The 62067-nt window shown below is 56.6% G+C and overlaps 5 protein-coding genes across 11 annotated transcripts in view; 3 read left to right on the forward strand and 2 right to left on the reverse strand.

The window, feature by feature from the left end:
- Positions 1 to 101: 101 nt before the first annotated feature.
- On the reverse strand, positions 102 to 12152 carry LOC121357350 (cullin-9-like). Of its 3 annotated transcripts, XM_041474537.1 has the most exons (23): positions 11554 to 12152; positions 9192 to 9346; positions 8312 to 8830; positions 8050 to 8185; positions 7654 to 7844; positions 6824 to 7190; positions 6410 to 6611; positions 5940 to 6150; positions 5651 to 5844; positions 5294 to 5511; positions 4917 to 5148; positions 4420 to 4525; positions 3888 to 4115; positions 3556 to 3646; positions 3317 to 3488; positions 3035 to 3140; positions 2772 to 2867; positions 2509 to 2684; positions 1859 to 1992; positions 1603 to 1779; positions 1258 to 1373; positions 641 to 823; positions 107 to 344 (listed from the first exon to the last, which is right to left on the reverse strand). In XM_041474537.1, exons 1-23 carry the CDS (start codon positions 12140 to 12142, stop codon positions 183 to 185), a joined length of 4761 nt encoding a protein of 1586 aa, XP_041330471.1. In that variant the 5' UTR covers positions 12143 to 12152; the 3' UTR covers positions 107 to 182. The 3 variants fall into 3 exon arrangements, with proteins under 3 accessions (XP_041330472.1, XP_041330471.1, XP_041330473.1); XM_041474538.1 differs by lacking the exon at positions 641 to 823 and having other exon boundaries at positions 102 to 344; XM_041474539.1 differs by lacking the exons at positions 107 to 344; positions 641 to 823; positions 1258 to 1373 and having other exon boundaries at positions 1606 to 1779; positions 2509 to 2613.
- Positions 12153 to 13481: 1329 nt separating this feature from the next.
- On the reverse strand, positions 13482 to 15093 carry MRPL2 (mitochondrial ribosomal protein L2). Its single transcript, XM_041474543.1, has 6 exons — positions 14814 to 15093; positions 14580 to 14721; positions 14376 to 14491; positions 14176 to 14286; positions 13816 to 13889; positions 13482 to 13726 (listed from the first exon to the last, which is right to left on the reverse strand). The coding sequence occupies exons 1-6, from the start codon at positions 15061 to 15063 to the stop codon at positions 13514 to 13516; spliced, it is 906 nt and encodes a 301-aa protein (XP_041330477.1). The 5' UTR covers positions 15064 to 15093; the 3' UTR covers positions 13482 to 13513.
- Positions 15094 to 15152: 59 nt separating this feature from the next.
- Positions 15153 to 40481, forward strand: KLC4 (kinesin light chain 4). 3 transcript variants are annotated; one of them, XM_041474541.1, is made up of 16 exons: positions 15153 to 15286; positions 25782 to 26048; positions 26238 to 26468; positions 26786 to 26864; positions 26951 to 27176; positions 27482 to 27569; positions 27877 to 27978; positions 28284 to 28457; positions 28613 to 28712; positions 29202 to 29254; positions 31730 to 31797; positions 31879 to 31987; positions 32762 to 32884; positions 39511 to 39635; positions 39749 to 39806; positions 40169 to 40481. In XM_041474541.1, the coding sequence occupies exons 2-16, from the start codon at positions 25800 to 25802 to the stop codon at positions 40256 to 40258; spliced, it is 1875 nt and encodes a 624-aa protein (XP_041330475.1). In that variant the 5' UTR covers positions 15153 to 15286; positions 25782 to 25799; the 3' UTR covers positions 40259 to 40481. The 3 variants fall into 3 exon arrangements, with proteins under 3 accessions (XP_041330475.1, XP_041330476.1, XP_041330474.1); XM_041474540.1 differs by having other exon boundaries at positions 15154 to 15286; positions 32762 to 32911; XM_041474542.1 differs by lacking the exons at positions 39511 to 39635; positions 39749 to 39806; positions 40169 to 40481 and adding an exon at positions 35105 to 36912.
- A 968-nt stretch (positions 40482 to 41449) lies between these two features.
- LOC121357354 (heme-binding protein 1-like) lies at positions 41450 to 46059 on the forward strand. 2 transcript variants are annotated; one of them, XM_041474545.1, is made up of 5 exons: positions 41450 to 41654; positions 41755 to 41840; positions 44422 to 44563; positions 44697 to 44880; positions 45032 to 46058. In XM_041474545.1, the coding sequence occupies exons 1-5, from the start codon at positions 41507 to 41509 to the stop codon at positions 45204 to 45206; spliced, it is 735 nt and encodes a 244-aa protein (XP_041330479.1). In that variant the 5' UTR covers positions 41450 to 41506; the 3' UTR covers positions 45207 to 46058. The 2 variants fall into 2 exon arrangements, with proteins under 2 accessions (XP_041330479.1, XP_041330478.1); XM_041474544.1 differs by lacking the exons at positions 41450 to 41654; positions 41755 to 41840 and adding an exon at positions 41848 to 44058 and having other exon boundaries at positions 45032 to 46059.
- A 2092-nt stretch (positions 46060 to 48151) lies between these two features.
- PTK7 (protein tyrosine kinase 7 (inactive)) overlaps positions 48152 to 62067 on the forward strand; it is a 35255-nt gene continuing 21339 nt past the window's right edge. For both annotated transcript variants that reach the window (XM_041474535.1, XM_041474536.1), the window contains exon 1: positions 48152 to 48205. In XM_041474535.1, coding sequence (XP_041330469.1) covers positions 48157 to 48205 — 49 coding nt within the window. In that variant the 5' untranslated portion in view covers positions 48152 to 48156. The remainder of the gene's footprint in view (positions 48206 to 62067) is intronic.

Consider the following 62067-nt stretch of genomic DNA (forward strand, 5'->3'; position numbering starts at 1 on the left):
GTGTCCCCTCCCTGTCCCCTGCAGGGAATGTGATTCCACACACTGGCAGCATCCACGGGCCCTCCACACTCCATGATCCCGTAAAAGCAAAGCAGGGGCAGCACTGCCACAGCAGGCCAAGCTCCCACAGCACACCAGGCCACGCTGCAGCAGGCCCCTGGTTCTGGGGAGACGCAGCAGCCTCACCTGTAGAAGTGTTCAAAGGTGTGGGCAAACTCCAGGCCACTGAAGACGACAAAGGGCTCCAAGAATTGCTGCAGCCGCTCCAGAGGCCCCGTGCTGCCCACGGCCCTGCGGAGCTCCTGGATCTGCACGTCAAGGTAGCGGGCAAACTGCTCGCTCACCTGCAAGGGACAGGCTGGCTGCAGACAGGACTCACCAGGTGCCCACAGGGCTGGGCTGGGGGAATGTCCCTGCAGGGAGCAGCCGGGAAACTCTGGCACTCCCAGGCAGGGGCCGAGGGTGCCCAGGCACCAGCCCAAGGCTGAGCTGGGCACCATCCGGGGTGCCAGAGCAGGGTTCTGTGGCTCAGGGGGAACAGGACACCACCCACCCAGAGCTTGTCCCAGTGCCGTGGGCCAGGGCAGCTCCCCAGCCCCTGCCCAGGCCACGGCACCGGGGCCGCGCTCCCTGGACTCACGTGCAGGGCAGTCAGGAAGGAGAGCTGCAGCAAAGCCCCCGCAAAGCCCTGGCCCAGGGCCAGCACAAAGGCGGCCTGCTGCCCGAAGAGCTCCTCCGTGGCCCCGCGCAGGCGCCGGTACAGCCGGCAGTAGCGCTCCGCAAGGTCCGGCGCCTGCCCCGCCGCCTCCAGGAACCGCTGCACCTGCGGGAGCGGCGCGAGGGCTGAGCCGCAGCGGGATGTGCCCTCGGAACATCCCCAGCCTGCCCTGCCAACACCAGCTGCCTGCTCCCCGGGACTCGGGGCCCTGCTGCTGCTGCTGCTGCTGCGGGACTGCCAAGGTGGGAGCGCAGCTCTGAGGGCTGCCCAGGGGCTGTGGGGGCACTACGGAGACACAGCAGCAGCCCAGCAGGAAATAACAGCCCGACACCGGACCTGGCTCCTGGCCTGGCTGACACTCGAGCCATGCCGGGGTGGCAGGCGCAGCAGGGCTGTCCCCACATCGCTCCAGGCTCTGTGGAGGCCAGGTACAGCCCTGTGCCTTCCCCATGCTCCCAGGGCACTGCCAGACCCCACTCCCTGCTCCAACCACCCAGGGAAGGTCCCATACCCATTCCAGTCAGCCCTCCAAGCTCTACCTGCTGCTGCACCACGCCACGCCAGCACTGCGAGATTCCCCGCAGGCCTCTCGACTTCTCCACCACCGCCTTTGCAGTCCTGGCCGGCACCTCCTTGTTCTTCCCCTGCTTCCCACCTGCCAAGGGTCAGTCTCAGGCTCAGTGTGGCTCCGTGGGCAGGCCCCGCACACTGACCTGCCACAGCAGGGCTGAGGGGACGCTGGGGAGGCACGGCCACTGCTGGGGCATAGCCACAAGCCTTCCCAGGCTCAGGAGCCTCTGTGCCACAGGATGCTCCCAGAGGAGCCCCATGGCCACAGCCTGGCACTCCGGAGCAGCCCCAGGGCAGGGCAGTCCCTGGCTCACCAGCTGCTCTGCTCTCCTCTGGCTCGGGGCCGCCGGGGTCCACGTGCACCAGGAGCTGGGTCAGGCGCCGCACGCAGGAACCAAAGGCAGCCCTGCGTCCCGTGGCACGGCGGGGCAGCTCCACGCTCTCCAGGTACTCACTCAGCAGCCAGGCCAAGGGACTGACACCATCGGGGTCTGCGAGGCCAACCAGACCCTCAGCCAGGTGCCTCTGCCTGGGGCACGGCTCGGCTGGCTCCCGGAGAGCGCAGGCTACCTGGGCTGGTGATGCTCTGCACCAAGGGGTTCACCAGGGCCTCCCAGAACGTCCTGCCCAGAGCCCGGGCTGCCTCGTCGTCGGGAAGGAAGCGGTTGGCAAAGCCCTGCTCGTGCTGCAGCGCCCGGTTCAGTCTGCAAAGCGACCGGGCAGCACTCGGTGCCAAGGGCTGGAGAACTCCCACGGCAAAGCAGAGCGCAGTGGTGGCTCCCTGCTCTGCCCTTTGCCAAGGCACGATGGCCCCCTGGCCCCACTGGCCCCCAGCAGCCAGGGAGGGCCCCTTGGTGTCCCCGGGGCCTGCCCCCAATGGCCCTCAGGGCCCTCACAGCTCCTGCCAAATGGGGGCTGTGCAGTGCCTATGGCCACGAGATCCTGCTGTGCCTGGCCAACCTCTGTCAGGATGTGCCAGCCCCTGGGGGGACCAGCATCCTGCCCTGGGGGTTAGCCCAGCTTAAACCCAGATGACCCCAAGGTGGCCCTGGCCAGGAAGGACCACAGGTGGCCAGGGAGAAGCAAGGGCCCCTCCCATCCAGGTGCCACAGCCAGCTGCTCCTTTCCCAGCCCTGCAGTCCCCTCGCAGGCTGCCAGCCATGTCCCCCCCGGGCCCTGGGACACCAGGGATGCGATGGCACGGCCAGGACACGACTCACCTGCCAAAGAGCTGCAGCAGCCGCCCCCGGTCTCGGCAGATCTCCTGGCTCCAGGCGTGAGCCCGAGCGGTGCAGGAGAGGAACGTCCGCCGGCACAGCTGCTCCCTGAAGATGGGCCAGAAGGTGGGTTTGGGACCCAGCACCTCGATGCCACGCACACGTGTGTCAATGCCACCCTACGGGACAGCGGGACCCTCAGTTCCTCGGGCTGGGCCCCGACGCCCCGCACTGCCCGCTGCCAGGCCCAGCCCCTGCTCCCCTACCTGCTGGCACCGCTTCACCCGGATCTGGATGACGGGCCAGAAGCGGGTCATGTTCTCCAGCAGGATCACTCTGCTGTCCGAGGGCAGGATGGTCACCTGCAGGGAGGCACCGAGCCCTCAGCGTGACAGGCAGCCCAAGGAGCTCCCACAGCGCAGCTCCTGCCATTCCCACCTCCCCGAGGGCACCTCCCCGGGCCTCACACCACAGCCAGACCTCCACGGGCCACAGCAAGGACCAGCCCGCCACTCCCCCGGGGACTCACCGCATTGAGCTCCGTCCTGATGGTGGCAGGGCTGTCCCCGCCCAGCACCACCACCCTCGATGGCATATAGCTGGAGTCCTCGCTGGCCACCAGCATGCTCAGCTCCCTGCAGCACAGCAAACACGGGGCTGCCCAGCCATTCCCGCCTCCCTGCCCCAGTCCTGAGGGCACCACGCCCTGCCAGCCTCCTCCTGCTGTCCTGGGACGGGGCCACTGTGGCAGGGCTGGCACACATCCCCAAAGCCCTCTCCTCCACACACAGCCCTGCTGGCCCAGCCCCACCTGATCACCACTCCACACTGCATGTGCACAGTGATGAAGTGGGAGCCGGTGCTGCCATTCGACTCCCAGTAGGTCCTGGGGTTCCTGTCCATGAGCTTGCTGGCCTGGTGCGAGTTGGAAGAGACCTGCACCTTCTCCCAACACTTGTCCTCCTTCACCTCCATGCTGGAGCCTGTGGGCAGAGCACATGGAGCTTCCAGCCACCAAGACTGGGGTCAGCACCCCCTGCCTGCACTCACCTTGGCACAGGTTGTGCAGGAAGACATCAAAGAAGGGGATGCTGATGGGCTGGTGGCTCCGGCGGTGCTCCTCAATCTGTCCCAGGACCAGCTGTGGCATGGGGCAAGGCTCTTACCAGAAGCCCCAGGTCCTCCTCCCTTCAGTCCCCACAGGGCTGTGCCAGGCAGGGAGCACAAGGCCGTCCCTCGGCAGCAGGGACAGCCTGATGCCCCCCCCCCACAGGGCTGTGCCAGGGGGCTGGGCTCCCTAGCACAAGGCCATCCCTTGGCAGCAGGGACAGCCTGATGCCCCCAGACCCAAATTCCCAGGCAGCCGTGCCTCCCCTGCCCACCTGGATGCAGCCAGCCAGGATGCTGCTCGTCAGCTTCTTGTGGAGGCTGGCGTACTTCTCACACTCCGCCACCAGCTCGAGCAGGGCCGGCGCCAACGACGGCACCGTGCTGTGCTTTTCCAGGGCCTTGGACAGAGCCTCGTGGGTGCCCACGTGGCACATCACCACCACACAGTCCTTGCTGGCACTGCCCAGGCGGTGCAGGAAGCCAACGACCTCCTGCAGCACCTACGGAGACGCAGCCGTGAGCAGACGGGCACTGCTGGCAACTCCCCGGGGCCCCCAGCAGCCGGAGCTGCAGCTCCATTCCCCTCATCCCAGCCCCACCAGCACCCACCAGAGCCTGGCCAGGCACAGCCAGACTGGGCATGTGGCCACCAGGACACAGACACGGCCAGGACAGCCGCTCCCCACCTCCCAGTGCCTCAGACACAAGGCCAGGCTGCCACCAGCGGGGCCCTGCTTGCCCAGCCCGGCTGAGGCACAGCCAGCACAGCCACCCTGCCTGCCACGAGTCCCGGGGCCCCCTCACCTCCCAGCTGCTGCTGTGGGTGATCAGGAAGGACACGCAGGGCTCCACACACTCATGCCAGGGCAGCACATCCTCCTGGTAACTGTCCAGGAACTTGTTCAGGATCCTGGTGACGGAGGGGGCCTGCTCAGGCTGGGCCACAGGGACAGCAGTCCTGCAGGCAGCCCTGCTTCCCTGCCCCACCTGGAAGGCACCTCTCAGGGACTGGGAACCAAGGCTCCCCTGGCACCTTGCACACCCCACCAGCACCCAGGCATGTCCTCTGCTGCCCCTGCAGGCCCCCACCAGCACCAGGCACAGCTGCTGTAGCCCCACGTGGCCCTGTGCCCCAGGACACACCAACTGGCACTTGCCTATGCACTGGGGTGTGCCTGCCCCCAGGGAAGAACAGCCCCACCAGGACCCACAAACATGCACTGGGTCTCCCCACCATGACCCCCAGCACTCACACACCTCATGAGGGGGTCCCAGACCCCGCTCAGTCACCCTGCACCCACCTGAGGATGCTCAGGCTCACGGCCTTCTCTGTCCCCAGCAGCTCCAAGCTGCGCAGCAACAGCCGGAAGCAGCTGTGGTCCTGCAGCAGCTGGGCCACCTGGCCAGAGGGAACAGGGCCTTGGCTGCAGAGCTGCCGCTCCAGGGCCACCACCACCTCCTTGGACAGGACGCCATCGTCCAGGCCACCCAGCAGCATCTGCACGCCCTTGGGGTCCAGCAGGAGCTCTCTGCCTGCCATGACAAGGACAAGTGAGCCCAGCCCAGGCGCTCGCTCGAGCGGCAGCAGCCCCTCAGGGTGCTCTGCCCCGTCGGGCCGGGCAGTCCCGCCCGTGGCACCCGCGGGGCCGTGGCACGGGCAGGGTGGGCAGCACGGTACCTGCTGCCTCCGGGCCCAGGGGCAGCCCGTGCTCTGCCAGCCGATTGATGGCGCTGAGGGCCAGCACTGCCTGGGGGCAGCCGCTGCTCTGCCCGGCCCTCCAGCAGCTCTGCAGCACCGCCAGGAGATCGCAGCTCGCCAGCTGCTCCGCCAGGCCCCGGTGCCCGTCCATCAGCATGTTCACCACCAGCAGGCCGTTCTGCACTCCTGAGGAGCCCCTGCAGGGACACGGCCGTGCCACTCTCCTCCGCCGGGCACAGAGCCTCCCCTGCACCCACAAGCCACCTGCCCGCCCTGCCCGTCCTTCCCCCTGCAGATTCCGGCCAACCTCAGCCGCTCTCCACGCTCGGCCCCTACCCTGGGACCCTCTGCATGGTGCTCAGGGCAGCAGGGATGCTACTCAGCAGGCTGGCAGAGCCCTTGCTGGAGGCAGAGCCGATGCTGGCAAAGATCTCCCGCATCATCTGCGCATCGCCGTGGTTCCAGGGCAAGCACTTCCCTCCGGCGCCTCCCGGCTCGGCGTCCGCAGCTCCCACCAGCACCTTCAGGGCCTGCGAGGACGAGAGCAGCGCGCAGGGCAGCGGCCCCTCCAGCCCGCCGGGGCAGCCCGCGCTCCCTGCCCAGCCCGGCACGCCCCGGCACTCACCGCCAGCCCGGCCTGCTGCACCAGGGCCGAGCAGCCGTGCTGCTGCATGCAGCCCAGCACGGCCCGCACGCCGCCCTCCGTGGCAAAGGGCACGCGCCACTCGTAGCACAGGGCCAGCAGCACGGCCAGCAGCCGCAGCGTCACCGCCACCAGCGCCTTCTCTGACACCTCCGTGCTCAGCAGCTCCACTGACACCTGCACCAGCTTCTCCCTGCATGGGACAGGACACCTCAGGCACGGCCTCCTTGGGCCCTGACAGCCACCTCCTTCCTGCCCACGCTGCAGCTGGGACGGCCCTGCCAATGAGCCTGCCTGGCACAAAGGGACACAAAATCCACCTTTCCTCTCACACACGCCACCCTTCACACTCCCGCTGCCACCTCGCACTCTTCCGGCCCAGCACCGTCCCCCACCCTGCCCACAGGGCCCCCTCAGGCAGCAGGAGGGGTGTGCAGCACCCCAGCACTCACCCAGCACTCCCGATGCCCAGCCCGCCCTGGGCTGTGCCGCCTTGCTGCTCCGACTTGGGCTCCTCCTCCAGCATCTTCAGGATGTGCTTGAGCCCAGCTAAGCGCAGCCCCACCGCTGAGCTGCTGCTCTGGATCACGTCCACCACAGCTGCAACCTTGGCCAGCGAGCCGCTCTCGCTCAGCCCCTTGGAGCTGCCCAGCGCTGGCCGGAGGGACGGAGGCGTCAGGGCAGCCGTGACGCCTCCAGCAGCTCCCAGGGTGCCACACACCCTCAGACCCAGCGCCCACAGGCACCTCCACTTCAGGCAGCCCTGCCTGCGTGGCCCCCATGCCCTGCCCAGAGCCTTCCCCTGGGGGGGCAGCAGTGCCGCTGCCAGCACCGCGCCTGTGCCCCGACGTGTGGCAGGACATTACCTTGGATCTGCTCCTCCGTCACCTCTGGCAGGAACAGCCCTTCCCTCTCCAAGAGCTCGCTGAACAGCTGGGAATCTGACTTCACTGCCACACTGCAGCCTTGCGGCCCTGGGGCTGCAGAAAGGTCTCCCTCCGCTGCCTTGGCCATCGTGCCTTCAGGGCCAGTGCTCCTGTCACCCTCTGAGGACACTGCGGTGCTCCCTCCACCATCCTGCTCTGCTCCCCTTCCGAGGAAGCGTCTGGCGTAGACACGGGAGCCACGCAGGTCACGCAGAGAGCTGCCCTGGCACCGCTTCTCCAGGACCTGCAGCACCTTCTGGGCCAGCTCCGCAGGGACCGACAGCTGCACCAGGGCTTCTTCATCCACCTCCGACAGCCACACCCAGGGGACAAGTTAATCTCGGGCTCCCCACGCACCCCATGCCCCTTGTGGCGGCCACTGCCACCACGGACAGAAAGGCTGCACTGCCAGAGGTGCCCAGGGCCACTCCCCACTGCCACCCTCCCCTGCCTGTCCCCGGCCCAACTCCCACCAGCCCACACCTCCCACCCGTGCTCACCACCCAGCTGCAACTGGCAGAATGACCCCACGGCCTTGCCTCGCCTGCCCAAACCTTGCTGGACAGTCACTCTTCCAGTCAGGGGACACTGCCTTTCCTCTCATCAACACTCACTGCTCTGCCGAGCTCTCCAAGCTTTCACCATCCCCACTCACCCTCCCATTTCTGCCCCGTTCAGGCTGTTCCTGCACAGCCCACACTTGCCATCTCCTCCCTAATGTTCCCTTTGCTCCTCCCTCCCATTTCCCTGCTGCAGGCACTGGCCCCTACCTGCTCTCCCTGGTGCTGCTGGATGAGACAGGTGATCTCTTTCTGCTCCTGTGCTTCCAGCTTCCTCACAAAGAAGAGCAGCTCCCACCACTCGGCACGGCTCAGCGTGTCTGCAGCCTTGGGCAGCCGCTGGCCCAGGTAAGGCAGGGAGTACAGCCCCCCCAAGGGCTTGCACAGGAATGGCTGTGGAACTGCAGGGGAGCAGAGCAAGGAAGGGCACTGTCAGCTCTGCCAACTCCCCCGTCCTGTGCTGCACACTCCTCATTCCCCAAGGAAAGAACTCATGGTGGTCAGAAGAGGTCCCCACTATACCATAGCTTGCTGGGAGAAAGGAAGTTGACAGGAGGGCAGTGGGAGAGTTGGAATATGCTTGAAGGAGACCGATGGGCTACTCACCTGCTCTCAGTCTGTGGTTTCGTGTCAGGGTGTTCACCTTCTCCTGGCCCTCAAGCTCCTTTTGTTCTGAAGGGCCAATGATCTCGACCATGTGCCAGTGAACCCAGTACGTACAGCCCAGAGCTTGCCAGTACACCTGAGGAGGAGAGCCCAGAACACACCCAGCTGGCAGAAGGCAAACCCAACCCCACTGTCCCCATGCAAGGCTGCACAGGAGAGCAGACAAGCCCCTTGGCAGCGCCTGCTCCCCCTGCAGCAATACCTGCACCGGGGGCATGCCGTCGTTGCTGCGGCGGAAGTCGCCCTCGTCGCCGGCGCTGACCTGCTCGTAGTCCTCGAGCATGCGCACCCGCATGCCGCTCACCAGCGTGGCCTGCACGTACTCCACGTAGCTGCTGCGGCTCGGGAAGGCCGAGCGCGTCTTGAAGGTCACGGGCTCCTTTGCTGGGGATGCGGGGGCTGCTTCGGCAGCAGTGCTGGCCGGGGTCCTGTGCTGGAAGATGGAGCGGGCAGGGCGAGGCTGCAGGTCCCGCTGGCCCAGCGGCTCTGCCTTGTGCCTGTGGCTCCAGCCCATCACGTGCACCAGCTCCGAGATGAGGTTTGCCATGGCCATGCTGAACTCAAACTCCTGCTTCACACGGCTCCTCTCCTCAGGGACAGGGCCGGGCACAGCACAGCCCTGCTGCTCCTCTCCCTGCTCCACGCCACTGCTCAGCTTGTCCAGGAGAGAAGTCACGCACAGGTAGCGCTTCACCAGGACAAACAGCTGCTTCCCAGGGATCTGCAACAAGCACAGCTCTCACACTCAGCCTGCAGAGCACCTCCAGCCCCCAGCTCTCTCTGAGCCACCAGCTCATTCCCAGGCAGGCTCCCGGGAGAGCTCCGGACCAGCCGGCAGCAGCAGAGACCTCTGAGCCCACCCTCCCCTCCCTGCTGGCAGACCAGGCTCTGCAGCTGCCTCTGCACCACCCCCAGCCCCTCACCAGGCCCAGGCCCTGAGCCAGCTCTCCCGACAGCCAGTCCTGCTCACCTGCCCACCTTCAACTCCCCTCTTGTCCCAGACAAGGGTGCCAGCCCTGGCCCCCCACTCCCACCCCTCCTGGCCCCTCGTGCCCCAGGGCTGCTGGCGGGTCCGGCACCACCTGCGGGAGGTGAATCCCCTCGAAGGACATGCAGTGCTCTGCAGAGGACGTGATCTCAGCAAACAGCTCCAGCAAGGTGCAGCGACTGTCAAAGTCCATGTGCTGCTCAATGCCATCCTGCTGGCTCAGGGACAGCAGGACATGGGCCCAGACTCCTGCAACAACAACAAAAACTCTTCAGGCCCCAGAAAGACAGCCCTCACCCCACCTCCCTGTGAGACACAGAGCTGCAGGGAAGGAACAGCTTTGCTGCTCGGTGTCACCTGATCCACCTTCTGTCCCTTCCTCTGGAGTGGCAACATTTTGCTCCACGGTGTTTTTTTCCTACCCCTAAAGCTGAGAGATTCTCACAAAGCAGCAACCCCAAATAACTGATTCCAGAACAGGGTCCCAGGGAAGAAAAGAAGTCAAGTTTTAACCTGAATCAGCCCCTCATCTGCCCCACTTCAGAGCTGCACAAACTCAGGCACTAGGACAGGGAAAGCCAGATCTCCTGTGGGATACACCACAACCAGCAACCTTCCAGGTGCACCCAAGCCTCATCAGGCACTTCCAAGCCATGACAGCTCCTCTTAAATGAGAGAACTGGATGAGGACCAGCCTCTACCCACCAGGGTTGTGTCAGGCCCTTTGGCACTGGTCTTCATTGCAAGGCTACATGGAAGGAGATTGCTTTTTCCTCTAAGTGTATCCAGTCAAGGACCTTTTCATTGCAAAAAGTCGAAGTAAGAAGGAAGCCATAAACAAGAACATAAAGAATAACAAACCTGACTGACAAGTGCTAATGGATGCAGTGAGGAGTAACAAATCTGGTCAGTCATAACAATTAGTAAGGACATCTGGACAACAATTAGTAAGGACATCTGGCATGTGAGAATGATTATTTTTCAGTAAGATTATCTGATTAATTGGAATTGGCAAGGAACATAAAGGGGGTGCAGAGAAAGGGCTATAAAAGGGGCCAGTCATGTTTAAACCACAGCTGGTCAGTGTGTTTGTCTGACAGTCCTGTACCTGATTGACACTGTCCTACTTTCTTATTGAATCTTTACTAAGTCTCTCTCTACCCTGTGTGTGTGCTGCAAAGACCGAGTGCCAGCTGCTGGTGAGACCTGCACGAGTGGCATTTGGTACCACGAACTGGAGCCTTACTGGGGCTGTGGGAGCCCTGTGGAGTCAGTCAGGGGAGTGAGTGACAGCTGGAGGTGCCATCACTCTCTGGATCAAATCACAGATTTGAGCTTGGAATACCAGTTATCAGGAGGACTGGTGTACAGCTGACCCAGATCAAATTACTCAGGTCTGATCAGGGGTGTAGGAGTCCCTGGCCTGACGTGCCAGCTACTGGGGCAAGTGCAAGGGTCTCTCCAGTGCCAGTGCCTGGAGCTGGCAGGATCCTCAGTCATCAGCCACTGGGGAGAGAACAGTGTGTGTTCTGAAGAACAGCTGCTGGAAGGGAGGCAAGTGAGAAGCTGAAGCAGGACTGCATGCCTGGGGCCAGTGGGAAAGGGTGAGTGTCTGCATCTTTCCCAACCTTGCTGTGCATGTAACTCATTAGCAACTTCATGCTGGAAGAGCAAGGATGAGGTCCTGGGTCCAGACTGAGGTATGAGGTGGGTGGGGGCTGGTGCTGGAAGTCCCAAGGGATGTGTGAATGTGGACTGTGGAACAAAAGTGCTACAGGCTTACTAGCAAGCACCCAGCTTAACAAACTGATGAGCAGGGCGATCCCTGAGACTGGTAGAAGGGCTTGGATCCAGGCACGTGTTCAGGAGAGAGGGGCCATGCTGGTACCCAAGGGATCCATGAATGTGTGTGTACTTATGAACCTGGAAAATGCAGTGTGTCCTGGCAGGAGTGACCTTCTGTCTCTGCCAGACAAAGAGCAGAGAGTAGGAGGGAACATGGCTGGCTGTGTTTGTGTTTATGTGAGTGCTGTAAGTGTCTGCTGCCTGTGTCTGTGCTCCACGATGGGCAGTCAGCTTTGCTACTGGTTGAAGCTGCAAATGGGAAAGTGGCAGCTGCATCTCTCAGCTTGAGAAACTCCAGATTCCCCAGGCTGGGCTCCAGCAGTGGAGCAGGAGAGGTGCTGGGTAGGAGACAACCACCCTTTACATTCCTTCAACTCCTAAGAGTTAATCAGCATCCCAGCTCAGAAACCTGGCAGGGGAAAGAGTTTCTAACTCCAAGAGCAGTCCAGACAACTGCAACCATGAAAGTCCGGAAGATCCTGACTGATTCTTCCCCTTCTGCCAAGAAGCCCTGAGCCATGCTGCTTCCCAGGCATCTCACCCCTCCCGAAGGCCTGGCACCCCTCAGCTGCCCAGCACCCCTCGTGGCACTGAGCAGGAGCAGCCCCCACCTGCATCCTGAGCGCCCAGAGCGCGCAGCATCTCGCCGGCACCGCGGCGGATCCGCTTCTCCCGGTGGCACAGCATGGCCGTCAGCAGCTCCAGGGCTCCCGCCTCCCTGAAGGCGCCCGCCAGGGAGCCGATGCTGGCGTAGGCGCCCAGCACGTGCACCGTGCTCAGGATGGAGCACTCGGGGGTCCCGGCCTCGGCCACCTGGCGCCCGGCTCGCTGCACCAGGCTCCTGACATCGGCCTTCATCTCCAGCAGCGAGGCTTCGTCCAGCGGGATGAGCGCGGACAAGGCACCGGGCGCCTTCTCCTCTTTCGGCCCCTCCGGCCTCCTCTGGCCCAGCAGCGCCGGGCAGCTGGCGCACACCTCTTCTGCAGACATCCACAGGGAGATGTTCTCTGCCTTGCTCTCTCCAGAGCAGGCACTGCTGCCTCCCGCCGCTCTCTCTTCCAAGCTAACAACGCTCCACCGGACCAGGTATTCCGGCCGCTCGTCGTGGCCTCGCCGCTGCCGCAGCAGCTTCTCTGGGTGGGCCTGCAGTTTGGGCCCCAGCTGCACAAGCAGGGTGCCATTGTGCTTCTCATTCACCATGGCAGCAGATGTGTCTGCAGAGACAGAGGGGAAGCAGGAGCTGGGGAGAGGTGGCTGAGGCATGCTATGGCTAGAGATCCGTGTTCCTGTGTGTCACAGTGCTGGTGATATGGCAATGCAGCCATTAAAATGTGCTTTTATACCGGCTGTACAACCCTAACACAGCAAGTATGAGATATGGCTCACTTTCTCCTTGGAAAGCCACATCTATGTAGTTACAAGATAACAGGGCAAAACACAGTGATTTCTGGGCTGTCAAACAGACTGTGGGCACGGCAGGAATGCGGACAGCGGTGCCCAGGAAGCTCAGCTGTAACACCCGGCTGTGTGCAGATGGAGCGAGCTACCCGAGCCACACACGCTGGATCGGGGGCCAGTGCCAGTCTGCGCTGCAGGGCTCCGCTGCACATCACCCAGCGGGACCGGGACACGCTGAGGGACAGGCCTGTGCCCGGGGCACACATGCTAAAGGCAGGCGGCACGGCACTGCCATCCCCACGGAGAGGGCTCCTGCGGGCCGGCCTCGCCAGCGGCAGCATCAAAGCTCCTTCCAGGGGCGGGCAAAGCGACAGCTCGCCGGGCACCGAGCACCGGACCCGGCCCGGTTCGGCTGCCGCACCCCTTGCCCGGCCGGCCGGAGGCCGCGACCGAGGCCTCCCTTAAACGGCCCGGGCCCGTCCCGGCTCGGCTCCGCTCGGGGTGCTCGCCGGCCGCGCCCGGCCGTGCCCGGCCCGCCGCCCTCCCTCCGCCGCGGGGCCGCGCCGGGGCACCGCTCCCGCGCCGCTCCGGCCGGGGCGCCTGCGCAGAGCCCGCCCGACGGCGGCCGTGAGGGCGGGGCCTGGGCGGGCGGCAGCGGGGAGCCCGGACGGGAGCTGCGGGAGCGGGCAGCGCTGCGGGCTGCGTGAGGCACAGGGAGCACAGCGCGGCACTTGGGGCGCAGAGGGTGGGAAAGGGAAGGCGGAGAGGGAAGGACGCAGCAGCGGCCGGCGGTGGAAGTGCGGCAAGGAAGCAGTGAGGCGCTGCCGGGGCTGGGAGGAGCTGATGTCCGCGATTCGCAGCTTCCCAGTCACCTTGGCTGGAAGCCACCTTCCCATCCGCTTGCCTTCACTCCTCCACAAGAGAAGAGCTCGGGTGTCCTACAGCTAGGTTTGACACGATTGTGCCAAGTGACCGCACTGGGTCACCCACCAACCTCAAACTCAAGCCAAGGCAGTCCACAGCCCCACACTCATCTCTCCCACCAATCCCATGCCTGCCAGGACTGAACACAGCAGAACTTGACCCGTGGGAAAGTGAGGAAAGGCCCTGTGCACAAAACACGTCAGTAATATGACAGCAGTGGCATGAAAAACGCTTTATTTGCCCTGGGCATCACTCCACTGCTTTGACCCGTGGCAGGTTGACATAGCTTTTCATGGGGGGGAGAGGCTTGATCTTGCGCCCGGCCCAGCCACCCTTGCGGTGCCACAAGCCCGTGTGCGGGCGCTTGCCCAGCCAGCGGTTCCGGCCCGCCTTCCCGATCACCCGCTTGTTGTGATCCACGTTGGACACGCGGCCCACCGTGGCCACGCAGGTCTCCAGCACCTAGGGGACACAGAAGAGCTGCAGCCCTCCCTGGGGGCACACGGCTGTGTGCCCAGGCAGTCGAGCCAGGGACAGCAGAGCTCCTTTACCTGCATATGCCTTTTGGACGGCAGCTGCACGATGGCTGTCCCGTTCACCTTCCGCAGCAGCACTCCACAAGTACCTGCAGAAGGCAAGAGAGGAGGCAGCTGCACTGAGCAGCAGGACAAAGTATCCCACCCTGTGACAAGCACATCCCCATGCTGGTAACTCCCCAAAGCACTGTTGTACTTCAGCACTTCTTGCTGAAGACAGAGCCTTGAGGAATTAACAGGGCAGAGCTGCCCCTGCTTTTCTGGAGGGATGTGTTGCACTCTAACATGAAATGGCAACTCCCTGTCACTGGCCTCCTCTCCACCTGTGCTCAGCCAAACCCCTACAAAGAGTGGGTTGCCTGTGTGGGGACATACCAGCTGCACGGATGTACTGTGCTCCCTTCCCAGGGTGGCTCTCCAGGTTGCAGATCAGCGTGCCAACAGGCAGAGCCCCCAGCGGGTACGCGTCCCCTTCACTGGCTGACACTGGAAGACAGAAGCTGACAAGTTGGGCAAGGAGCAGCCGACGAGCCCTTGGCAAGACCGGCACAGCTGCCCCTGGCCCTGGCGTGCACCTGCCATCCTGCTAATGTGAGGCGAGTTCGTGATGCTGTTCCCTGGCTGCATGTTCTCCGTGGCAATGATCCAGCGCTTGCGGTTGCCGCCGGCCACCAGGGCGATGTCAGCCGACCTGCACGGAGAACCCGCCGCGGGTGAGCGGGGGGCCACGGCTGGCGCCACTGCCCGGGCCCGGGGCCGAGCCCGCACCCCGCACTCGCCTGCAAGGGTCGTATCGGACGCTGATGACCTTCTCGGTGAAGGGCTCCGGCGGGGCCCCCTCCTCGTAGCGCAGGCGCTGGAAGTCGATCATGCGGTAGCGCCGCTTGTGTCCCCCACCGATTCCCCGCACGCGGACGCGGCCTGCGGGACACGGGAGCGGCTGCAGGCGGGACCCCCCGCGCCCAGCCGGCCCCGGCAGCCCGCCTGCGCCCGCCTTCCCGTGTCCCGCACACCTGTGTGGTCGCGGCCGCCCGTCTTCTTCATGCCCAGGGGCCGCACGGTGTACTTGGCCCGGCACTTCCACAGCGGGTCGGTGGTGCAGCGCGGCGCCGAGCCGCCCAGCCCGCGGCAGGCGGCAAGCGCCGACATCGGCCCCGGCAGGCAGGGCTGGGGGCCGGGCGGCAGCGCCGGGGGCCGGGCCCGGCGGGGGCCCGCGGACAGCAGGAGAGCACCGAAGGCGCGGCAGAGCCCCAGCGCCGCCATGGCCGCGGGAAGGCGCCGCCGGACGGGGCGGAGCCGCCGCGGGCCCGAGCAGGGGCCACCGGCAGGTGGCGCGCTGCCGCCGGCGGCGCTGAGGCGGCGGCCATCTTGGATTTAAAGGGGCTGCGCCGCTGAGAGGGCGGGTGGTGCCGGAGCGGGTCTCGCCCCGCCCCCGCCGGGACCGGGACAGCGACCGGGACCGCCATCGACGTCTTGCGCCCAGCAGGTTGGACTGGCGGGGTTGTGAGGGCTCGGTGGCTCCCCTCGGCGGCCCTGGCGTGGGGAGGACACACGGAGCGCCGCGGCGCAGGCCGGAGCGGGGGCGGCCTTCCCGGGGCGACGCTCCCCCGCCAGCCGCGGCGGGCGGTGGGACCCTCGCGGGGAGCTGGGGAGGCCTCTGTAGTGGGGCTGGCGTGGCTCGGGGACCGTCCTAGCGCACCCTGGCCGTTGGGGCAGCGGAACGAGCGGGGGCGAGGGCAGCACTGGGGCCGTGCCCGCCGTAACGCTGCGGGTCGGCGCTGAGGGCGCTGCCGGCTCTGCGGACTTTGGAGCCGGCGAGGCGCGCCCTGCGGGATCAACCCCTTCAGCACCGGGGGAGCCGCTGGCTCCGGAGCCCTGCCGGTGCCCGCTCTGCTCGGGCAGCTCCCGGTACGCAGGCTCGGTGCGCCTGGCCTCCCCGCGGGCAGGGCCGATTGCCACGCAGGGACGGCCGGCGGAGGCCGGGAGCCCCCGAGGGAAGAGCGGAGTGTGTGCATGGCAGCTGTGGGTCAGCCCCAAGACCCGGCCATGGCTGTTTCCAGCGTGCTGTGGGCACAGACTGCGGGATTCACTGCTCTATAATTAGTCTGTGTCTTCATTGCCCGGAATGGCTTTCACTGTAACACAAATAATATATGTGTGCACTTCTGCTGTGTAACTTATGTGACATGTAAGCGTGCCATAGCTGTATGGCACAGCCAGCCAGATTTGCCCTCCAGAACTAAGGAATGGAGGACAGCAAGGTGCTTTAGGAAAGAAATATGTGTTGTGAGATAAGGTAAGAGAGAACCTGCATGTCAGCATGGCTGGGCTGGGCTGTGTTCCTCCTGGGACACCTGAAGCCCTTGCCCTTCTGGGGAAATCTGTGGGCAGGGACAGGAACACCAGTGCAGTACTGGTTCAGGCAGGTGTAGGGAGCACCATGACAGCTGTGTGTTACCATGCATGGGATGGCGGTAGCAACAATCCAAGCTGGATCCTGTGTCATCGTCCTCCCTCTGAGAAGAGCAGCCAGAGACTGAACAAGTGCTTCCCAGCAGTACCCAGCCCAGCCCCACACTGCAGTGTGGACACCACAGGGCTCCAGCCTTCCCCGATCTCCTGAATGTGGCCATTGCTGTGGGCACAGCGACAGCAGCCACGCAGCTGGAGGTCTCTCTGCAGCTACACCAGCTTGGCTTTGGGCTGGAATGGGGTCAGCAGTGGGGACGCAGGCGAGGGTGGTACAGGATGTGAAACCTTCCGCCACAGGATGGAGGGTGGGATGGAACAGGGCTTTGCCGGGCTGAACAGGAGCCCGGTGGTGGCCAGAGCTGCCCGGGCAGCATTCGGCGGCGCCGCGGGGGCTCGGCCCTGCTGCTGGGCGCTCCGGTGGATCCCTGAGGAGGGAGCTGTGAGCTTGGCGTGCGTGGCGCTTTCTGCGCTCCCAGGAGAGCGTCCGACCGTCCTGTTCCCGGAGCCTGTCCGCATCCCTCCCCTCCCCCTGCCGCAGTGTGGTTGGCTGCCGAGCGCCGGGTGCCTGCGCCGCTGCTCGCTCCCGGGGCAGCGCGGCAGACGGAGCCGCGCAGCGCCGCGGCCGCCGCTCCTCCGCCGCCTCCGCGAGCACCGGCGCTGGACAAGCCGCTGCAGGCAGCCAGGTACCGCTCCTCTGCGGCGTGGGGCGGGGGACATTCCCATCCGGTGACTGGGACGGGCAGGGTGCCCAGCCATCCTGGAACAAAGGACCGCTTTGATGCGCAGTTTTGGGCAGAGCTGATGAAAACTTTTTTTTTTCCTTGTGAAGCTTTCACGTAGTCAGGTGGGCGCAGAATTTCTCTGTGGTGGTTCTGAGGGGTGAAGGGGTTTCTCTGGCTTGTTTGTTTCAAGGATACGCAGCGGGCGTGCCTCCTGCTGCCAGACAAAGCCGGAGAAACGATGACGGAGGCAGGTCATACAGCAGTAGCTCTCAAAGAGCCTTGTTTCTCCCCAAACCGTCTTTTCATTAATTAACTGCTTCCTAAGCTTTTCCGAAGTGGAGGTGCACCCTACCTAAGGTGGTGGGCTGGGGGAATCGCTGGAAAGCTTCTGTGAAGGAGAGGATGCGCCTGGGAGGAGGTGTCTGAAGAAGAGCTGGGGGATGGTGTTGCGGTAGAATGCTCTGGCCAGGCAGCCGGGAGAAATCTGCACAATGGTGGGAGGCAGCAGCACATTACCAGAAACAGCAGGCTTCCCTGCGTCTTGCATAGCTGGCATCTGGCACTCTGCTGCAGTTCCATGCTCGGCTCTCCTCTAGTGCCCTTGGTCTGCTCTCTGCCATGCCACCTTGGAGATGTGGAAAACACCCACCCCTGCCTGTGCCTGTGGGGAAAGAGGGTGGTGTTCAGCACACATCAGGTCAAAGATCTGGCCAGCTCAGACACAGGGTAAATAAACATGGCTGTGCTTTGCTGTAATTGGCAGAAGGAGCAGGAAGCATGTGTTCTCTCATCTGCTGTTTTGGAGGAATGTCCAGGTTGAAACAACAGTATTAACCCCAAATACCAAAATGGCTCTTGGGGCACAAAGGACATGTGGCAAGATACTGACCTTGGCAGAGTTGCTGGATAAATGCTTTATTTGCTGGGAAAGATCCACATAGCACCTCAAAGTGCTCGAGCCAGAGATAGAACAGATCCTCTGCTTGTTTCGCAGGTAGAGGTTTGTCCCTGTGACTTTGCCTGCCTTGCTGTGGTTTACAAAAACGGTTTGCTTCTGGAAAAAGTAGCTCAGTCTTGCAGCCTGCAGTCAGCTGGTCTTTGCAGGTGCCTCAGGTACACCACGGAGGGAGTGTGGGCATACCAGAGCCCTTCAGGGCACACAGAGTGGCTCCAGAGCGCCTGCTGGTCCCATCTGCATCCTGGTTATCTCCTGTGTACAGCTCAGGCACATCCAGTGCATAGCCCTCACATTAGACAGATGCCTGCAAAGGCATTGGCTCCTGGGAATTACTCTGCCTGCTTTAATACTGCTTCATGCTGTCAGGGCAAGGTAATGGCCCTCGCTCTGTTTTTTATAGTGCGAGACTCCCAATCAGATTCTGAAGCTGGGAAGAGATGCTTGCCCTGGCTCTGTTCCAGCTGCTTAGCTCTTGTCTCTCCACTAGCCTGGAAATGTGTTTTAATGGTGTTTCGCTGTAGTCCCAGGCGCAGCAGATGCAGAATGGATTTGGTGAGCTGCTGCAGACATGAACAAGTTTAAAAACAAGGTCTTACCAGCTGATCTGGAGGTGCCAGCATAAGCTTGCTGGTGGGAGTGGTGATGACTGCTGTTCTCATTCCAATGGCCTGCTGGAAGGGGCAGGTTTGCCCAGCCAGCTGGGGTTGTAAAAAATATGATGTACAACCAGAGCAAAATGGTTTTCTGCTAATGGCAAAAATTGGTGCTATATTTTTTTTGTTTGGTTTTGTTGTTGTTGTTTGTTTTGTTGGGGTTTTTTAACCCTTGTTGATTCCAATATCTGTATTCTTTAGTAGGTTTCACTCCATTTGTTACTTTCTGGTCTTGAAAGAAATGAATGGTCTGATACAAAACCAACCAGGCTACCTGTTTTGTCTTCCTCAGAGTACATATCCATTCTGGAATTGGATGATGCTTTGATAATACAGGAATTGCTTGCTCTGGTCAATCAGAACAAGCACCAGTACCTTTTGTCTTGTCCATTTCCAGCTGTGGGCTGGAAGGTGGGAGGGGTATGGGAAACTCCCATGTTCTTTCTGTAGTGGTGTGAACATGAGTCACTGTAGCCAAGTCCTTGTAAAGCCACCTTATCACCACCTTGCCCTGGGTTTCAGGAAGGTTATGTGACATTGTGTGTTTTATTAGAGATTGTGGGTGGTAGGGAGCCGAGGCTTCTGGGACAGGAGTGTTGGGAGGCTCCCCTTCATGCTCTTTCCCTTCAGCTCCTGTCTCCTTGCCATTTGAGCTGCAGATCTAGTTCCTTAGTCCTCGTTCCCTGGGCCTCTTGCAGCCTGCTGGTTAGCACAGACATTCCCAACACAAGCCTTCCAGTATCTAGGAAAAAACCCCAGAGCTGGCATGTGTTAGCTGCTGAAAGAAGCAATCCTGGCCATGATCCCTGGACAGCCCTCCCTATCCCCCCGACAGGGATCAAGGCATATCAACAGCACAGTCAACTCGTGTATTATATATGGCTCTGAGGATTGGGGAAACTGGTTGGGTGAAGCCTTTCTGGGCTTGGAGACTGACTTCAAAGCCATGTGAGGAGATGTCTGGATGCCAAGGAGAGTCCTGGTTTTGGGGCATAGGAGAATGTGAGTAAGACCACTTCTTGCCTTCACTACATGCTGTGTTGTTGCAGGTAGATTGCTTTGGGAATCCAAAAATCCCTATGGGACCTTGCTGGAAGGAAGTAGGCACTGCATTCCCTTTGTCTGGGCCTTGGATCAGTTTCTAGTGCTGTGGTGCCTTGCTCCTTTGTCCTGAAGAGGTGTTCACTGAAGGCAAACACGTTGAGTTTATCTGAGGAATTCAGATGAAGAATTTTTTTTCTTACTTTTTTTTTCCTCCCACAAGAGGATGGTTAAGTCGTGGTACAGGGGTCTGAAGAGTTTGTGAGATGATCCTGTAGTTAGACACAGATACCTGTTTGGGTGAGGGAATGGACCAAAGACCTCTAAGCATTCATTCCAAGTAATACTCTTCAAGTAATACTCAGATCAGACTCTTACTGAGGGAAAAGTTACAACATGAGAGTCCCTCTATAGTACTTGAAGTCATCTGTGTGTTGGTTTAACTCTCTAGACTGTCTGCAGTGCAGGAAAGGTCTGAGCTGGAGGCTGGCATTGGGAAAGAACTTGGGGTGGAAGGTGGGACTCTAGGTGTCCCTTTTTTTGGCAGTAGAATGTAGAAAGTTATGATATCACTGATGGCAGAGAATATTATGGACATTAGAATTTGAGTGACATCTTTTGACTTTACAATTGCAGCTCAGAGATATGGTGGGAATGACCTCCCAGGATGCTGGCTCCTGACTGATGTCCTCTTTGTGTGTTCTTAGTGGCACTAAGGGGCATCTAGGCATTTCTGGCAGCAGTAACAAGCATCGCAGAGCACCGTTCCTGCTCTGTGCCTCACTTGAACCTCAGCATTTCCTGTTTTGCCTGGATTAAAGCAGCTCTGGAAATACCAGCTTGTATGTGGAGCTCAGCAGCACCGGTTTGTTCCTTTTTCTGTGGTTCTGCTCCAGGTGGCCTGGGGTGGTGACCCTGAGCACAGTGGCTCTTCTGGCAGTGGTGTGCCAGTGTGCAGGTGTTCCTGGCAGTGTCAGCGTGTCCTGGCTGTGCAGTGGAAGCCTCAGAGGCCCTGCACAGCTGACTGTAATCTCCTACAATCTGTTTGCTTTCTGACACTGGTAACAAAATAAGAAAATTTGTGCTCATCACACAGCTTCTGTGATGGCTGCAACTTTGTCACTCTGTTTGCTTTTTACTGCTTTTATTTTATTTTTCAGCATCCAAAGTATTAGGTCTAGATTTTGTTGCAGTGAAGACTCACTCTCTTATTTGCAGTCTCACTTCTAGTGTCATTGGAGGTCAACCAGTCATTGCAGAGACCCTTTGTTGCTCGACAGTAACGAGCTGGCAGAAGTCCAAGGAAAAACAAACGAACCAAAAAACCCTCCCTGCTTTTATCAAGTTGTTTTGCCTCCCAAATGTATAACCTTGCTGTTTCTCCAGGTAGCAAAAGCATGTCTCACAGGAGGAGACTGGGACAATTATGATGAAGCAAGACAAAGCCTTGGGTTTCCATTTCTAAATGGAAACCATTGCTATCTATCTCCCAAATGTGGTCACTTGTTCTTGCTGTGGGTCAGACTTACTCTTTTCCACAGGAAACTTTTTTCCAGAACCCAGTTTTCTTTCTGCAACTACCTTACATCACTTATATCCTTGGATCACCTTCTCCTATGGAAGAATTTGCTGCTGAAAATCTGTTTCACTTCTTTACAGAAAGTGCTGGCAGACCATCTGCAGTTTGAAGGATGCTGCAGTTATTGTCTTGTGCATGCAGAGAGGCAGTGAACTGCATTAGTTGAGTTGTTTGTAGACCTGAGATCTCTGTCCTGTTGTAGTTGACTCCTGATTTCCCCGGTGATTCTCCTCCCCCACTCTCATACTCTTTTCTAGCATTAGGCATCATAACCTAAGCTTTAAGATTGACTTGGACCCATTTAATCTGGCATCCTTGTAGATGTTGTGGGTTGAAGATAGGAGCAGTGAAGCTTCCAGCTCTTTCCTCGTAAAGGTCTCGCATGTGGGAGCACTTTTGAGAGGCAGAAAAATGAGCTGCTGAAATTGCTGATGCTTAGCGATTTCGCGGTTATGCGCTTGAATACAGGAGGAAGGTTTTTGCCTGGCAGGATGTACTTGCTGATGGATGCCCGGCTGATTGCTGCAGCTGCCACAAAGCTCAGTGCACGCATGTTCCTTCCCTGTCCTCCAAACGGGAGCAGAAGAAGGGAGATGAGATGGGTGCTGTCGGAAAGGCAGGCTGTTCTAGCAGCTCACTGTAAATAGGGAAGACGTGCCAACTAGGGCGGAAACGGGCGGGTGGAGACCTGGGCTGGGACACCTGCAGATCCATGAGGACTGCAGCAGGGTAAGCTGGGAATAGGACTCTCCATCTCTCAAGGAGCTCGGTGGAAAAGCATTCTTTCTTCCTGTTCCAGTCTGAGCCCCACCCTGCAAAAGGCAAACCACGATGTGTCCCCTCCTCTCTGCAGAAAACCTCTGAGTGTTTTCTGCCTGGGTAAAGGACACTCAGGGCCCCTTACTTAATGTAAAGGAGTAGGAAGAGTGCATATACAGCAGCCTCAGCCTGCCTGACCTTGGCACTGGCTGCCATTGCAGGTGTTTCCTCTTTGGAGGGCTGAACACTGAGAGTAGACCTGCCAGCACTGAAGAGAACTAGAAATAAGCTCTTTGTGGGGAAATTCGTGCTTTGGAAAGTTAAGTCAGCTCTTGCTGGTGTTGGTTGCTGTTCTTTGCTGTACAAGAGGTAGCAGCATTCAAATGACTTCTTAGCAGTCTCCTCTTCGTTTTCTTGTTGAGCAGCTGTGTGTTGTTCTTAGGTTTTGCACCCTCTGTCCAGCCTGGACAATCCTCTGTCCACTACTGAGCATGGAAACATATTGGTACCTAGCAGAGCTATGCTTCCAGGATGTCACCCTAGGGGAGAAAGGCTGAGGTTGTTACAGATGTTTGCACAGCCTGTGAGAGAAGAAAAGCCTCTATTGGGATGCCTTGAAGGATCTGAGGATGTCGTTGCAGGGTAGGATGAGTCTTATATGCTGTGGGTCAGGATGTTTTGATTTTTTTTTTCCTTCTCAGTCTGAAATCTTTACAGTTTCAGAAAATAAGTTGATTGTGAGGACTGTGAAAGGCGTGAACATCTTCTGCTAGAAGGGCTGAAGAAGGAAAGTTGCTGTAGTAGAGATGCTAATGGTTTAACACACAGCAGTTTCACAGTTGAGGAGTAGTTCTGTGTACAGTGGAATTAATGAGGCTGATTTTCTATGGATCTGGGTCTTGTCTGCCTGACTCTGTTACCTAGCAAGGTGTGAGGTCTGGTGGCTTTTTATCCTGTAACATGTTCCTCTTCCCAATGCGTTTGTATTGCACTTCTTAAAGATGGCAGCAAGATCTCTATATGGACATAAGTGATTGATGCTGCCATGAAAACTGCCAGCATTCAATTTCATACAGTTGGCCCCAGTACCCACAGGTACTTGTGCTGCTCAGCTGTGAGAGTTTTAGAGCAAAGTTCTAGTTTTCTGGGTATGAGGCCATTCCTGGGTATCTTCTTGTGTCCCAAGCATTGCCTATGATCCGGAGAACTCCCACTTGCCTGTTTCCCTGTCTGCAAGTGAGTCAGGGTGTGTTTCCTTATAAGCTGGAACCAGTGATGGGGCCATTTAACCCTTTAGCAGCTATTACCTTGGGTTCTGTGGAAGAGGTAAGTGCCTGCTGAGCCTTCCTGGGAAGCTGTCTGGACCTATTTCAGAGCACCGGAGTTCGTGGCCATATGAGACAGTACTTAACACCCTTTGGGCTGCCATCCTCTTTTCTCTGGGGCTGGGAATTGTTGCACATTTCTTCCTGAGTTGTGCTCTGCATTAAGCAAGGCTTTCCTTAGTGCTTTAGCACTTGATCCCACTCCAGGTGTGTTAGAAAGGTGGGAAAAAGAATAACTAGGGGAACTGTTGATGGGAGTGCTTAGCTGCCAGTTTCTGGAGAATGAGTTTGGAAGATGGGGTATGAGTGGCAACCAACTCTCAGCAAGCCCATTTTTCCTTTTGAAACGGTAGTCTGTGTCCTCTGTCTTGATCTTAATGAGGTTTTTCATGCTATTCTTGTCATATAATCTCCTGTAAAGGAAACTGGCGTAAGTCATGGTCCAGGTGAGACTGTTTTGGTATAAAATGTGCAGGGTTAACTGCATGTGGAGCATGACAGATACCCAAAAGTGAAAGATACAGTGAAGTATGACTCAGAATTGGTGCTGATGCTAGATCATGAAGCGAATATGAAGTCAGCATTGTGACTTTGGGGGAGGATGACTCAGTTCTTGTTCAGAGGTGTGAACAGAAACCCAGTCTTCAAGAGACACGAGGTGTTTCTGCCCTGCTGGGGCGTTCAGTAAGGTCTCCTCTGTGTGTTGAGGGTTTGGCTCCCCTTCCTGAGGGATGGATGTACATCATGGGAACAGAAACCAAAGAAGAATTGAGAGGAGAGTTCAGGCCTACAAAACAACTGGAGAAAGAGTGAGGCTAAAGAGGAGGAGATGAGTGGGTTTAATAATGAGATGTGTGTACTTAAAACAACTGTCCCAGTGTTGTTTGTCATCCTCACTTTAAGTGCTGCAGAGAGGAGGAAGATGGGCCTCTCTATTGCTCAGGGCCCACTCCCCAGTAGCTCCCTGCACTTGGATAGAGTGCACAGGTGGGGAGAAGAGGAGCCTGCCAGAAAGGAGAACTCTGCTTACTCTGTTCCTGTAGCTGGGACAGTATTTCTGTTCTCTCAGTAAAACAGGCACAAGGCAGCTGCCGAGCAAAGAGCTCAAACCATGCAGAGGTGGGTCTGGCAGGAGGTCAAAGGCAGATCTGCTGGCAGCAATTCCCTCACCTCCTTCTGTGTAGCTTCTGGGCAGTTTTCCAGCCTCCTGGCAGCAGGGCCCTGGGCACTCAGGTTGCAGAAGCCTCTGCCAGTTCCAGGTAGCAAGGAGGTGCTGCTGGGCAGGTGCTGCCTGTGCAGGATTTTGGAGACTGATTTTGGAGTGACCTGATAGCAAGGTGGGAGGTGGCTTTACTGTTGAGTAATGTGAGGAGGCTGCTGGGGTGGCGCAGCTGGTGGGAGAGGCTGGGACTGTGCTAAATGAGTGAGTCCTGGAGCAGCCAGGGTCTTGCTGCTAGGGCTCTTGCCTGCCTGTTGTGTCTCTCAGCCTCTGGCCTGTTGTGTTTCCCTAGCTCCTGGACTTTGTTCGCAGGGATCTTGCAGCCACACTAACATTGTAGGTTGTAGCGCTCGGTGTCGCTGTGCCAAGGCAGTAGCTGGGTACTTTCCCATTGTGTGTGTGGGGGAACAGGACAGGGAAGGACTGCAGAGTTCTTAGGCCATCCTGAGGAGTCCTTGGAGGGGCAGCAGGGTGAATCAAGATGGAAAAGCTGTTGTTGTTTCAAGTCAACACCTCTACAAGGATTATGTTAGTGTGACTGTAGCTGTTGGTGTATGTGAGCATCTGCAGTCAGGCAGTGGTGTGGTGAGTCCTGCTGGTGGCATGTCCCTCAGTGCCACAATGGCAGTTCTGTGCAGAGGCTGCAGTCCTCAGGATGTACCCTTCTGGTCATATTTTGGTACATTTTTTTGGCACAATATCTGGCAATATTTTGGCATAACAATACCACTGATGCCCTCCTGTCTGAGATGCTCCTCTAGGAGATTTTCCTTTGAGGAAACAAAGCTTTGAGCTGGCATCCCTCCACTTTGTGTTCCCTTTCTTCTGCAGTCAGAAGAGGTGCTGAGCTCTGACAGCCTCTCTGCATCAGTGGTCTGTGGGCAGAAGGTGTATAGATTGCAACCCCAGCTGCCAACCACAAATCTCTGCTCTTAAATGGAAGCTAAATTAGTCTTTCCCCTGCTGGGAGTGTGGGGTTGTTGGAGGTCACCACTGGTTGTCGCCTTTTTGTCTCCTGTCCACGCAGGCCACCTGTGCTGGTTGCCAGCACTCCGGCCACAAAAGCAGAAGCACGTGCCCTGACAGCTGCCTGCTGCCAGAGGGAGAGGGGAAGATGAAGGAGAAGGGCTTAGAGTAGACAATGTGTTAAATGCTGTCTCTGACTGCTTGAAGGAGGTTGTGGTGCTTGTGTCTGCTAGTGACTCTCTGAAACAGCACTGGGGCACTCAGGTTTTGTCTTGGTCTCTGTGCAGGGCTGCAGCAGTAGGACTATGTCCACCATGGTGTACCCAAGGGAGGAGAAACTGGACAAGCTGAGCCAAGAGGAGATAATTTCCAACACCAAGCTGGTAATGCAAGGGCTGGAAGCACTCAAGAATGAACATAACTCCATCCTGCACAGCTTGCTGGAGACCATCAAGTGCCTGAAGAAGGATGAAGAAGCCAATCTTGTGCATGAGAAATCCAACCTGCTCCGCAAGTCAGTGGAGATGATAGAACTGGGGCTTGGAGAAGCTCAGGTGAGAGTGGGGGGTGATCCCTGAGGTGTTATCTGGGATTGACAGAGGAAGGGCAGGCATGTGGCCATTTCCCATGAGCTACAGGGGTGGGAAGGGGCTAAGTGTAGAAGGCTAGCATGGATGGACCCTAAGCATGCATGTGAAGGAGAGACAAGACTGTGGTTGTTGCTGACTGAGACTCTTAACAAGGTGATGATGGCATTGTCCAACCATCTGAACGCTGTGGAGTCGGAGAAGCAGAAGCTGCGTGCTCAGGTGCGGAGACTGTGCCAGGAGAACCAGTGGCTGCGTGATGAGCTTGCCAACACCCAGCAGAAGCTGCAGCGTAGTGAACAGACCGTGGCTCAGCTGGAGGAGGAGAAGAAACACCTTGAGTTCATGAACCAGCTGAAGAAGTATGATGAGGATGTCTCACCTTCGGTAGGCCCCAGTCCTTTTGAGCAGCTGCTTTTGTGGGTCCGGGAGGTTGGACGAGGAGAGCTGCCTTCATGTTATCACATGATAACCTTGCCCTGGATTTTACCCCTTCCTGTGCACAGCAATGCCTGTAGCTAAAGGGGGCCTGCATGGGGAAGAGTCTCTGGATTTTATTTTGTGGGGGACGATGGTGGCAGAGATGGCAGGAGAAATTGAATGTGTTGAGCTGCAGAATGGCTGAGAATTTGGCAACTAACTCAGCCCAGGCTGCTGCTGTCTCTGCTGAGAACCAACAGTATTTGTAATTCTCATCCTCTCAGGAGGAGAAGGAGGGTGACTCCACCAAGGACTCTCTGGATGACCTATTCCCGAATGAGGAGGAGGAGCATGGTCCTGGATGTAAGTGTTTGCTCATGCATGGCTGCTGCCTGTCTCTATTCAAGCCTGCTGGGCCAACTGTGCTGTGTTTATTTCTGTGCCCACAGTGCCCCACCAGCACAGCAGTGCCGTGGCAGCTGCCCAGCAGGGAGGTTATGAGATTCCTGCACGCTTGCGCACCCTCCACAACCTTGTCATCCAGTACGCCTCCCAGGGACGCTATGAGGTGGCTGTGCCGCTCTGCAAGCAGGCACTGGAGGACCTGGAGAAGACCTCAGGCCATGATCACCCTGATGTGGCTACCATGCTCAACATTCTAGCACTAGTGTACAGGTGAGCATGGTGGGAAGGGCAGGATTGGGCCAGGACAGCTTTCTGCATCTCCTGTTTCCCTTTACAGCACATCCTGGGGCTCCCCAAGCTTCCAGGGGTTTACCTTCCAGGAAGGTTTTGGCCTAGATGGGGTATTTGGTTTGCCAAATTCCCAGATATATCTAGGGACTGACTAAAGCAGGGAGGAGTGGGGAAAGAAAGTACTATGAAGGCTGGATCTGTGTGGAAGGAGCACTGTTCATAGTTCTGGCTGCTCTGGGCTGTAATGTCCAAATCCTAGATAACTGGTTGACTTTGCACTGCAGGGATCAGAACAAATACAAAGAAGCAGCACACCTCTTGAATGATGCTCTTTCCATCCGTGAGAAGACTCTAGGCAAAGACCACCCAGCGGTGAGTGTCTCTCTCCTCTTCTAGTCACTTCTTCCCCTTTGGGTGCTGCTGGGGCACTGTTCCAGCAGTGTTTTACTGCTTCAGTATTTCCTGCTGGCTGGTTCAGTACGGCCTGTAAGGAGATGGCTTCTCTTGGATCCTGTGATATAGGCAGGGCAGCCTTCTGTCTCTGGACCTCCTTCTCTTGAGAAGCAGAAGTACTGCAGGCATGGAGGAAATGTGATAGTCACGGTTACTGTTGCTTGTGCCCCTTGTTTGGTCTCACTGGAATTTGCTTTGTTTCATGGAGAAATTTCTGTCTCTGCAGGTGGCAGCGACTTTGAACAATTTGGCTGTTCTCTATGGCAAGAGAGGGAAGTACAAAGAAGCAGAGCCACTCTGTAAGCGAGCCCTGGAGATCCGTGAGAAGGTACGACTCTTCCATGCTCTTTCTCCTTTCAGCTCTCTCTGTGGGCTTTCTCCCATTACCTTAATGCATGTGGGAGATCCAGGGCCTATCTAGTGTGTTCAGCTGCTGATTCTGCCACCACCTTTCCTGTCTCTCCAGTGTTTGCAGTCCTAGAGAGGCCTGCCAGGAGGTGGAAGCTGGAATTTCTCCTCCTCTCCAGACCCTGGCTTTTGTCTGACATAGGCATGTGCTGGGGGGACTCCAGCATCTACTAACTCCAGGAGTCCACTCCAGTCTTTGTGGCTTCTCTTCTTTTGTTCACTCAGGTTCTAGGCAAAGACCATCCTGATGTGGCCAAGCAGCTGAACAACCTCGCCCTGTTGTGCCAGAACCAGGGCAAGTATGATGAGGTGGAGTACTATTACTGCCGGGCCCTGGAGATCTATGAGAGCTGCCTGGGTCCTGATGACCCCAATGTGGCCAAGACCAAGAACAACCTGGTGAGGCACTGGGGAGAGGCCATGTGGTGTTGGGGAGGGGTGCTGTGGGAGAGGTGAGCATTGCCTGGTGCTTAGGGACAGAGCAATAGCTGCAAGAGCTGGGCAGAGTTAATCTGTTTCCCAATGGGGCTGGAGCTGTTTTCTTTTGGTTGCAGGCTTCCTGTTACCTGAAGCAAGGCAAATACAAAGATGCAGAGGTGCTGTATAAGGAGATCCTTACCCGTGCTCACGTGAAGGAGTTTGGCTCTGTGGATGGTTTGTACAGCAGAAGCCCTTGGGGCAAGGGAGGGTTTCCTGGCGCTCAGCCTACACTTGTCTGGTTCTGGTGTTGCCCAGACTGAGGGATGTGATGCCTTGCAGGGCCCCTGCTTTGGGCATCCTTTGAGGTGCTGCTGTTCTAGTATGTTATGCTGTTCCCCCTCTTCTCTCAGGAGTCTCAACCCAGTCTCTTTAACAGGCTTGGGAATAGTAAATGGCACAATCGTGCTCAAGCATAGGCTGAAGTTTCTCCTGTGCACCTGGCATATGTACCTCTGCTGGGAGGACTTGTTCTTTCCTTCCCTTGTCCTGCCTTTGCAGTATTGGTTGCCTTTTTTGGGACTCTGGGCCAGGGAGCGGGGGGAGGATCTGAAGTGTCACTTCCCTCTGATGAGGTGCTAGCTTTGGGGACAGAGTGCTGGGCTGTACAGGAGGCAAACAACATGGGGTGGTGAGTGGACCTGTTTTGCATTCTTCCCCACACAGATGAGCACAAGCCAATCTGGATGCATGCAGAGGAGAGAGAGGAGATGAGCAAGGTGAGTCTGATTGCAGGGGATTTGATCTTCTCCTACCACACCTATCTCTTATCTCCTCCTTCCTGGAGAAGCTGCAGTCTGAAGAACCACCAAGGCCAGGAGGCATCTGGAGAGGGGGGATACAGCACTGCTGCTCCCTGGGCCAGCAGGGAGGGAAGGTCCATCAGAGAGCAGGGTGTTTTTCCTTGGGCAGGACTATTCAGTCTCAGCCATGGCTGCATGCTCTCTCTGCTTTAGTGATTGATCCCTCTTGGGCATGCAGATGATGGAAGATGGCACATGGCAGAGGGTTGTGCTGCAAGGCCTTGGCACTCTGTTCCAAAGAGCTGCCAGTACCCAGAGCATAACTGGCTTCTAAAGCAGCTCTGAGGCTGTCTAGGGAAAAAATGAAGGTCAAGAAGAAACTGTTGCTGTCACCTTGCTTAGGAAATGGAGCCATATCTGAAAAGGGTGTCTGCACAGGGTGGGCCCTAGCTGGCCTCTGAAAGGGGATAGAAATGGACTTGTGCTTGCCTTGGGCTAGGCTGAAAGGCAAAGCTACTGTTGCTCCTGCAGCCCAAGCCCTGCTCTGTGGTCAGTAATTGCAGTAATTGTGTTTTTGCTTTTGCCAAGTGTAAGGCCCCATCTGTTTTTTGGCAGGCAAGTGAATCAGCAGAAGGAAGAGTTCTGATGTAGTCCTCTACCTGCAGTGGGACTCTCCTTTTTTTTTGCTCTCAGAGCAGGCCCCAACCCTCCAGGGTTCAGGCAGCAGTCTGGCAGGCTTGACTTAGTTACCAATGAGTCCTACCCTGTCAGCCCTAGAAGCTGGGCACTGACAGGTGCTTCCCACAGCATCCTGTGCCTTCCCATTGAACCACTCTGCATGGCTCCCAGTGCAGGGCACTGCTCAGCTTTACACTGTTCTGGTTGCTGTGCTGCAAAGGCTCTGCTGCAAAGAGTCTGCACTTGCTGCAGAAATCATCCTGGAGAAATCCAAGGAGTAGAGACTGGGTTCCCATTACCCCCTCTGGGATTGAGACTCTTCTGATGGTATCTTTGGAGAATTTAGGGATCAAATGTAGATAGCTGTAGTATGAAGCTGTGCTCCAGATAATGCAAGCTCTGCCATGGGGCAAGAGAGCAGGCCGAGAGACTCACAGTTGGAATAAGAAATTAATTTTATATGTGAGTCTTAGGCAAGGGCTAAACCTCTTTCCCTGACTCTGGGGCTCCTCTCCCCAAGGTAGCTGTGTCTGTGCCCCATGGCAAAGCAGGGTTGGCACTCCTGTCCAGCCAGCAGCTGTAGTCACAGACCAGCTTGTACTCCTGGCCCAGGAGCTGGGACTGATGTGCTGTGCCTTGTGCTGTTTCTATATCTTCTGTTAAAATGTACGAAATTCCTGTGACAGAACCTGGCTACTTTTGTCTCTTGCCCCTCTTTCCTGGCAGCAGAGGGAGGCCAGTTCATGCCATCAGCGGGGCCTTGGGCACAGCTGGCAGCCCTGGCCTTCAAGGCTTTATCTGCCCCAGAGGATTGGACACCTTGCCTGTTAGGTTCAGACTCCCTTTAGGGCTGCCTCTACAGGAGAGGTGTATTGAGTCCTGAACTCCCCTGTCCCTGGTGCCAGCCCAGGCTGTGTAGGCTCTGGTGTGAAGAAAACTACATGTGCCTATGGCACAGGGAGACTGGCATGTGGGATAAAGAGCTGAGAAGTGCTGTGGGAATGAGTGAGAAAAGTGCTCCCCATGGAGACAGTTTCTTCTGGGCTAGAGGGTAACTCATGCTGTGGAGCCCCCTGCACCTGCTTGGTGCCATGGTCCTACGTACCCAGGGCTAGCAACTACTGCCCTGCAGTGTGGGTTGTCCAGATCTTCCTCCTTGAGCATCAAGTTCTGCCCCCTGTGCTATTGCTCTGGCCAGCAGCCCGTTTGCAGCTGGCTGGGACAGGGCCAGCTAGGCAGCTTTGGGGTGCAAATGCTGGGCATGGGGAAGGGACAGCTAACTGAGCTGAGCTGCTGTAGGACAAGCCTGACATTGTAAGCCAAAGGCTGGGATGTGGCTGGCTGATTCCTTTGCTAGTCCTGGCTGAGGGATTTAGTGCCTGACCGTGATGACTGGCATACTGGTGGGGTTTTGTCTGCCTTTTGCATTTTGGTTGGGGTGTCATGCCCTCCATTATGCCATGAGAATAGGCTGTGCTGTCCCTGCTGCCTTTGGTGCCATGGAAATGGGTAAGGAGATGGGATTATGTTCCTTCCTGAAACGAGGATATCCCTTTTGCTTGTTGCCCAAATCTGTTGCATCAAACATGTTTTTAACTTTCCTATCAGGAAGCTGCTGGGCTTCATCACTGCATTTGCGTATTGTGTTTCCAAAGGTTGGGCTGCTGCAGGGGTGCAGCCTGGGGTCTGACCCTGGCATGTGGTGGCAGAGCACAGGCCAGAGAAGGGCAGCAGGTGTGGGACTAACAGCTCTCTTCTCTCCTCACCCTGTAGAGCAAGCACAGAGACAGCGCTCCCTATGCTGAGTATGGTGGCTGGTACAAGGCCTGTAAGGTTAGCAGGTAAGAGCTGTTTTGTGGGCAGCTGTGGACTCTGGGGGGGTGACCCCAGGGCTCCTGCTCACCTTCCCTCTGTTACCACAGCCCAACTGTGAACACCACTCTGAGGAACCTGGGTGCGCTGTACCGGCGCCAGGGCAAGCTGGAGGCAGCCGAGACCTTGGAGGAGTGTGCAGTTCGCTCCCGACGACAGGTAACCCCAGAGGGACCTTCCCTGGTGTGGGGGCATTGCAGGGCTTGGGGTGGCACTGCTTTTGCTTGGGGTGTGGTGGGGGACTCTCCTGGGCCTCTCTGATGTTCTTGGTTTACGTTCCCCAGACACCAGAGGGCCTTGGTGGTTTGGGATGCATTTGTGCAGAGATCCACACGTGTGTAGGTGTGGGGGGTGGTGCATGTGTGCATGGATGGAGCAGATGTCCATGTGTGGGGAAGGCATGGCTCACTGAGTGCAGAAATACTGCAGCAGGGTTAAGGCAGGTCCCTGGGCTTTGTCAGCTACTGGGGAGAGCTACACTTACTGGGATGTTTTCTTCATACTAGTTTTTTTGTCCAGAGGTAAAAAATACCTAGAATTTCTTAGAGTAGCTCTTGACTTAAACTCCTCTCAATCCACAAATAATAAAGCAGGAGCTATAAGCACCTAGCACAAAAGACTGGAGGACAGCTGAATCCTTCACACTTCAATATGGGAAGGAAAGAAGCTGTCAGCCTTGGGGTAGTGAGCCCTTGTTCCACAGGGTTGGTTATGGCCTGGTAAGGACTCATTTAGCTGGGAGTTCAAACAGAGACTGCTAAGTGCAGGATGGTATTTGGCTCCATCCTGGTTGTGCTGGGCAGTTTTGACTGTGATGGGGCAGTGGCCAAGAGAGGGAAAAGGAACCAAGCACAGTGATGGCACAGTGGATTCCAGAGGGAAGGAACGTGTAAAGACAAAACATGGTTCTTCCTTATCCTTTCCTACTTGCAGGGCATTGACCCAATCAACCAGACGAAGGTGGTGGAGATCCTGAAGGAGGGGGATGGCACAGAGAGGCACCGGAGCCTGGGGGGCAGTGTCAAGTACGAGAATGCCACAGACGGTAGCGAGGAAGTGAGTATGGGCGTGGAATGGAGCGGGGTAAGTACAAGACACCATCAAGAATGGCCTCAGCCGGCTGCCAGAGGGAAGGGACAGCCTGGCTGAGGGCTGTCCCCGCGTGGCCTGTCGTGGCATCCTTGTCTGCCTCCATTCATTCCCTGCACATTTCCTTCCCCTTTCTTGGCATGAGCCAGCCAGCCCGCAAAGGTGCGTGTCTGGGTCTGGCTTCTGGTGTACAGAACAGATCTTCCCAGCTGAGGGCTCCTGCTTCCAGGGAGCTGCCAGGCCCTGGCAGTGCACAGCATGAACTGGCCCTGGTCTGCCCTTAATCTTAGGCTTGTAACCTTATTAACATCTCTCCCTGCTGCTCCCCTCTGGAGGCCCTGGCTGACAGCATCAGCCCCATCTCAGGCTCACCCAGCCTGTGAGAGCCATTTGGCTGTCTGTCCTGCACTGTGCCACTGACAATGCTGAGCCTGGGCAGGGTTGTGTGTGTGTGATATGCCTGGTGTGTCTGTGACTGAGTGAGTGACTGCAGGGCGCAGGAATAGTCTGTAGCCAGCATCTTTGCTGTCCTCCTCTCCTGGTCTCGTGCCCTAGGCAAGTTCTGGCTAAGCAGAGGGGATAAAAGGCAGATCTTTGCAGGATGGCAAGCTGGGCTGACCAGTGGAGGCAAGAGACTGATGTTAGCTGAGGCACAGACAGGTCAACCTGAACCTCTCAAGGCTTGCTCTGAGGCTGAAGGTGACTTTGGTCACTAGCACTTGAGTTTGGAGAAAGGTAGTGATCCAGGGCTGGAACAGATGCCTTTTGTCTCCTGCAAGCAGGAGGATGGAGAAGATGAACAAGTGAGCATGGTGCTGGTGGGTGCTCGGCTCAAGGGCTGCTAGAGCTCTTAATGCTTACATTCCTTCTGCAAACTCTGGGAGCACAGACTAGCTGGGGTTGCAGCCTGGCATAGGGAAGGCACTGAGCACACAGAGTCCTTTGCTGCCCCCTCACATCTGCTGTCACTAACCCTTCCCCACCTGGCTCTGCTCTATCCGCACCTGCATGAGCTCCCTCCCTTCCTCTTTTTTCTTCCCTGTTGCCATGACAGCCCTTCAACACCCAAAGCCTGAAGCCTGCTGGCTCTCTTGATTGTGGATTGTACGCAGGAGGTGGCTGGAGGGGATCTGAAAAACAGACCTTCAAGTGGACCCAGGAGCTTTACCAGATGCAAGGCTGTCCTTTGCCCCAGGTCTTGACATCAGGACCAAAGAAGGTCTTAGCTCTGGCAAGGCACCAACTCTAGGCCCCTGCACTCAGCATTAGTAAGGGGGCTAGACAAGCACAGATGGAGGGCTGCAGGTTTCGGTTAGAATCACCTGGTCCCTATGCTGGCTGGTGTCTTTCTGCAGCTCCTCCTGACTGTGCTTGGTGTTGGGTGATCTCTTTGCACTGGTGATGGTCTGAGAGACCTTCCTGACAGTCTCTGAGCTGATCATCCTAAGGCAAGTAGGCAATGCCACAGTCTGCCACAGCCAGGCAGGGAATAGTCCCTACTCATTTGACCCTTCCCTAGGGGTCTTATCAGAGCTTCCCTGACCTAGACAGCTGTAAATAGAGGATTGGAGGGCTAGCCCAACACCCTGGGGGACACAGCTGCTGCCACATGATTCCTTTTCCAGCCTGCTGCACATAGCCAGTCTTCTCTTCTGAGGCAGCAGCCCTGCACTGCACTGAAGCTCCCTGCAAAAGAAGGCTGAGGCAGCTCCTGCTGCTCCTGTCTGTCATGGCCTGTTTTTCCTGTGTTGGTCCAGAGACCTCAGATGTGCTGCCTTAAAGCAGCTTCTGCTGCAGGCAGAGCTGTGGGAGTCCCCAGGGTGCCCTGTGCCCATAGGCAGCTCTGGAAGCACCCCAGGGCCTGGATCAGCTGCTTGCTGCCCAGGTAACTGGGATGTGAGAGCAGGGGGATGGCACCAGCTCCGTGGTGCAGAGGCCTTGGCAGGTACCCAAGGCCCAGGAGCAGGAGACCCAGGCTGTTCCTCCCTGAGCTAAGCTGTTCCTGCCAACCCAGTAAGCCCACTAGCAAAGAAGTGAGGCTGCAGTTTCAGCCTCACAAGACTCTCTCCCTGCCCAGATGTGGCCTGTGGTCTCTGCATGCAGCCTGGGCCTTGTCCCACCTGCTCCCTAGGTGACCTACAACCTCACAGCCTTGTAAATTGTGTCTTTCTCCTCTCTGTGCACTAGGCTTAAATGCCTCCCGAGACTCCCTCTTTCCCCTCCACCGCAGTCACCTGGATGTTTGTGTTGTATCTTCCGACTTTTCCTCCACACCATCCCTCCTTCCTCGGCGAGAGCTCCACGCCAGTCCCCCAACCCTCCTGGCGCGCGAGGGCACCGCGACGCCTGCAGAGGAGTGCCTGGCCACATGGCCCAGCTCCAGTCCCGTGGCCAGCAAGAGCAGGAAGAATCTGCGAGGAGCTGCCAGCTCCCCCAGGCCAGGGTGACGGGCCACCGTCCCCTTGCGTGCCCCCACCCCTGGCCTGCCCTTGCACATCCCTGGGGCCCAGGCCTGTGGGGGATTGTCTTCACTTCAGGCTTGCTGACTCCATTGTCACTAGACATCCTCGTAGCTTGTTCCCTCCATCTCTACAGAGGCTCGAAGATGGAGGGCTGTTATGGGACAGTGAGGCCTGGCCTAGGCAGGGCTGTCATGTGCCCAGTTGCTTTCTTCCCTGTAGGCTTACCTGATATTAGTGCCTTGTAGCAAACCTGTGCTGGTTCCCAGTGAGATGGGCTCTCCCTGCAGCACAGGGCAGTCCCCATCTTGCTACTCTCTTCCCTGCTGAGCTCTGTGACCCAGGAGCAGTGTGTGGGTCTCTCTGCAGGGCAGCCCATAGAGCTACTGTACATCCAAGATGAGGTGGAGGGCAACAGCCAAGGACTATGTGCAGGAACTGGCCAGCACAAGCATGTTTGGCTGCAACTTCCTGACTGAATGGTACAGCCAGGTTCCTCATCTGGCATTAAGGGCTGAATCAACCCCCCATTGCTACAGGGTTCTTAGATGTGGCTGGTGGGAGAAGTGGGGGTGAAGTTGTTTGCTGTTCCTTGAAAGTACAGGAGGGGTAGGAGGAAAGAGTTTTTTTGCAAGGGGTAGACACCAGACCAATAGAAGTGGCTGAGATGGGGAATGGTCTGGATTGGAGCAGAGTGGTTGGGAGAAAAAGAAGGTGCAAAGATGGATGTGAGGAAGCAAAGGGCTAGGGCTGGAGGTGCTCTGAGCAGGTGGGAGCAGATGGGATGCTGGAGGGAGGTTGTTGCAGGGGTAGGGGCTGGATTGCTCACAGGTCTGTGGGGCTGACTGCAGTCTGGCTATCCCTAGCCAAGTGGGTGGGAAATGTGTAACCCTGTTACCAAGAGGGTCACCGTGCTGACCCTGAGGGGGTGTGGGGGTGGCCAAGTGCCTCTGATGGCTTCAGGCCTTCACAGGGTCTGGTGCTGTTAGTCATTACTGGGGAATAGAATGTGTCCCAGGGCCAGACCTCCACTGTCTTGGGTCTCACATCCTTGAGTGTACACTCTCATCCCACCTCCTATAGGAAGGGAACCTCCCTGGCCCTCCGGTCTGGGAAGAAAGCTGGGGAGGCTGTAGGCAGCAGGATAGAGCCCAGGGGCCAGCACAGGACTCCTTATTTATTTAGCTAGATCCCTTCTTTATGCTAGTCATTGGCAGGTTGTGATACTAAATGTGCTTGTGTCTGTCTGGGCCTGGCTTTCCTGTGGTGGTGCAGAGGTCTTGGGGTACATGCATGCTGCTCCCCTGGAGTTTGTGCTTACTGAAAGGAAGCTTGTCCTCAGGACATGGGGTGTGGAGCCCAGGGCAGAGTGCCGCAGGCCTCTCTGTCCCAGTGGTGCTCCATGCTTCTGGAGAGTGGTGAGTTCCCAGTGCAGGGTGTGTTTGGACCTCAGGGCCATCTGCCCCTGTGCTTTGCCATGTCCTGGACCTGGTGCTGTAACAACCATACCTCTAATTAAAGGTAGACTGACCCAAATTGCTGCCCTGTGCTTCTTTCCATGCTCTGTAGGCCAGCGTCGGTCAGCCCTGGGGTGGTGGGTGCAAATGCTGCTGGAGCAGGTCTGGGGGTGCTTGGTGTCTGTCTGTGTGTACAGGGGCATGTGTTGCCCCCAGGGCTCCCCTCCCAGGCTGAGCATTGGAGATGAAGGACCCAGCTCCACTGTGCTTTTTCCCTGTCCTCCAAATTGGAATTGCTGCTAACCTCAGCTCTGTAACCATGTGTGGCAGGGCTGCCCTGGGGCATCTGAGCCTGGACCTTCCCCAACAGGCATTTCTATTTAGCCAAAGAAATACCCCATTGTGTCCTTCAGTGCTGAGCTCTACATGCTGCCAAATCTGCCCAAGTCCTCTGCCTCCATGCATTAGGCAGGGTGGGAGCATGCAGTGAAGAGGAGCTCAGTGGTGGAGCTGCTTATTTTTTTGGAATGCTCTCATCCTGGTGGGTGCAATGGGGTGGGGGCTCTGCGGCAAACCAAACCCATAAATGTTCTGGGTTAAAAATAACCCGTCAGAAAAGGGAGTGGGGGGAGAAGAGAGGCTATTTTTAACCCAGCATGCAGCAGCATTTGGTTCTGGTGTTGGTCTGCAGTCAGTCTGCATCGCTGCAGCTGGGGAAATGTGGCTCCATCCTCCAGCTCTGATACAAGAGCATACTTCCTGGCCTGATCCTGCTGCCCTTGTACCATGGTCCTGCTCCCCTGTCCCAGCTGTGTTCCCTCTTCCACCCCTGGCTTGCGTGCCCTGGGAAAAGCAACAGTGCCTGGCATAGCAGTACCCTGCAGGGAGAGTGGTGACCCAGTGTAAGTCTGGTGGGGAGGCAAAAGACACCTCCCCATCTTTGTTAATGCTACACACTGATATTCAAAACCTGCCCGGGATGCTTCATGCAGGAATTGAATTGTTTACTTTGCTGCTTTGGGTGCTCTCTGCATTTCTGGTGAGTGGGTACTTTGCAGCAGCAGCACATGGCTCTCGACATGGAAAACTCTCAGCCCAATGAGAATGTGAAGAGGTTCAATGCACTTGTTTTATCCCAGAAGGGATGAGAGGAATACCAGGAGAAAGGTTTGCTGGTAGGAAAAGTCGTGGTCGGCTGTTAGAGAACAGTCTAGGTCTGGCTCAGTTTTGGGTAATCAGAGCAGAGGAGCGCTGGAAAAGCCTTCCCCGAGGGCCACAATCTGTAATGGTCAGCACAAGGGGGTCACTGGCCTAAGGCAGAGACCCTGCCTGCCTGCAGAGCTGCTTGGACAGTGCTGAGGTAATTGCTGCTACTAGCCTGAGCCACAAGGCATTTGGGTCATTTGGAGTGCTTCCAAGGGGCTCCCTCACATCTTCCTAAGGAGTAAAAGGGCTTTTGCCATCACTTCACCTCCTTTTCTTCTGCCCCAGTGTTCCCGGAGCCATTCACAGCAGGAGCAGGGAAGACTGCTGTTATCCAGCCATCAGAGCAAAAGTAATTCCACATCAGCAGTGGTGTCACAACCTTATGTAACAAGCAGGCCAGGCCACAGGGGAAGAGCTTGGTGGCATGATGACATGGTGGCATGGTGTGGTGCCATGCTGGCAACCTGTGCCTTGCATGCATGTGGAGCAAAGTGCAGGAGGTGGACTGGAGCCTGTCAAGGCCTGAGAGTGCCTCACTGAGTACTGAGGACTTCTGGAGGCATGTGGGAGGAAAACAGGCTCAGGAACAAGATTTCAGGCTGGTTTTGGTCTTCAGAAAAATGCAGGTAGACATGAAAAGCTCCCTGCAAAGTGTCACCCCCTGGGGCAGCTGGTGGGGCTGCGTGCAGCTAAAGTTGGGGGGCCTAGGAGTAGTGGTGCCTGCTTGGCAGCACAGTGCTGGTGCAGCCACCTGAATCCATCCCCAGTGGAGCTGCCTGAATTGCTCCAAAGGCTCAAAGCTAATTCTCTTGGAGGTGTTAGAGATGGGACAAGGCTGTGTGTGCAATGTGAAATGGTCTTGTGTGATGTGAGTGAGCCTGCAGGACCAGGTGTGCATCTGTATGAGTGCTGGACAGAGAGGAGGAATGGTGATGGTGTGGTGAAGAAGGGCAAGGGGAGGGAGAGGATGAGGATGGCCTCCAGCCAGCAGCAAATGAGGAGAGCATCCTTGTAATGAAAGCCCCAGCAGCCTATCCTGGCCTGACAAAAGTGTCCCTAATCTTGGGACTCCCAACAGGGCTTGCTGCCTCTCTGGCCACTGGGATCTCCTTAGTAGTTGCTGCCTGAGCTGTTGCAGGTGATGGAGCTGTGTCATCTTTGAACAGGACTGTGCAGATGCCAGTGCCATTTGTGCTGGGGGCAAGTCAGCAGCCTGTCTGGATGTTGAGCTTGCACTGGGCAGGAGGGAGTATCAGGCTGGATGAGCCAGACAATGACTCCCTGGTTATCCTGTCCTATGGAGAGCCCCTGGGTGAGGGGAAGCCATGTAGTGGGCAGTAAGCCTGCTTTAGGCCAGGGCTAAACCCTCAGTGCAAGAGGATGTTTGGAGCCAGTTCCAGCCACTCATCAGCATGCCAGAGCCTGATCAGTGCCACTCAGCCATCACCCTGGCTTGTGTCTCTGTGTCCAGGATGGCAGTGGCACTCTCCAGCGCAGCAGCTCCCTGGGAAAAATCCGGGATGTGATACGGAGGAGCAGTGAGATGTTGGTCAAGAAACTGCAGGGCAATGGTCCCCTGGAGCCCAGGAACACCAGGTACGTGCGAGGGTCAGGCTGAATACAGGGCAGGTGTGGGTCCTGCCACCTTGTGTGTCTGGATCTGACCACTCACAGCACGATCACATCTGCTCTCCTCTGCTTTCTTATAGCATGAAACGAGCTGCGTCCTTAAATTACCTGCACAAGTCTAGTGATGCTTCGTTTGAGGTAAGCACAGTGTGAGTGGTGGGGCTGGTGCAGGACTGCACGTGAGGCTGGGGGCTGTGTGGCCAGCAGTGCAAGGGGTGAGGGACATATTGGTGAGTCCCAGGTGCAGTGCTGAGAACCCCTGAGCTTATAGCCCCTCGTCTGAGGTCAGAGCTCCAAATCTGAAGGTGTTGCTTCCAAGGACCCACCTTCCTCCCCACAAAGCTCAGCCACAGATTGGGAGCAAAGGCAGCCGCTACTGTGTGTGACAGCAGCACCAGGGCCGTCCTGGCCTGCAAGGCAAAGGGTGCAGGAGTTGGGGTGGCAGCTTTGGGGCATGGGAGTGGATTGCAGGTACCTCATGGGCACTGTATTTTTTCCAGGGTACCCAAGGCTTCCGTGCGGAGAGCAGAGGCCTGAGCGCCAGCAGCATGGACCTGTCCTCCCACAGCTCCCTGCTCTCCTCCAACTGAGCTGGCTGCTCCGCTGCTGGGCACCCTGGCTTCGCGCTGCACGGGGCAGCGCCCGGCACCTCCCCACACCACCTACTCTGTTCTCCCCATCACCGGTTCTCGTGCCACCGTCTGCCTGCCCAGCCCGGCCTCCCCCGGGAGTCCCTAGCTAGTTCGGGCACCGCAGCCCGCCCGCATGCTCCTCTGCTGCTCACCGGGGCGCGCAGCTCCGGTGGCCGCATGCTCGGTAGTGATGCTTCGTTTGAGGTAAGCACAGTGTGAGTGGTGGGGCTGGTGCAGGACTGCACGTGAGGCTGGGGGCTGTGTGGCCAGCAGTGCAAGGGGTGAGGGACATATTGGTGAGTCCCAGGTGCAGTGCTGAGAACCCCTGAGCTTATAGCCCCTCGTCTGAGGTCAGAGCTCCAAATCTGAAGGTGTTGCTTCCAAGGACCCACCTTCCTCCCCACAAAGCTCAGCCACAGATTGGGAGCAAAAGCAGCTGTGTGTGACAGCAGCACCAGGGCCGTCCTGGCCTGCAAGGCAAAGGGTGCAGGAGTTGGGGTGGCAGCTTTGGGGCATGGGAGTGGATTGCAGGTACCTCATGGGCACTGTATTTTTTCCAGGGTACCCAAGGCTTCCGTGCGGAGAGCAGAGGCCTGAGCGCCAGCAGCATGGACCTGTCCTCCCACAGCTCCCTGCTCTCCTCCAACTGAGCTGGCTGCTCCGCTGCTGGGCACCCTGGCTTCGCGCTGCACGGGGCAGCGCCCGGCACCTCCCCACACCACCTACTCTGTTCTCCCCATCACCGGTTCTCGTGCCACCGTCTGCCTGCCCAGCCCGGCCTCCCCCGGGAGTCCCTAGCTAGTTCGGGCACCGCAGCCCGCCCGCATGCTCCTCTGCTGCTCACCGGGGCGCGCAGCTCCGGTGGCCGCATGCTCGGTACCGGTCACACACGCTCACCAGGTAGAATCGCCAGCCCGGGGAGGGGGGCTATCCCCCAGGCCGGGGCAGCGGCGGGAGTGCCCCATGCCCCCGGCACGCCGGTTCCCCGCCGGATGATCGCTGTACTTTATTTTATTAAATAAAACCGACCCTAGAAGCGACCGCGGCTCGGTCTGAGGTGGACGGGACGGGCGGGGCGGGGGCGGGCGCCGCCTGCTTGGGGACAGCGCCGCCGCGGTCCGCCGGAACACCAGGGCGCGCTGTCCGCCGCGCTGGGCCGTGCTGTGCCGCACAGGGGCGGTCCGCGTCCCGTTCCCGGCGGACGCGATGGCGCGGATCACGCTGGAGGACCTGGAGCGGCTGGGCGAGGAGGACGGGGACGGCAGCGACGGCGAGGACGACCAGGAGGGGGAGGGACGGCTGTTCGCCCACTGGGAGGCCGTGGCTAGCACGCACCGAGTGAGCCTGCCCCGAGGTGAGCGCCGGGCCTGCCGGGGCTGTGATGGCACGGACCGGGACTCCTTGTGCGCCGCGGCCGGGGCGAGCCCTCGTCTCTCGTGTGCTTTGCCTTGCAGACATGGCAGGCCCGATCGCCCAGATGGCCCGGCACAGGCACGCTCGCGAGCCCGTGCCGTACGTCTCCCTCTCGCAGCACGGGAAGGTGAGGCCTGACCCTCTCCGCACGCCCGGCTCCTGTGGTGGGGCTGCCTCGGGCGCTGCCGCCCGCCCGGGCAGGGAAGGGGCCTCGTGCCGGCCCCAGCCTCGCCGGGGCTCCTGCAGCACCGCGGCCGGGATGGCACCGCTGGATCGGTGCGGTATTCTGCCGCTCCTGCCCCTCCTCCCGTGTAGAGTAATGGCAATGCTCAGCTTCCTGGCCTTTGTTTTAAAATTGGACAAGTCGTGCAGCTTTCTCTGGTCTTCTGACTTCCATCCGCCTCCTTTACCAGCCTGTCCTCTTGCTGGCCTGGCCACATCTAAGAAAGTGAACTTTCACTTCAGAGCCTGCTCCCTGCCGCTCTCCAAACACCTTGTTGCGTAGCTCAGAGTCCTGCTGGCTTTGTGTTTGTGCTGGTTATGTTGGCTGGTTGAGCTGGAGAATTCAGCTGGCACAAGATAAAGACGTGTCTGTGGGGAACACAGAGCCTGTGACCCTGGCTGTCAGATGAGAGCATGTGTAGTTATTTGTCTCAACCACCAAACCCAACATGGTGTCTTTTGCCTGAAGATCTTCTCTTTGTGCTGGCTATGTTGCACACTTACTTTCATCTCCTGCACATAAGGGTGCTTCTGTGCTTTGAGAAATAACTGCTTGTCAGACTGGTTCTTGTGTCTCTATAAGGCCTAGCTGGGCTTTCTACCAAGAAGACATCTGTCAATTGTCCTCTATATGAGAAGTGGTTAACCAATTTCTTCTGGGCTGAGATCCAGCACTCCCTGTAAAACATGTCTGAGCATGTGGCTTGTGCAGCTTGGAACTGGGGCTTCACCACACTCCCTCTTTCCTTGTTCTGGGTCCCAGGGACTTAATCTGGCCTTTTCTCCACCTGTGTCAGTCCCAGGCAGGAATGGGGCCCCAAGACTTTGTGGGAACTGAAGAGCTTTTCTTGTTGTTGGCATCCCATCTGTGCCTGAGGAGGATTCTTGCAGTGTGAGGCTGAGTGAGAAGAGCCACAGCCTGACATCAGCGCTGAGGGGACTTTGGAGCTGGGGCTCTTAGGGACACGTTTGTCAGGCTCAGGCAGATCAGTAGGATTTGGTTGCCTTTCCTGAGCTACCAGTGCTACAAGCCCTCATCCTCTTGGAGGCAAGTGAATTATTATGCCACCTACAGCATTGTGCCCTGTCAGCACTCAGCCCCCAGCTCAGTCAGGGCTCAGTTCCCCAGCTCACATTGCAGGGACCTGTTGCTACTGTGTCTGCATGAAGCATCTTCCGTATTTCTTTTGGACAAGTGTCATCCAGAGTGGTGGTGCTTAGTGGAAGGATCAGGCTGTGGCACAGCCACATGCTGTGACTTCACTGGGTTGATTCGTTTGTTGCAGGTGGTATGGCAGATGGAGTAGAGGGATTGGTGATTTCCTTGCTTGGAAAATGCTCTTGCTTTGCTCTGCTTTGCTTGGTGGGACAATGGCAGGCACGGCCCCAGCTAGAGGGGGAATGCCCACAGTGTTTTGGGGCACTCTTCTTACTGGCATCCCACTGATGCACAAAAGCTGCTGCCTTCCTTCTGCCTTTGGCTTGGCTTTCAGGGAAGACACCTGATCTGGGTGGAGGCACAGGGAGGCTGCACCCAGTGCTGAGTCTTGTCACAGCTTCCTGTCTCCGTCACTGCCATCACAACTATGGAAGCAAGAAGTTTGGGAAGACGCCTTGAGCTCTGTGGGACAAGGTTGTCTCATGACCACTTTCATCTGGATGAAGAATGAGCTGAGAGTAGGAAGAGAGGTGCTGGCTACAACTTCCCAGCGCCTGTTTAGGTTACCTGTGGTCACAGACATGCCAGGAGCTGACCTATGAACATACCTAGATGCAATTTCTCCATTCCCCTTGCCCCCCTTCTGTGTCAGGTTTGTTCAGAATACTGGACATTCTGTGTTGGAAATAGAGATTTTGACTCATACCACAAAATTCCACAGCTGGGTTCATTCTCTTCTTCCTCCTGTCACTTCTTATTATGGGAGAAGGATCTGAGGAGTTTTATTCCAGTCTTCGCTATTCTTCTGGGTGCTAGAGCTCTTCTGCCAGATTTTCCCTTCTGCTGGGTAGGGATGTTTCTGTTATCCTCTGTGCATGCAGTGTTCCAGGGAAAAGACACTGCACCTGAGAACAACATCAGCCTTACTGGAGGCCTTTGGGTGCCTGGAATCAGGAACATCCTTGTGAGTAGGCCGGACCGAAGAGGAACTGAAAGTCCTGTGCCCCTTGCTGAGGATGTGCTGCATTCCTTGTGCATGCCAGGAGCCTCCAGACCCCCTTGCACCCTGTCCCTTGTCTGTGCCTTCCCTTTTGCTGACTTCTGACCTTTGCCCAGTGCTCATAAGTATCCTTGTCTGAGGTGTGTGTGATGCCAGCTCCCCTCACCTTCTTTGTCCTGCTCTGCCAACCACTGCCTAGCAGGAGCTCTCCTTTTGGCAGGCTCATGTCTCCCTGCTTCTTGCCTGTCAGTGTTGGTTTTCCACCCAGCTGCTGCGGTGTTGTCAGTGTGCTCAGCCCTGACTTGGCTTGTCTGTGGCCTGTTTCAGTGCGAAGAAGCGGCCTACGAGGAGCGGCAGTACCCAGCTGGGAAGTGGGCCTGTGTCACCATGGGGGAGCCCATGTATGAGCAGAGCATCTCCATGAGCTTCATGAAGCTCATGCGCTACATCTGCAAGGAGAACTCTGTAGGTGTGTGCAGGCAGGGGCTGGAGGGGCTGGCAGAGTGCACAGAGGGAAGGGCTTTGCCACTGTCCATCCGAAGTGGGGAGGAGGGCTGCTGCTGCTAACACACCTGTCTCACTGCCTGCCTGCCTCTTTCCAGGTTGCTATCTGGGCATGACAGTCCCTGTGCTCAACGAAATCCACCTGACCAAGGAGGGGACCGAGCTGGAGCGTGAGGTCCTAACTGCCTATTATCTCCCAGGACAGTTCCAGCAAAACCCCCCTGTTCCCATAGACCCCGAAATCCACATCACCGAGAGGGCACCACTCCGGGTTATAACCAGGTGACCCCAGCACCAGAGGTGTTTTCTCAGCTCAGCAGAGATGTACAAACTCCCTGCGTGGCTGCTGTGGTTCGTTAGGCAGAGGGATGGGAGCTCTGGCTGTGCCAATGTGCTGGCTTTGTTGTTTATGCTGTTCCCGTTGCTGCTGCAGGGTTTTCTATGGGATGACCACCGAGGAGACAATTCTGCGGGAGATCAGTCTCTTCTGGGAGCTCTTGGGCTCCACAGATATGGTGCTGCAGGGAACCTACATCGTGGCTTCTTACGAAAACCCCAGCATCCCTCAGCGCCGCAATGAGATCTGGTTCATCTGCCGGGCCGAGTGAGTCCCCTCCGTCACCGCAAGCCAGCGCGCCACTGGACCCGCTGTGGATGGCAGTTCTGACCCAGAGGAGACAGAGCACATCCCCGCTATTCAGCCACACAACGAGAGACTAAGAGACTGTGGGGTGGGTTTCCAGCCTGCCCTGCAAGGGTCCTGCCAGGGGAAATCCTGCCTGGCCTGCACTTCACCAGCCCCTGCAGCTGAGGCTGGAGCTGGAGCTGGCACCAAAGATGACCTCTAGAGCAAGCTGTTGATGGGAAGCACGTGGTGGGGGCTCATTAAGGCAGTAACCGTGTGGGCTTGTGTGATGTGCTAGCCTGACCTGCACTGGGCTTGCAGAGCTGTGCCAGGGAGGCTGGTGGACAGCATCACAAGGTGATGGTGTCTGCAGGGCACATGACTGTGTACAATATGTGGGGCTCAGTGTGGCCTCTGCCTGCTTCCTGTGAGAATGGCTGCCTGTCCTGAACAGAGCCACTGAAATGGTGCTACAGAGACAGTTGCGTTCAAAGGGGAAAAGGGCTTGAATTCAGGTGTGAATCCTGAATGTTTCCTGCTGGGGTGGTTCTCTTTGGACCGTTGAGTGCCTCCCTGGCTGTCACTCACCATTCCTCAGCCAGGACTAGGGCACTGGCAGCCTTTGTCTATCTCTTGTGGGTGCTGTTTTGCAGACCTGCTGTGAGCTGAGAGGGGTAGGTCCAGAGAGCAGCAGGAGCAGCAGCACTGTGTGTTGTGTTGTGTTGTGCATTGATTAGTGAGTTTCACATCCATGAATACCATCATGCTTTCCTGGGGGAAGCTGGCAGTGCCAACAGTAAATAAACCCAGTTCAAACCACTGCAGCTACAGATCACTGATGGTGTGAATGGGGACAGCTGGGTTGGCTTGGGAAGAGCCTTGCTGTCTCCTTCCTGGAGATGGTCCAGGCTGCAAAGCTGTGGCTCTAATTAGCCCAGGTTAGTGCTTCCTGTTCAGCCAAGCACACCCTCTGCATTACTGCACAGGCTGCTTCTGTTGCTGCTGCAAGAACTGTGGGCACATTCCCCTGAAGGTAAGGTGGTTTGTCTGTTGGATGGGGTCTCTCTCATTTTCCCCTGGTGCAGAAGTTGGATACTGTGGCTGTATGCCACGTGGGCACCTGATCTTTGGAGGTGAGAATTCAAATGCAACTGCATATCCTGCTGGTTGGCTGCAGGAACTGGTGCACTCATGCAGGGATGTGCTTAACAGGTTTGGTGTGGAGAGACTTTTAACTGCTTCTGACACAGTTCCCAATGAATTTTCTCATGCTGTATGCTTTGCTGCCTGCCACTGTTGCTCAAACTCCAGCTCTGGCCCTTTGTCCCTATAGTGCAGCTGGGGGGTAGGAATGGCTGGAAGGCCTGGCCCCCTCTGTGCTATCACTGCCCAGCAGCACAGGTGGCTTCTGCCAGTTCTTTCTCCAGTCAGGTGCTGCTTACTGTCCCCTCCAGGCTGGCTTGCCCTCTGGCTGTGGGGAGCCTGGATGCCCAGCCTGTGGCTGTGGGAAGAGTGGGGCTGAGCATGATACACCCTTCTCTGTAAGGGAGCCTGAGGCAGAGTCTGAGTAAGCACAGCAAGGGCGGACAGTGGTTTCCTGGCTACCTTGTGATACAGTTCTTGTTCCTGGAGCACTAAAGGCAATATGGACCCAGGAGATGCAATCACAACCCGCAGCACTGAGGGCTGATGTGGCAAGTGCTCCTTAGAGAAGTCATGATACCTGGATCAGCAGTGCTTAGCTCACTTTCCCTCCTGGGGAAAGAGAATTCCCTGAAGCTGGGATCAGGTGGCTCAGTACCAGTAAGAGAGCAAAGTCTGCTAGTGTGTGTAGGACAGAGACCCTTTCTCTTATCAGCTGCTTTGCTTGCCCTGAGCTTGCAGGTGGAAGTAAAACTTCCTTTCTAGAGGGAGTTGAATAGGCTACCACTTCCTCTGAGGCTGCTTGGTCCCCAACCAAAACCAGAACAGCTTTTGGTGGCAGGAGGTGGTGGCTTTCCTGTGAGAGGGGACTGGTCTGTGGTTACTGGCAGAGTTCCACAGCTGCATGCCCTGCGTGAGCAGCTCTGTGGTCTCACAGGACATGGTAATGGTGGGGGTTTCTGGTGCAGCCACACAGGGCAGCAAGCACACTCCAATCCTGTGCCACAGGTTTTGCTGAGTAAAGGCTCCAGCATCCTCTGTGATGGATCCAGCAGTGCTCAGGGCCATGTCTGATGGCTAGTGTTCCACACGGTACCAAAACCAGTATTTTGGAGGCTCAACAAACCGGCTGGAAAGCTGGTGTTCAGAGTGACGACTGCCAGAGCCGGTGGTGCAGGGCTGCAGCAGGTTCCACCAGAGCCACTGGGTCGGGCAGAGAGGCTCCAGTCTGGGCCGTGCAGATGGCCAGACCACCTCTCGCTGCTGTGCCTCAGCTTGGGTCCGGCAGCATCAAAGAGCCGGCAGCGTGCCGTGCATTGGGACTGTGTGTCCAGCCCTGTGCCCGTAGCAGGGTGCAAAGCTTCTCGCTGCCCCGGTGCCTTCACAGGGTCTTTCACAGCGTTTCAGACCGGGATCTCCTGCCATCAGTTTAACAAACAGCCCGGCTACGAGGAGCCCCTGGGCGGGAGGGGAGCTGCGTCCCCTCGTCGCTGCTCGGAGCGCCCCGGGGCGCTGGCAGGAGCAGGGGGGTACGCTGAGAACGGCGCGACCCTCCCGCCCCCGGGGCCTGCGGGGCTCTGCGGGGGACGGCGCCAGCGAGCCCTGAGCCTCGAGCACCGCGACGGAGGCACGGGGGGCCGAGCCGGGCGCTGCCGGGGGGACCCCACTCCTCCCGACCCCGCCCGGTTTCCGGTGGCCGCCCCTCCTCCGGAACCCCTCCCGGCGGCGGCGGCGGGCGGGGCGGCGGCCCCATGGCTGGGGTCCGGCGGGCACGCTGACCGGCGCGGGGGATGGCGGCGGCGCGGAGGATGGCGGCGGTGCGGGCACTGCTGGTGCTGGGTGAGTGCGGGCCGGGACAGCCGCCGCAGCCTGCCCCGGGCAGGGAGTGCGGGTCCCGGTGGCGGGGCGGGGGCGGCGGAGCTTCGCGCCTCCGCTCGAGTCTGGGCCGCGCCGGGGCCGGCGGGCGGGGGTCCACGGCCGGCCCCGGGGGTGAAGGTGGAGCGGCCGTGTCCGGGGCCGAGCCTCCGGTGGTCCGCGCTCCCCCGGCTTCCCGTGAGCCCGGCGGCGATGGGGCCCGCTCGTCCCGCCGGACTCGGGCGCGGAGCAGGGGCTGCGTGAGGCCCCATCTGTTCCCCGCTCCGGGCCGGCCGCGCCCCCGCCCCGCGCAGCCCCGCTGTGCTGCGGGAGCCGCCGGGGCGCCTCGCCCGGCTCTCCTTCCCCGGCGTGCGCCGGCTCGCCCTGCCCGCCCGCCCGCTCCGAGAGGGGAGCGTCGTGCCGAAATCCACAGGGATGCAAATACGCCAGACATTTGCCGTCCGGGAGACGGCGAACAGGCGCCCCCGGAGCAGCGCGCTCCGGGGAGGGCTCCAGGAGACCCCGGGAGCGGGGCTTGGCTCCCACCCGCGCCCCTGCGGCCCCGTGGGCAGGGTTGACACCGGGAAGGCTGCGCGGAGCAGCGCGTGGTTTTTCCTATGAATTCTGGTCAGATCAGAGCCTGGAGGAAAAACAGTGGGCACGCGGTGAGTTGCCCCCCGTGGAGATTGACCTCCCGGCCGCTGAGGGGTTTTTGTCCCTTGCGGAGCGCATCTGGATGAGCCCTCTGCCCCGCCCCCCGTGCCGCTCTGCCTGCCCGTTCCGAGCTCCACGGCCCCTTGGCTTTCCTGGCTGCTGCTTTTTCATACAGTTCAGCTGCGGGGCCTGAGCTCTCCTTCTCTCGCTCTGCTCTCTGGAGTTTCTCGCCACTGACCTCCGAGCACCATTTTCCTTGTCTGAGGAGCCCAAGGTCTTGGCTGTGCGTGAGAGCCACAGGGGCTGTGAGCTGTCTTCCAGCCCTGCTTTGAAGGGTCCCACGGCTGCCCCATGGCACATCACCTCGTTTCTTCACTTAGGAACCCTGTCAGTAGCTGTTTACAGTCCCTTCTGTCTCACCGTGCATAGTTGTAGAGTGTGCTTTGCAGCTTGTGCTGTAAAATCAAGGGCAATCTTAGTTTAGCACCTGGGTGGAATACTGCCTTTGAGGGAAAGATATCTACTGGGCTGCTGCCCGCCCATATCTGGAGCAGTGGCTGAGCCCTGCTGCCAGGCGGCAAGTATTGTCCAATTTACAGCTGATAAGCACGAAAAGCAGCACTTACTTAGCTGATTAGCACCGTGATTGCCATCCGCCTTGGCAGCCTTCTGGGAAGGCTCTTTCTGGCGAGGAAGTGCGTGCTTAAAAGTCGTAGGGCCCTTTGGACCTGCTGCAGCATTCCGTATGTGCCAGGAGGCCACCACTGGCAGCTGGGATGTGCAAACCTGCGTGTGGGGGCTGCGTGTTGCCTTTCCTGCCACTCTGCAGTCACTGGAGTTTCTGTACTGCTGCAATCACGTACACTCCTCCTTGTTTCTCTTGCTGAGCAGGATGGCATCCTACAGCACTGGGGTCAACATGCAGCTGTCCAGCTCGCAGACACTGTAAAAAATCTCAGGCGCCATCAGCGTAGCCAAAATGTGCAGTTTGATGTCTTAGCTTTTACAGGCTGGTGGTAAGTTTTGTAGGCTGCAGGGCATTATCTCTCTGCCTGGGGATGGTGTTTGGAAAGAGCACTGGAGAAAGACCTGGGAGGTGTGGAGTATCCGTGGCTCACGCCGGTCCTTTGCTATGTATGTGTTCCAGAAGTGCTCGGTGCCTGGACTGCTGCTCCCTCTTCCTCCACTTCCATTGTTCAGTGAAGCTGTGATCTTTCTGGCAGTGGCACTGCAGCATGCCAGATGTGTGCTGACTTCTGCTGGAACATGTGGTTGAAATGCTAGCAGAGGAAATATTTGCTGAGTCAACTTTCCTTTAAAGCAGAAAAAAAAAACCCAAAACCAAAAGGTCTTATTTTGTTCTGGAAATGCCTCCATGTCCTGTGTTGAGCTGTGTGTTTCTGTATGGCAGTGCTTCTCTCACACTTCCTAGCAAGCCTGGTCTTAAAGAAGAAAATTTATGAAAACAGGAATGATCTGATCCCCCTTGGGACTTGGCTGTGTTCAGACAGTGCAGGCTGGAACCTCGAAGTGGCAGGAGCTTCAAAGGCATGGCAACTCCATAGTTGTGGCCATAGGCACTTCTTTGCACCGTGGGCTCCAGAACCACTGGGAACTGGCACTGGTCAGGGGGCTGTTGTGTTTAAAGATCCCTTAAAGATGTGTTCTGATCTCTTAATTGACCTGGAATGAGACCATCTTCTAAATGCAGATGTTTAAACTGCAGCAAGCACCTGTGTTCAGTTGTGTGCTGGGTGATGAATGTTCTTGCTGACTGGCAACGTGTTTCTTCCCATCCTGAATCCCTCTTGTTCAAGGGAGGTGAGGGGATGGCAGCTCACATCTGCTAATTGCTCAGATGGTAGGTCTCACGTCGTTTGGCCAAAGGCTGGTTCATGCTGGATCCAAGCAGATAGGCATGTGTCCTGTGAAGGCAGGCTGCTCTTCCTCTAAAGACCATGGAGCCCAAAGGGAATGGAGGGAAGAAGGTAGGAAAGGGGTAGGAAGAGAACAGCCTCACCTTGAGGCAGTGGACAAGAACATAAGGGCCAGTTTGGCTGTAAGTGATAAGGCACTTCAAAAGGATCTGAAGGCTGTGGGGTCTGGTTACAGGTATTTACTAGAGGATCTCTACACTAATATTTTTCTTGCATTCATTTCAATTCATCTGCTATTTAAGTTGCAAAGATCAAAGCTGTATTCCAGCAAGCACACGTGGACTAAAGTAAATAGCAGGACCTAGTACACCTCTTCCCAGTGAATAAACACTCTTTCCTCTCTGAACATTTTCAAGCATACCTCTCAGGCCTGGAATGCAAAATATTTCACATTAGCAGTGGGTGTTTCCACTGCTTTCGATATTTGGGAGCTTGGAACAAATGCTTATTTAGAAGTGGACAGACCTGGGTACAAACATGCTCTTTGTGAAGGCAGTTGCCGCTGTGGTGTTTGGAGGGAAATTCCCCTGAGATTTTAGGACATGCAATTGTTTGTCCAGACCCCAAGGAACAGTTCTCATTCTCCTAACATGAAGTGTCGGTCTCAGGAGCTGGGACAGGCAGCTCTTTGGAGGCCTGGAGGGCAGCGAGACTAGCAAGAGGCTTGGCAGATGCACAGGAACATTCTTCTTGATGAGGTTTAGGTTGCGCAGGGTGTTAGCTTTGGGTTTGGTGGGGTTTGCAAAGGCTGTGAACCAGCACAGTGGATTTTGCTGTGTAAGGGAAAGAGGCAGCCCCACCTTTGGCATGGCAGTACCTGCTGGAGAAGGCTGATAATGTCTGAGGTGGGAGAAGGGCAACTGTAGTGTCTTCCACCTTCATAAGAAATGAACTGTGTCTGTGAGAAGAGGAGGAAGAGAGATGGAGAAATGATAATTTGACAGTTGGTAACATGTTGCTTCCTGGGCTCAGTGTGTTGCAGCATGGCAGAGGTGCCAAGGTGGGTGGGGTGATTCCATGTCTTGCTCCTTGCCTGGAAGATATTGGGAGGTGGCATCCCAGAGCTACTTAAAAATACTTTCAGTCTGTTGGAAGAGCAGATGTTGTATTGCACAGAAGGGTTAAAGGGCTGTGCTGTGCCTGCAGCATACCTTGTGTGCTGCCTTGCCTGAAAAAAGCAATCACACTGCTAGACACAGAAGGATTTGTTCTCTGGGGGAGACCTGATGAGGAAGGGGTGGGGATGCTGCAGGTTTTCAGGCTTTTCATGTGGCTGCTGCTGGAGCAGTGGCCATTTCCTGGGCTTTGTCATGGTTTGGAGGCTCTGCACATGGGTCACGTCTTGTTCCTCATGTCCATGTGAGCTTTCAGCGGTCCAAAAATGTTGGGCTCTGGTTTCTAAGGAGGTTGTTCAGAGGGAGTTGCTAGTAAGGTGAGGGGCCCTGGGGTCTTCTAGAAACTTTTTTGCTTGCTTTCTAATGCTGACACCACTGAACCACAGCATATGGAAGCAAGCACAGAGATTTTTGATTCTGGGGGAGGTGGCCTGCTCAGAGTCCTGCACTTCCACCTCCTTCATCCTACCAGACCCTGTCAGGATCTGCTGTGCTGTGTTGATGAGCTGCCAGCTTTCTCCTTTTTCTTGCCTATCACAGTGGCTGCTTTCCTGCACTGCTGTTGGGTGTTGCAGGAAGGAGCAGTGTCAGGTCCCCTCTGAAGTCACACAGGACCAGCAAATCCACCTTTGCATTGCAATGGGAACTGTTGACTTTGCCATTTGGTTTAGAGTGGACAGCTGGTGTGCCTAAAAAAGGACCAGACTGAAGGAAGGATCATCTTTGTGGAGAAGACCATCTCCTGTTTCCGTCTTCCTGTGCCTTCTGAATATATCGCTGTGCAAGCAGTAAGGGAGGAAAAGAGGCTTGCAAGGCATATATGGATGTAGGTTGGTTTGGGACTAGACCAGAATCTTGCTTTGCAGGAGGGATGCAGGTGTCTGTAGTCTCAGGGAGTGAAGAGCTGGAAGAACAGTTGTTCAGGGTCTCTTCTGGAAATGGGTGAAGAAGAAGGGTGAAGGCTGACTGCAGTGAAGCTCCTGTGGGCTCTTGAGGCTGGAGGCATATTCAGTGTTTTAAGCAGCTGCAGCTCTCCAGCTTCAGGCTCCGGATCCAGGTGCTGCTTAAATAGAGGCTGAATAGGTTTGTCCAGCATTTCCTATTGTCTCTGCCTTCTTTGGCACGGATGAACACAGTGAGGATGAACCCATGCCACTCAGTCAAGGCAAGGACTCCATTTCTGGTCATTCCTTTGTTCCAGGGAAATAGTTGGCAGTAAGCACTGTTCTGTGTTTACCTGTGTCTCCTTTTAATCTGTGCAGCTCTTGCTGAGTAGCTGTGGAAGATCTTCAAGCCAAAACACAAGTGGTCTTTGTTTCAAAGCATCAATTTATGTTGGCAGCCAGGTCTGCAGTGCATGTGCTTTTCATTGACTGCTGCTTCGGCTCAGTTTCTCACTCTTGCCAGTTCTTTTTTAAACTTAATACAGAAATGTTTTTCCTGAGCTTAAAAGGCTGACCTGCACAGTACTTCTAGTCTTAACTTAAGCCTTGTCTTTTTCAGGGAAGCAGTGTCTGTCTGGTCACAGAATAGGCTGCTTACCTCTGCTTTGAGAGATGACTAATATGCGCTGTCTGATCAGCAAAGAGAGAGGCAAGGGGGGGACTTCAGAGTGGTTTGCAAGTTTCTGAAAGCCTGACCTGTGTGCCTGGGACGAGCAGTTTCGGTGTGCCTGCTCAGCTCTGACTTTTCCCAAGCTTGCTTGTCTTAGCAGTTTGGGAAAGTTGATGGGTGGGCGCTATTTTGATACTCTTTGCAGACTGTTACTGCCTGGGGCTGCTCCTTTTATTTGATCAGCTTTCAAAAATCCATCCTCTGTTCTCTAATTTTGACCTTCTGAAATTGTTCTGCAAGGGCCTCTTTTGAGAATGCATTCTAATCCTTAAAAATTTTAAGTGCCATCCAGGCAAAGCCTGTGTTGTAATTAAAACATTTCTGCTGCTACTGAAGAGATGAATGCTGAGGTGCTCAGGTGCCTCCAAGAGCAGAATGAAAACCGTCCGAGTCCAGTTGTGGAATTCAGGACGAACAGCGAGGAGCACTCATGAACTCCTGTCTCCCTGCACAGGGGCTGCACACAGATTGTGTGTCAGGAGGAGGCATGGCTGGTTTTAGGTGATGATTCCTCCTGTGAGATGGTGCTTGCCAGTGGGATACCAATGGCGTGTCTCCTCCTTGTCAAATTAGGCTCTGGCTCGAATGGAGCAGGGGGGGATTTTGGCACCTGTGAACTGGAGCGTGCACAGGGCCCCTGAGCGTACACGAATTGAATCCACCACTGTCAGGTGGTCTGCACCTCTGGGAGCTTGGGGTGGCTTGGATTGATGGTCGTATTGTGCAGGATGATGAATGAAGAAAACTGATACGAGCAGATTGCTGTCTGGAAGGTGGCGTGACACATTTGATTTCAGGGCGTGAGCCTTCCCTCTCTGGAAAAAAAGGTGTTTCAAGCTGGGAGAAAGCAATGACCTAGGGCTGCTGTGTGTGCTGGGAGCCGGTGTGGAAAGGGGCTGGGGTTTAAGTGAGTGAGGATTACAAGGCTCTTTGTATTTCAGCCCCTGGTTGACCTCTGTTCAGTTCCTGGGCGACTTCTGTCCCATAAGAGAGCAGCGTCTGTGAGAGCTGTGCTCAGACCTTGGTGCTAATGCCCAAGATGTTCGTAGCTCTAAGATGATAAGGCTCTAAGTTTTCCTCTCCTGTGATGCTGTTGTGAAACGAGCTTTGTCCCAGCAGCAGGATTTTACATTTTGATGCAGCTCAGGCCACCCTGAAGAGCAGCCAGAACTGCAGCCTCCTGCTGTCGATTTGGGCAGATGGGCAGGTTGGCTCTGTCCTCTGTCACTCCAGGAGAAAGCCAGACAGGTCTGTCCCCAGAGCCATGACATGTGGAGGCCAGGTCTCATTCTGGCTGCAGAGGGGAGGCTTGTGTGCCTCTGGGCAGCTCTGGGGTGGGGGCTGTCCTTTCTGTGAGTGATGCTGGCACAAGATAGGCATGGTATTGCTTAAGACCTGCTATAAACTCTCTCCTCCTTGCAGTTGCTCATTGGCTTCTTTGGGAGCACAAAGGAAGCCTTTGATTCAAACCATACAGTGGCTGTCCAAATGGTTAAGGGCAGGACAAGCTGCTGCTTGCAAGTGCCTTTATTGCTCCACTGCAGCGTGCCTTGGTGTGTGTCCTGGCTCTGCTGGGGCAGCCCGGCACTCCTGTGGCACGGAGCTGCTCTGTGCTGCTGACTCTGTTGGGGTCGCTGGCAGTGCCTGGATCACTGGGAAACGTTCATGGGAGAAAAGATTATGGATTTTGTCTTTCCTAGCAAAGACAAAGAGAGGGAGAATAAAGCCAGACAGTCTTGTAGGGTACCACAAAGGGCAGTGCATCCAGTTCTTCTTAGGCATTCATGGGAGCATAGATGGGTTTGTGCTGCTGAGGTCAAGTTATGCAATTACCTTTGCAGAGGGACCAACACCAAAAGTCTCTTTCAGCAAGAATTGTACAAATTGTTTTGGATGAAAAAAATCCAAAGCTTCTCATGAATTACTTGATGTCCTTTGTTCCTCTCCATCCATATGGCCTGCTGTAAACACCATGAGCCTGGCACACATCTGAGCACCTGGCAGGTGCTGTGGGACTGGCCAGTTCCTGGGCTGAGAGTCCTTCTGTAGCAGTGAGATCTTGTTCTGTGATCATTCTTTCCTCCAACTAGGTTCAAGCCGTTCTTTGTCCACCATATTCCATGTAAAAGCTGAGCGACAAAGGCAACACATCTGATATTTGTTTCATCTTCTGCGTTAATTCCTGCTGGCTCTCCCTACATGTTGTGTGTGAGTGGAGGATCTGCTTGCTGTGCCCTCGCCAGCACTGACACTCCTGTCCCTGTCCTGTCTCCATCTTGCTCCCTTTTTCTGGCTCAAATGCAACTGTTCCTTTTCCAGTTGTGCCTCCTATCTCCACCTCTTCCTGATTCCTCTTCTGTATCCAGACCTGCCATGGCACGCCACACGCCCCCTTCTCAGACTTTGCTGTTGCTTGGTTTCTCTCCAGTGCCTGCCTCTGGGCACTGCTGTTTTCCCAGGTGTGGCTGTGGCTTCCTCCTGCCATCTTGAGATTGCCTTTGTCTCCTTGAGCCCTGCCTCCAGTTCACAGCAGGTGATGAGAAATCAGAGCAGAGCTGGGGCAGGCGTCCTTTGTTCCTCTCCATCCATATGGCCTGCTGTAAACACCATGAGCCTGGCACACATCTGAGCACCTGGCAGGTGCTGTGGGACTGGCCAGTTCCTGGGCTGAGAGTCCTTCTGTAGCAGTGAGATCTTGTTCTGTGATCATTCTTTCCTCCAACTAGGTTCAAGCCGTTCTTTGTCCACCATATTCCATGTAAAAGCTGAGCGACAAAGGCAACACATCTGATATTTGTTTCATCTTCTGCGTTAATTCCTGCTGGCTCTCCCTACATGTTGTGTGTGAGTGGAGGATCTGCTTGCTGTGCCCTCGCCAGCACTGACACTCCTGTCCCTGTCTGTCTCCATCTTGCTGCCTTTTTTCTGGCTCAAATGCAACTGTTCCTTTTCCAGTTGTGCCTCCTATCTCCACCTCTTCCTGATTCCTCTTCTGTATCCAGACCTGCCATGGCACGCCACACGCCCCCTTCTCAGACTTTGCTGTTGCTTGGTTTCTCTCCAGTGCCTGCCTCTGGGCACTGCTGTTTTCCCAGGTGTGGCTGTGGCTTCCTCCTGCCATCTTGAGATTGCCTTTGTCTCCTTGAGCCCTGCCTCCAGTTCACAGCAGGTGATGAGAAATCAGAGCAGAGCTGGGGCAGGCGGCTGAGATGTTCAGGTGGACCTTGGAAATCAGGAGAATTTCTGGAGAAGGATTTTGCCACAAAGCTGAAAAGTCTCAAAGCCATGTGGCCTGAAGCAGAAAGCATTAATCTGAATGGTTAACATTTTGGCAAAGAAATAACAAAAGATTGTCATCCTGGGCATCCTTCACCATCGTGTTTTGTTTCTGTGGCCTTGCTGGGATTTTGGCCTGCCTCTCACTGGCTGGAGATGCATTCCTGCAGACAAAGGCTTGCCATGGGTTTGATGGAGCAATCCATTATACCTGGGTTGCTGAGTGGCCACACTGAGCAGCATCAGGTTCTCAGCACAGCTTTGTGCTCTCCAGGACCTGGTTGTTGAGTGTCTGTTGCCACTGTTTGTGTGCTTCCTTGCCATTTGGTTGCTTAGGGTGTCCAGGTACTCTTGTACTGGTGGCTTTGTGACTGTCCAGTAAGAACTATTTGTTCTGCAGATGTATTGGAAATCAGCTTTTCTGCTGCAGTGGAGAGAAGCACTTACATTTCAAGGAGATCTGGTTAGTTGGAATTTCTTTCTCAGTGAGTCTGTTATAGCTGAGTTTTTCTTTAATTTGACACGGGGGCTTTGCATTAGATTTATCTGTAGCAAACATTCTGCCTAGTTATCGATTTGTAAAATATTCCAGAAAGTGCCCTGCTGCATAGCCTTCCCACTCAGGGACTTTTTTCCATTTTTAGCTGAGATAATGTAGCAGTGTCTCATAGAGAAGCTACCTCTTAATTAATATTGCATGAGCAGAAGAAATATTAGCTTCTCCATCTGCTTTCCTATTTTTGTGGCTTTTAATATAGATTCATAAATGGCTTTAATGAAAATAAACAAGGAACTGTTCTTTTCTGTGCCCTCTTTGCTTTCAGAGGTGATACTGCAGGTCCGGCCTCCCTGGTGATGTTTTTCCCAGGAGGTGAGTCCTGGACAACAGCGCTTCCCTGCACAATCGTAAATGATGGTTGTGAAATGGGGCTGGTCTTCAGCTTTCTAGCAATGAAAAGAGGAGGATCTAGGAGAAATCTGCAGGCCTGTAGGACATAGCTGGAGACAGATATGGGGAGTTGTGGATGGTGCTTTGTAGCCAGAAAGAAGCCAGTGGCACACAGGTGGAAAATAGACGTGCAGTGCACAGCAGGCAGTGTTTATGAACCAGTGTTCCTGAAACACTCGTGAGGGTTGGCACAGAAATCCTGTGAACCCAGCAGGAAGCCCTGGGCAGCCAGTCCATCCTCCTGCAGCTTCAGAGGCAGCCAGAGGTCAAAACCCAACGTTGCAGAGTCTATTTCAGATGTCCCCTCACTGTCTTTTCACAGCAGTTTTTACTTTGCAGCACTGTGGTGGCTGCTAGGAAAAGTGATTTCCTCTCCTGGGAGCTTCTTTCCTTCCTATGGGAAGGGAACAACCAGGTTTTTACCTTTGGTAAACCAAATGGTGAAGAAGGATGCTCCAGAGATTCCCCTCGAGTGAGACCCACAACGCAGCTGTGCTCTCTGGGGAGCCCAGCAGTGGGATTGCCCCAGTCTGGTGTTGTCTGGTGGCATTTCCCAGCCTCCATGACTTCTCCTTGTTCCTGGGAAGGCAGAGTGGCTGGGTGCATGCTTGTGGGTGGGCTGTACAGAGGCAGCAGCAGGAAGGAGTACACAACTGAGTCCCTGCAGCAGTTGCCAGAGCATGGGTGTCGTTTTCAAGACCATGGCACTGGATGAACCATTTCTCCCATGAGCTGTAAGCTGTCTGGAGAGCTTGGCCAGCTGGATCTTCATGGCAAATCCATCTGAGTCTCTACAGGCATATAACTAAGGGAAACTTAGCTGTAAATATACTGACATGACCTGAAGAGAGATTTAAAATATTTATCCTAGAGCAGAGCTTGGGATATAAATAAGCTCCCTGTCTGTTTCCCTGCACGCAAGGCTCAGAAGTGCAGCTGTCCCTTTGTCCCCAGAAAGCAGTCTTGTTTGGGACCAGCAAGTTGCTTATGGGTGGGCTTGAAGTCCATACAGATGGTGTAAACACAGAACTGTCAGCAAAATGGAGAGGGTATTTGCAGTAGTGTAGATGGGAATTTTCGGCTGCAGCTTCTGTCCCCTCGTTGCTCCTGCAGCTGCTGGCTCTGCTCTGTAGCTCTCAGGGTGTTTGTGAGTTTGCTGCTGAGCCATGTCTTGGGGTGTGCTGGGTAAGGTTGTAACCCTCTCACTTGGCCCCCTGAGCAAGCAAGATTTGCAAGATGTCCAGACAAGCACACCCAGAGGGAAGCACAGGTTTGGGTGGTACTGGGGATGTTTTCTTCCTTCCAGTGGGTTTGGTGGCAGCGCCCAGAGAAACAGCTCACTCAGGCACTTCCAGTGGCAAACAAGCTTCATTCTCCAGCAGACAGTCCTGGGAGGGCAAGGAGGGCTTGCTGGCAGGAGTGCTGTGTGCCCAGTGCCGCCTTGGTGAGCTCGCTGCCTGGAGGGGAGCTGGCTCTGAGCAGCAGCCCTGTCCTGGTGCGTTGCTGCAGCAGCTGGCTTTGCTTGCAGGCCTCGTGTGCGTGCTGCTCCTCTTTGCTCTGCTTCCCTTGCCCTGGCCTCTTCCCACCCCCACCCCCTTTTGTCTTTACAGCCTGAGCTTCCATTCTCTGGAGCGGCTGGCTGGGGCTCCTGTTTGCTGAAGGGAAGTGCCAGACAGTTTTATGGAGCTTCTTCTGGCTTTTCCCCTCATCTGGAACGGTGTTTCAGCTGGAACAGGAATAACGCGGAGCCCTGGCCAGGAGCTCCATCCACACACGCACACACACACACACAGTGCTGTTATGGGGGAATCCCTCTTGGCTGGGCTTGGGATGGCAGGAACAACGTCAGCCTTTGGCCCTCAGCCTGAGTGCAAGGATGTGAAGATGGATTGGCAGGAACTGGTGTGACACCTGGAGCTGCTGGCCCCAGCTGCCCTGGGATGAGCTCTGAGCCACACGCACCCTGTGGGTGCAGCAGTGCAGCCTCACTGCCACTGCGCCTTGCCTCCAGCCCCGGGGCAAGGAGTGACAAGCAGCCCTGTCGCAGCTCTGCTCGGCTGGCAGGACCTGCCTGCCTGTCCAACACCACCTGGGCTCTCCTCTGCCAGCAGGAGTTTTGCTTAGTGAAGACATTTTCATTCTTACATGGCCCATGCTTAAATTGTGGGGGAAGCATCATCCTTCAAGGCCACTGCACAGGAAGCATGTGGCTCATCCTGGTTCCACTTGGCATCTTTCTACTGTCTTTCCTTTGGTGGGAGGAAAGTGCAATACCTCTGCTGTGCTGGCCAGAGAGCTTAGCCTTCAGATCCCTGTGGCTCCTGCCAGCAGCACACATCAGGTGTTTGTGAGGAAAGCGGGGAATTGCTCAAGGGCTGAGAGCAAGCCTGGCAGAGTTGATTGGCAAGAGCGGTGGGTGCAGCAAGTCTGTCAGTGGTGCTGAGTCGCCCTTGAAACATTTTCAGTGTTTCTCACTGGGGCTTGGCAGTGCAGCTGGCAGTGTCTGCTCAGGAGCTTTTGGCTGATGCCCCATAAAAGAGGGTTTCATTGAGCCAGCAGGATTCCCAGCTCCTGTGCTGGACTTGAGGCCTCATGTCTCACTTGTTCCTCTGTCCCTGTTTGTCTGCTGCAAAGGTGTTGGCCTGGGAGTCCCATGGCCACCACTGCCTGTGATGCCCAGCAAGCAGGTATGGGCCCACTCACTTTTCCATGGGCCAGGGGCCAAGTGGTGCTGCCAGCACCAGCTGTGCCCTGAGTGCTGGGGCAGGAGAAGCAGTGATCTGGCTGCTGTCTCTGCCCTGTTCTTCTCCCAGCTCCACTGCAGCGCTGTGCTCATGGCTTGGGCTGGTTCTCTGGGCTGGCTGCTCAGAAATGGTGTCTGGACTTCTCTTAAGGGCCTGGGACCACCCAGTGACCCGAAAGAATGGCATTCTTTCCGTGGTGCAGTGTCCTCTGGAGGTGCCTCCTCTTGCAGCAGGTGCCAGGAGCAGGGGCGCAGCAGAGCATGGCTCGGAGCGCTGTCAACGTGCTCCCAGGGCAGACAGGCAGCTCCTGCAGCTCCAAGGCCAGTTGTTCTGGTTCAGCAGCCCCAGCAGTTTCAGGGAGCCAAGGAGCTTGGCTACCATGGGGAGTTCCCTCTTTTGCTCCAGTTTTTTTCTGTTTGAGATGTTGGGAGAAACTGGTGCAAAGCTCAGCTCGCAGTTCATCCCAGACACATTCTCCGTAAAGACCACTAGAAAATCCCACAGCCTTGGGGACAAACTGTGCAACATGGAGTCTGCCCCACAAGATCAGGTCAGCCTGCAGTGGGGCTGACAGCAGTCCTGCTTGGCTTGGGAATAAGTAGGAACCTCCTGAAATACTCCCACTGCTCTGTGGCTGCAGAGTAGCACCCCAGTTTGTTGTTCTTCATTGCCAGAGTAGCAGCTGGTTCTTCCCTCACTCCCCACCCACCTGGCCCTGCCTTCAGAGGGTGTCATCACGTTCTGCCGCTTTGGAGCGGCTGCTGCCTGGCTTTGGGCACACAGGAAGGCAGGGTCTCTGCTACCTGCTGGTATAAAGGTTATGGCAGAGACAGGAAACTGAGCTTGGCATGGTCTTGGAAGAGGCAAGCCTGTGGGATGTGTCCCTGGGGAGAGGACTGGGATTCAGGTCTGGACTGGGGAAGTAGGAAGGGCAGCATGAGGAACAGGGAAGGCAGGGAAGTCCCAAACTAGTTTGAACTGGGCAAGTGGGTGAGGTCAGTGTCGGGATAGCCTCGCTATCCTGACACGTGCTGGCAGCTGTCAAGAGTCTGCAGCTGGTTCCCTGGGCTCAGTGTCCTTGTGCTGAGCCTTTTTGTCCGTTCTGATGGCCTTTTCTCCTGTAGCAGATGTGTGAGCAGCACCTGCCTGCCTTGGGATGGGGCTGTGTGCAGCAGTGCGCTCTCCCAGGGCCCAGCTGCACCCCAGCACATCACTGGCAGTGCTGCCTTAGTGTCTGCTCCAGCAGTTGGTTCAGTGGTCAAACACCAGTGGCTTTGTTCTGGTTCCTTGTGATAACTGCTCAGAAACTGGGCTTGGCCATTCCCATGTATGGGATCCTGGAAGGGTAGGAATACCCCACAGCTTGCAGTGTCTCTGAACAGTTTTTGGGAGGCTAATGGGAGTTGTGCTAAGTGGTTACTTTTTCCCTGTCCCTTTTGGGTTTTTTTTGGTTGTGTTGTGGTTTTGTTTTGTTTTAGTTTTGTTTTGGTTTTTTTTTTTTTTTTTTTTTTTTTTTTTTTTTTTTTTTTTTTTTCTTTTTTAAATTTTTTTTTTAGGG

Source organism: Pyrgilauda ruficollis, unplaced genomic scaffold, assembly GCF_017590135.1.
Source record: "Pyrgilauda ruficollis isolate IOZ18807 unplaced genomic scaffold, ASM1759013v1 scaffold328, whole genome shotgun sequence".
In the NCBI taxonomy this organism is placed as follows: domain Eukaryota; kingdom Metazoa; phylum Chordata; class Aves; order Passeriformes; family Passeridae; genus Pyrgilauda; species Pyrgilauda ruficollis.

Excerpts from the sequence above, each read along its gene's own strand:
- LOC121357354 (XM_041474544.1), top strand. The coding sequence starts at position 43,693 with ATGAACATACCTAGATGCAATTTCTCCATTCCCCTTGCCCCCCTTCTG. Across the intron at positions 44,564-44,696 it reads CTGCAAGGAGAACTCTGTAG|GTTGCTATCTGGGCATGACA; the intron begins GTGTGTGCAGGC and ends GCCTCTTTCCAG. Across the intron at positions 44,881-45,031 it reads CCACTCCGGGTTATAACCAG|GGTTTTCTATGGGATGACCA; the intron begins GTGACCCCAGCA and ends TTGCTGCTGCAG.
- KLC4 (XM_041474540.1), top strand. The coding sequence starts at position 25,800 with ATGTCCACCATGGTGTACCCAAGGGAGGAGAAACTGGACAAGCTGAGC. Across the intron at positions 27,177-27,481 it reads ATTCTAGCACTAGTGTACAG|GGATCAGAACAAATACAAAG; the intron begins GTGAGCATGGTG and ends TTTGCACTGCAG. Across the intron at positions 28,458-28,612 it reads CCAAGACCAAGAACAACCTG|GCTTCCTGTTACCTGAAGCA; the intron begins GTGAGGCACTGG and ends TTTTGGTTGCAG.
- MRPL2 (XM_041474543.1), bottom strand. The coding sequence starts at position 15,063 with ATGGCGGCGCTGGGGCTCTGCCGCGCCTTCGGTGCTCTCCTGCTGTCC. Across the intron at positions 14,492-14,579 it reads GTCCGATACGACCCTTGCAG|GTCGGCTGACATCGCCCTGG; the intron begins GCGAGTGCGGGG and ends TTCTCCGTGCAG. Across the intron at positions 13,890-14,175 it reads ACAGTACATCCGTGCAGCTG|GTACTTGTGGAGTGCTGCTG; the intron begins GTATGTCCCCAC and ends TGCCTTCTGCAG.
- LOC121357350 (XM_041474537.1), bottom strand. The coding sequence starts at position 12,142 with ATGGTGAATGAGAAGCACAATGGCACCCTGCTTGTGCAGCTGGGGCCC. Across the intron at positions 9,347-11,553 it reads TCTGGGCGCTCAGGATGCAG|GAGTCTGGGCCCATGTCCTG; the intron begins GTGGGGGCTGCT and ends TTGTTGTTGCAG. Across the intron at positions 4,526-4,916 it reads GTGAGCCTGAGCATCCTCAG|GATCCTGAACAAGTTCCTGG; the intron begins GTGGGTGCAGGG and ends CTCCGTCACCAG.